At 45.1% G+C, this 71,296-nt stretch overlaps 2 protein-coding genes across 2 annotated transcripts; both read left to right on the top strand.

Annotated features, from left to right (window-relative positions):
- Nucleotides 1-21,598: 21,598 nt before the first annotated feature.
- On the top strand, nucleotides 21,599-27,173 carry LOC113841842 (peptidyl-prolyl cis-trans isomerase). The gene is made up of 2 exons (XM_027448542.3): nucleotides 21,599-21,903; nucleotides 26,600-27,173. Exons 1-2 carry the CDS (start codon nucleotides 21,829-21,831, stop codon nucleotides 26,918-26,920), a joined length of 396 nt encoding a protein of 131 aa, XP_027304343.2. The 5' UTR covers nucleotides 21,599-21,828; the 3' UTR covers nucleotides 26,921-27,173.
- A 917-nt stretch (nucleotides 27,174-28,090) lies between these two features.
- Nucleotides 28,091-47,423, top strand: LOC113841748 (uncharacterized). The gene is made up of 9 exons (XM_072035172.1): nucleotides 28,091-28,264; nucleotides 28,774-28,885; nucleotides 29,863-30,015; nucleotides 30,899-30,956; nucleotides 32,112-32,185; nucleotides 35,098-35,217; nucleotides 36,388-36,543; nucleotides 37,336-38,579; nucleotides 40,585-47,423. The coding sequence occupies exons 3-8, from the start codon at nucleotides 29,884-29,886 to the stop codon at nucleotides 37,498-37,500; spliced, it is 705 nt and encodes a 234-aa protein (XP_071891273.1). The 5' UTR covers nucleotides 28,091-28,264; nucleotides 28,774-28,885; nucleotides 29,863-29,883; the 3' UTR covers nucleotides 37,501-38,579; nucleotides 40,585-47,423.
- The last annotated feature ends 23,873 nt before the right edge of the window (nucleotides 47,424-71,296 follow it).

Raw genomic sequence — 71,296 nt, 5'->3', positions numbered from 1 at the left:
CTATTGCTGAGCCCCTTTTGCTGAGGTCACAATGCTGAGGTCCTATTGCTGAGGTCCTATTGCTGAGGTCCTATTGCTGAGGTCCTATTGCTGAGGTCACAATGATGAGGTCCTATTGCTGAAGTCCTATGGCTGAGGTCCTATTGCTGAGGTCACAATGATGAGGTCCTATTGCTGAATTCCTATGGCTGAGGTCCTATTGCTGAGGTCACAATGCTCAGGTCCTATTGCTGAGGTCCTCTTGCTGAGGTCACAATGCTGAGGTCACAATTCTGAGGTCCTATTGCTTAGGTCCTATTGCTGAGGTCCTATTGCTGAGGTCCTATTGCAGAGGTCACAATGCTGAGGTCCTATTGCTGAGGTCCTATTGCTGAGGTCCTATTGCTGAGGTCACAATGCTGAGGTCCTATTGCTGAGGTCACAATGCAGAGGTCACAATTCTGAGGTCCTATTGCTGAGGTCACAATGCTGAGGTCCTATTGCTGAGGTCCTATTGCTGAGGTCACAATGCTGAGGTCCTATTGCTGAGGTCCTATTGCTGAGTTCACAATGATGAAGTCCTATTGCTGAGGCCCTATTGCTGAGGTCACAATTCTGAGGTCCTATTGTTGAGGTCCTGTTGCTGTGGTCCTATTTCTGAGGTCCTATTGCTGAGGTCGTATTGCTGAGGTCACAATGCTGAGGTCCTATTGCTGAGGTCCTATTGCTAAGGTTACAATGCTGAGGTCCTATTGCTGAGGTCACAATGCTGAGGTCACAATGCTTAGGTCCTATTGCTGAGGTCACAATGCTGAGGTCCTGTTGCTGAGGTCTTTTTGCTGAGGTCACAGTGCTGAGGTCCTATGGCTGATCTCCTATTGCTGAGGTCACAATGTGAGGTCCTATTGCTGAGGTCCTATTGCTGAGGTCTTTTTGCTGAGGTCACAGTGCTGAGGTCCTATGGCTGATCTCCTATTGCTGAGGTCACAATGCTGAGGTCCTATTGCTGAGGTCCTATTGCTGAGGTCTTTTTGCTGAGGTCACAGTGCAGAGGTCACAATGCTGAAGTCCTATTGCTGAGGTCACAATGCTAAGGTCGTATTGCTGAGGTCACAATGCTGAGGTTCTATTTCTGAGGTCCTATTGCTTAGGTCACAATGCTGAGGTCACAATGCTGAGGTCACAATGCTGAGGTCCTATTGCTAAGGTCTTATTGCTGAGGTCACAATTCTGAGGTCACAATGCTGAGGTCCTATTGCTGAGGTCACAATTCTGAGGTCACAATGCTGAGGTCCTATTGCTGAGGTCCTATTGATGAGGTCCTATTTCTGAGGTCACAATGCTGAGGTCCTATTGCTTAGGTCCTATTGTTGAGGTCACAATGCGGAGGTCACAATGCTGAGGTCACAATGCTGAGGTCACAATGCTGAGGTCCTATTGCTGAGGTCCCAATGCTGAGGTCTTATTGCTGAGGACCTATTGCTGAGGTCGTATTGCTGAGTTCACAATGCTGTGGTCCTATTGCCGACGTCTTATTGCTGAGGTCCTATTGCTGAGTTCACAATGCTGAGGTCACCATGCTGAGGTCCTATTGCTGAGGTCCTATTGCTGAGGTCACAATTCTGAGCTCCTATTGCTGAGGTCCTATTGCTGAGGTCCTATTGCTGAGGTCACAATGCTGAGGTCACAATGCTGAGGTCACAATGCTGACGTCCTATTGCTGAGGTCCAATTGCTGAGGTCCTATTGCTGAGTTCACAATGATGAGGTTCTATTGCTGAGGCCCTATTGTTGAGGTCACAATTCTGAGGTCCTATTGTTGAGATCCTATTGCTGAGGTCCTATTGCTGAGGTCCTATTGCTGAGGTCCTATTGCTGAGGTCACAATGCTGAGGTCCTATTGCTTAGGTCCTATTGCTGAGGTCCTATTGCTGAGGTCTTTTTGCTGAGGTCACAGTGCTGAGGTCCTATGGCTGATCTCCTATTGCTGAGGTCACAATGCTGAGGTCCTGTTGCTGAGGTCCTATTGCTGAGGTCTTTTTGCTGAGGTCACAGTGCTGAGGTCCTATGGCTGATCTCCTATTGCTGAGGTCACAGTGCTGAGGTCCTATTGCTGAGGTCCTATTGCTGAGGTCTTTTTGCTGAGGTCACAGTGCAGAGGTCACAATGCTAATGTCCTATTGCTGAGGTCACAATGCTGAGGTTCTATTTCTGAGGTCCTATTGCTTAGGTCACAATGCTGAGGTCACAATGCTGAGGTCACAATGCTGAGGTCCTATTGCTAAGGTCTTATTGCTGTGGTCACAATTCTGAGGTCACAATGCTGAGGTCCTATTGCTGAGGTCACAATTCTGAGGTCACAATGCTGAGGTCCTATTGCTGAGGTCACAATGCTGAGGTCCTATTGCTGAGGTCCTATTGATGAGGTCCTATTGCTGAGGTCACAATGCTGAGGTCCTATTGCTTAGGTCCTATTGTTGAGGTCACAATGCGGAGGTCACAATGCTGAGGTCACAATGATGAGGTCCTATTGCTGAAGTCCTATGGCTGAGGTCCTATTGCTGAGGTCACAATGCTGAGGTCCTGTTGCTGAGGTTCTATTGCTGAGCCCCTTTTGCTGAGGTCACAATGCTGAGGTCCTATTGCTGAGGTCCTATTGCTGAGGTCCTATTGCTGAGGTCCTATTGCTGAGGTCACAATGATGAGGTCCTATTGCTGAAGTCCTATGGCTGAGGTCCTATTGCTGAGGTCACAATGATGAGGTCCTATTGCTGAAGTTTTATGGCTGAGGTCCTATTGCTGAGGTCCTATTGCTGAGGTCCTATTGCTGAGGTCACAATGCTCAGGTCCTATTGCATAGGTCCTATTGCTGAGGTCACAATGCTGAGGTCACAATTCTGAGGTCCTATTGCTTAGGTCCTATTGCTGAGGTCCTATTGCTGAGGTCCTATTTCTGAGGTCACAATGCTGAGGTCCTATTGCTGAGGTCCTATTGCTGAGGTCCTATTGCTGAGGTCACAATGATGAGGTCCTATTGCTGAGGTCACCATGCAGAGGTCACAATACTGAGGTCCTATTGCTGAGGTCACAATGCTGAGGTCCTATTGCTGAGGTCCTATTGCTGAGTTCACAATGATGAGGTCCTATTGCTGAGGCCCTATTGCTGAGGTCACAGTTCTGAGGTCCTATTGTTGAGGTCCTGTTGCTGTGGTCCCATTTCTGAGGTCTTATTGCTGAGGTCGTATTGCTGAGGTCACAATGCTGAGGTCCTATTGCTGAGGTCCTATTGCTAAGGTTACAATGCTGAGGTCCTATTGCTGAGGTCACAATGCTGAGGTCACAATGCTTAGGTCCTATTGCTGAGGTCACAATGCTGAGGTCCTATTGCTGAGGTCTTTTTGCTGAGGTCACAGTGCTGAGGTCCTATGGCTGATCTCCTATTGCTGAGGTCACAATGCTGAGGTCCTATTGCTGAGGTCCTATTGCTGAGGTCCTATTGCTGAGGTCTTTTTGCTGAGGTCACAGTGCTGAGGTCCTATGGCTGATCTCCTATTGCTGAGGTCACAATGCTGAGGTCCTATTGCTGAGGTCCTATTGCTGAGGTCTTTTTGCTGAGGTCACAGTGCAGAGGTCACAATGCTGAAGTCCTATTCCTGAGGTCCTATAGCTAAGGTCTTATTGCTGAGGTCACAATGCTGAGGTTCTATTTCTGAGGTCCTATTGCTTAGGTCACAATGCTGAGGTCACAATGCTGAGGTCACAATGCTGAGGTCCTATTGCTAAGGTCTTATTGCTGAGGTCACAATTCTGAGGTCACAATGCTGAGGTCCTATTGCTGAGGTCACAATTCTGAGGTCACAATGCTTAGGTCCTATTGCTGAGGTCCTATTGCTGAGGTCCTATTGCTGAGGTCACAATGCTGAGGTCCTATTGCTTAGGTCCTATTGTTGAGGTCACAATGCGGAGGTCACAATGCTGAGGTCACAATGCTGAGGTCACAATGCTGAGGTCCTATTGCTGAGGTCCCAATGCTGAGGTCTTATTGCTGAGGACCTATTGCTGAGGTCGTATTGCTGAGTTCACAATGCTGTGGTCCTATTGCCGACGTCTTATTGCTGAGGTCCTATTGCTGAGTTCACAATGCTGAGGTCACCATGCTGAGGTCCTATTGCTGAGGTCCTATTGCTGAGGTCACAATTCTGAGCTCCTATTGCTGAGGTCCTATTGCTGAGGTCCTATTGCTGAGGTCACAATGCTGAGGTCACAATGCTGACGTCCTATTGCTGAGGTCCTATTGCTGAGGTCCTATTGCTGAGTTCACAATGATGAGGTTCTATTGCTGAGGCCCAATTGTTGAGGTCACAATTCTGAGGTCCTATTGTTGAGATCCTATTGCTGAGGTCCTATTGCTGAGGTCCTATTGCTGAGGTCCTATTGCTGAGGTCACAATGCTGAGGTCCTATTGCTGAGGTCACAATGCTGAGGTCCTATTGCTTAGGTCCTATTGCTGAGGTCCTATTGCTGAGGTCTTTTTGCTGAGGTCACAGTGCTGAGGTCCTATGGCTGATCTCCTATTGCTGAGGTCACAATGCTGAGGTCCTGTTGCTGAGGTCCTATTGCTGAGGTCTTTTTGCTAAGGTCACAGTGCAGAGGTCACAATGCTAATGTCCTATTGCTGAGGTCCTATTGCTGAGGTCACAATGCTAAGGTCGTATTGCTGAGGTCACAATGCTGAGGTTCTATTTCTGAGGTCCTATTGCTTAGGTCACAATGCTGAGGTCACAATGCTGAGGTCACAATGCTGAGGTCCTATTGCTAAGGTCTTATTGCTGAGGTCACAATTCTGAGGTCACAATGCTGAGGTCCTATTGCTGAGGTCACAATTCTGAGGTCACAATGCTGAGGTCCTATTGCTGAGGTCACAATGCTGAGGTCCTATTGCTGAGGTCCTATTGATGAGGTCCTATTGCTGAGGTCCTATTGCTTAGGTCCTATTGTTGAGGTCACAATGCGGAGGTCACAATGCGGAGGTCACAATGCTGAGGTCACAATGGTGAGGTCCTATTGCTGAGGTCCCAATGCTGAGGTCTTATTGCTGCGGTCCTATTACTGAGGTCCTATTGCTGAGTTCACAATGCTGTGGTCCTATTGCTGACGTCTTATTGCTGAGGTCCTATTGCTGAGTTCACAATGCTGAGGTCACCATGCTGAGGTCCTATTGCTGAGGTCCTATTGCTGAGGTCACAATTCTGAGCTCCTATTGCTGAGGTCCTATTGCTGAGGTCACAATGCTGAGGTCACAATGCTGACGTCCTATTGCTGAGGTCCTATTGCTGAGGTCCTATTGCTGAGTTCACAATGATGAGGTTCTATTGCTGAGGCCCTATTGTTGAGGTCACAATTCTGAGGTCCTATTGCTGAGGTCCTATTTCTGAGGTCCTATAGCTCAGGTCCTATTGCTGAGGTCACAATGCTGAGGTCACAATGCTGAGGTCACAATGCTGAGGTCCTATGGCTGATCTCCTATTGCTGAGGTCACAATGCTGAGGTCCTATTGGTTAGGTCCTATTGCTGAGGTGCTAATGCTGAGGTCTTTTTGCTGAGGTCACAATGCTGAGGTCCTATTGCTGAGATCACAGTGCTGAGGTCCTATTGCTGAGGTCTTATTGCTGAGGTCCTATTGCTGAGGTCACAATGCTGAGGTCCTATTGCTTAGGTCCTATTGTTGAGGTCACAATGCGGAGGTCACAATGCTGAGGTCACAATGCTGAGGTCACAATGCTGAGGTCCTATTGCTGAGGTCCCAATGCTGAGGTCTTATTGCTGAGGACCTATTGCTGAGGTCGTATTGCTGAGTTCACAATGCTGTGGTCCTATTGCCGACGTCTTATTGCTGAGGTCCTATTGCTGAGTTCACAATGCTGAGGTCACCATGCTGAGGTCCTATTGCTGAGGTCCTATTGCTGAGGTCACAATTCTGAGCTCCTATTGCTGAGGTCCTATTGCTGAGGTCCTATTGCTGAGGTCACAATGCTGAGGTCACAATGCTGACGTCCTATTGCTGAGGTCCTATTGCTGAGGTCCTATTGCTGAGTTCACAATGATGAGGTTCTATTGCTGAGGCCCAATTGTTGAGGTCACAATTCTGAGGTCCTATTGTTGAGATCCTATTGCTGAGGTCCTATTGCTGAGGTCCTATTGCTGAGGTCCTATTGCTGAGGTCACAATGCTGAGGTCCTATTGCTGAGGTCACAATGCTGAGGTCCTATTGCTTAGGTCCTATTGCTGAGGTCCTATTGCTGAGGTCTTTTTGCTGAGGTCACAGTGCTGAGGTCCTATGGCTGATCTCCTATTGCTGAGGTCACAATGCTGAGGTCCTGTTGCTGAGGTCCTATTGCTGAGGTCTTTTTGCTGAGGTCACAGTGCAGAGGTCACAATGCTAATGTCCTATTGCTGAGGTCCTATTGCTGAGGTCACAATGCTAAGGTCGTATTGCTGAGGTCACAATGCTGAGGTTCTATTTCTGAGGTCCTATTGCTTAGGTCACAATGCTGAGGTCACAATGCTGAGGTCACAATGCTGAGGTCCTATTGCTAAGGTCTTATTGCTGAGGTCACAATTCTGAGGTCACAATGCTGAGGTCCTATTGCTGAGGTCACAATTCTGAGGTCACAATGCTGAGGTCCTATTGCTGAGGTCACAATGCTGAGGTCCTATTGCTGAGGTCCTATTGATGAGGTCCTATTGCTGAGGTCCTATTGCTTAGGTCCTATTGTTGAGGTCACAATGCGGAGGTCACAATGCGGAGGTCACAATGCTGAGGTCACAATGGTGAGGTCCTATTGCTGAGGTCCCAATGCTGAGGTCTTATTGCTGCGGTCCTATTACTGAGGTCCTATTGCTGAGTTCACAATGCTGTGGTCCTATTGCTGACGTCTTATTGCTGAGGTCCTATTGCTGAGTTCACAATGCTGAGGTCACCATGCTGAGGTCCTATTGCTGAGGTCCTATTGCTGAGGTCACAATTCTGAGCTCCTATTGCTGAGGTCCTATTGCTGAGGTCACAATGCTGAGGTCACAATGCTGACGTCCTATTGCTGAGGTCCTATTGCTGAGGTCCTATTGCTGAGTTCACAATGATGAGGTTCTATTGCTGAGGCCCTATTGTTGAGGTCACAATTCTGAGGTCCTATTGCTGAGGTCCTATTTCTGAGGTCCTATAGCTCAGGTCCTATTGCTGAGGTCACAATGCTGAGGTCACAATGCTGAGGTCACAATGCTGAGGTCCTATGGCTGATCTCCTATTGCTGAGGTCACAATGCTGAGGTCCTATTGGTTAGGTCCTATTGCTGAGGTGCTAATGCTGAGGTCTTTTTGCTGAGGTCACAATGCTGAGGTCCTATTGCTGAGATCACAGTGCTGAGGTCCTATTGCTGAGGTCTTATTGCTGAGGTCCTATTGCTGAGGTCACAATGCTAAGGTCCTATTGCTGAGGTCACTATGCTGAGGTTCTATTTCTGAGGTCCTATTGCTGAGGTCACAATGCTGAGGTCACAATGCTGAGGTCCTATTGCTGAGGTCCTATTTGGAGGTCACAATTCTGAGGTCACAATGCTGTGGTCCTATTGCTGAGGTCCTGTTGCTGAGGTCCTATTGCTTAGGTCCTATTGCTGAGGTCCTATTGCTGAGGTCACAATGATGAGGTCCTATTGCTGAGGTCACCATGCAGAGGTCACAATACTGAGGTCCTATTGCTGAGGTCACAATGCTGAGGTCCTATTGCTGAGGTCCTATTGCTGAGTTCACAATGATGAGGTCCTATTGCTGAGGCCCTATTGCTGAGGTCACAATTCTGAGGTCCTATTGTTGAGGTCCTGTTGCTGTGGTCCCATTTCTGAGGTCCTATTGCTGAGGTCGTATTGCTGAGGTCACAATGCTGAGGTCCTATTGCTGAGGTCCTATTGCTGAGGTCCTATTGCTGAGGTCCTATTGCTGAGGTCACAATGATGAGGTCCTATTGCTGAGGTCACCATGCAGAGGTCACAATACTGAGGTCCTATTGCTGAGGTCACAATGCTGAGGTCCTATTGCTGAGGTCCTATTGCTGAGTTCACAATGATGAGGTCCTATTGCTGAGGCCCTATTGCTGAGGTCACAATTCTGAGGTCCTATTGTTGAGGTCCTGTTGCTGTGGTCCCATTTCTGAGGTCCTATTGCTGAGGTCGTATTGCTGAGGTCACAATGCTGAGGTCCTATTGCTGAGGTCCTATTGCTAAGGTTACAATGCTGAGGTCCTATTGCTGAGGTCACAATGCTGAGGTCACAATGCTTAGGTCCTATTGCTGAGGTCACAATGCTGAGGTCCTATTGCTGAGGTCTTTTTGCTGAGGTCACAGTGCTGAGGTCCTATGGCTGATCTCCTATTGCTGAGGTCACAATGCTGAGGTCCTATTGCTGAGGTCCTATTGCTGAGGTCTTTTTGCTGAGGTCACAGTGCTGAGGTCCTATGGCTGATCTCCTATTGCTGAGGTCACAATGCTGAGGTCCTATTGCTGAGGTCCTATTGCTGAGGTCTTTTTGCTGAGGTCACAGTGCAGAGGTCACAATGCTGAAGTCCTATTGCTGAGGTCACAATACTGAGGTTCTATTTCTGAGGTCCTATTGCTTAGGTCACAATGCTGAGGTCACAATGCTGAGGTCACAATGCTGAGGTCCTATTGCTAAGGTCTTATTGCTGAGGTCACAATTCTGAGGTCACAATGCTGAGGTCCTATTGCTGAGGTCACAATTCTGAGGTCACAATGCTGAGGTCCTATTGCTGAGGTCCTATTGCTGAGGTCCTATTGCTGAGGTCACAATGCTGAGGTCCTATTGCTTAGGTCCTATTGTTGAGGTCACAATGCGGAGGTCACAATGCTGAGGTCCCAATGCTGAGGTCTTATTGCTGAGGACCTATTGCTGAGGTCGTATTGCTGAGTTCACAATGCTGTGGTCCTATTGCCGACGTCTTATTGCTGAGGTCCTATTGCTGAGTTCACAATGCTGAGGTCACCATGCTGAGGTCCTATTGCTGAGGTCCTATTGCTGAGGTCACAATTCTGAGCTCCTATTGCTGAGGTCCTATTGCTGAGGTCCTATTGCTGAGGTCACAATGCTGAGGTCACAATGCTGACGTCCTATTGCTGAGGTCCAATTGCTGAGGTCCTATTGCTGAGTTCACAATGATGAGGTTCTATTGCTGAGGCCCTATTGTTGAGGTCACAATTCTGAGGTCCTATTGTTGAGATCCTATTGCTGAGGTCCTATTGCTGAGGTCCTATTGCTGAGGTCCTATTGCTGAGGTCACAATGCTGAGGTCCTATTGCTGAGGTCACAATGCTGAGGTCCTATTGCTTAGGTCCTATTGCTGAGGTCCTATTGCTGAGGTCTTTTTGCTGAGGTCACAGTGCTGAGGTCCTATGGCTGATCTCCTATTGCTGAGGTCACAATGCTGAGGTCCTGTTGCTGAGGTCCTATTGCTGAGGTCTTTTTGCTGAGGTCACAGTGCAGAGGTCACAATGCTAATGTCCTATTGCTGAGGTCCTATTGCTGAGGTCACAATGCTAAGGTCGTATTGCTGAGGTCACAATGCTGAGGTTCTATTTCTGAGGTCCTATTGCTTAGGTCACAATGCTGAGGTCACAATGCTGAGGTCACAATGCTGAGGTCCTATTGCTAAGGTCTTATTGCTGAGGTCACAATTCTGAGGTCACAATGCTGAGGTCCTATTGCTGAGGTCACAATTCTGAGGTCACAATGCTGAGGTCCTATTGCTGAGGTCACAATGCTGAGGTCCTATTGCTGAGGTCCTATTGATGAGGTCCTATTGCTGAGGTCACAATGCTGAGGTCCTATTGCTTAGGTCCTATTGTTGAGGTCACAATGCGGAGGTCACAATGCGGAGGTCACAATGCTGAGGTCACAATGCTGAGGTCCTATTGCTGAGGTCCCAATGCTGAGGTCTTATTGCTGCGGTCCTATTACTGAGGTCCTATTGCTGAGTTCACAATGCTGTGGTCCTATTGCTGACGTCTTATTGCTGAGGTCCTATTGCTGAGTTCACAATGCTGAGGTCACCATGCTGAGGTCCTATTGCTGAGGTCCTATTGCTGAGGTCACAATTCTGAGCTCCTATTGCTGAGGTCCTATTGCTGAGGTCACAATGCTGAGGTCACAATGCTGACGTCCTATTGCTGAGGTCCTATTGCTGAGGTCCTATTGCTGAGTTCACAATGATGAGGTTCTATTGCTGAGGCCCTATTGTTGAGGTCACAATTCTGAGGTCCTATTGCTGAGGTCCTATTTCTGAGGTCCTATAGCTCAGGTCCTATTGCTGAGGTCACAATGCTGAGGTCACAATGCTGAGGTCACAATGCTGAGGTCCTATGGCTGATCTCCTATTGCTGAGGTCACAATGCTGAGGTCCTATTGGTTAGGTCCTATTGCTGAGGTGCTAATGCTGAGGTCTTTTTGCTGAGGTCACAATGCTGAGGTCCTATTGCTGAGATCACAGTGCTGAGGTCCTATTGCTGAGGTCTTATTACTGAGGTCCTATTGCTGAGGTCACAATGCTAAGGTCCTATTGCTGAGGTCACTATGCTGAGGTTCTATTTCTGAGGTCCTATTGCTGAGGTCACAATGCTGAGGTCACAATGCTGAGGTCCTATTGCTGAGGTCCTATTTGGAGGTCACAATTCTGAGGTCACAATGCTGTGGTCCTATTGCTGAGGTCCTGTTGCTGAGGTCCTATTGCTTAGGTCCTATTGCTGAGGTCCTATTGCTGAGGTCCTATTGCTGAGGTTACAATGCTGAGGTCACAATGCTGAGGTCACAATGCTGAGGTCCTATTGCTGAGATCACAATGCTGAGGTCCTATTGCTGAGGTCCTATTGCTGAGGTCCTATTGCTGAGGTCACAATGCTGAGGTCCTATTGCTGAGGTCCTATTGCTGAGTTCACAATGCTGAGGTCCTATTGCTGAGGTCCTATTGCTGAGGTCCTATTGCTGAGGTCACAATACTGAGGTCCTATTGCTGAGGTCACAGTGCTGAGGTCCTATTGCTGAGGTCACAATGCTGAGGTCCTATTGCTGAGGTCCTATTGCTGAGTTCACAATGCTTAGGTCCTATTGCTGAGGTCCTATTGCTGAGGTCCTATTGCTGAGGTCCTATTGCTGAGGTCACAATGCTGAGGTCCTGTTGCTGAGGTCCTATTGCTGAGGTGTCCTGGTTTCAGTTAGAACAGAATTAATTTTTTTCATAGTAGCTGGTGGAATGCTGTGTTTTGGCTTAGGATGAGAAGAGTGCTGATAACACCCCGATGCTTTAATTGTTGCAGAGCAGTGCTTATACTAAGCCAAGGACATCTCAGCCTTTTGCTCTGTCCTGCCAATGGGCAGGCTGGGGGTGCAGTAAGAGCTGGGAGGGGACAGACCCAGGACAGGTGACCCAAACTAGCCAAAGGGGTATTCCATACCATCTGACGTCATGCTAAACAATATATAGGGGTGGCTAGCCGGGGGGAGGGGGCCGGACTGCTCGGGGTTAGGCTGGGCATCCGTCAGCGAGTGGTGAGCAATTGCATTGTGCATCACTTGTTTGTACATATTATTATTATTTCCCTATTATCACCATTGTATTATTATTGTTATTATTGTTATTATTATTTTGTTATTATTATTTTCCTGTCTTATTAAACTGTCTTTATCTCACGGGGTTCACTTTCCATTTCTCTCCCCCGTCCCAGAGAGGGAGGGGGGAGGGTGAGCGAACGGCTGCGTGGTGTTTAACTGCCGGCCGGGTTAAACCACGACATTACTGCATGGGATCAATCATGCACGAGGAAGAGAGATTCCTTTTGAAGCTCCTGCTTAGAATAACAGTAGGGAGCGCTTCCGAAAGCCCAATGGATGTAGCTGTAGGGGGAAGGAGCTGAGCCTAAAGCCTTCCTGCCTCCAGCAGCGGCAAATCCTGAGCTCAGTTCCCACCAAGGTATCAAAACATGTAGTGAGCCAAGCTGAGTGTGGTCTGGTTGTAAGGTTAGCAATGAATATGGTCAACTGCTGTCCTGCCGGGCGGGCTACCCTCCTGGTGCTGCAACCAGTGGGGACAACACGGTGCCAGTTCCACAGAGATGCTGACCAGCGTCAAGGCGCTTGACCTGGTCTGCATGAAGGCAATTTCACATCACGAAAAGCAAAGATTTCCTCCAGTGACTCCCGAGCCAGCTCTCAGGTTCTCCTCTGCACCAGCGCTAAGACTTTTAATCCTCAGCCTGGCAGGTGTTGACAAACTTTGTAATCCTCGTCATTTAAAAAGAAGAGGGGAAAAAAATGCTGTTTCTTCTTATGGAATTAAAGCCAATGTGTAAAGAAATCCCCATTAATAGGGCAAATAATAAAACAGAGGGTTAACTCCGGCAGGGTGTCAGGTGGCTGCTGCTTACAGAAACAAGGTGGATACTGATTAAGGAGGTATTGGGGAGGCATTGGGGAGGCAAGGACAATCCCCAGACATGGACTGTATATCTCGAAACAAGACACTGGAACTCATGATAAGGAAGCGGCAGACGGACAGAGAAACAAACGTAAGGACTATAAATCTCAAAATTGGACATTGGAATTCATTATAAAGATACAACAAACGGAAGAATTGGCAACAACCAGCTCTTGCAATTAAGAAATGTGCCAATTCATCAGATTCCTGACCAAAGGTGAAAAGTACACTGTGAGGAAGACTCGGGGTCTTCCTCCCAAAGACCCCTGCCCACAATTCTTGGGAGGCTCTACGCAGGTGCAAGGTGCCAAAAGGCTAATTAGCATGAGAAGCGAGGGAAGGCGGGGATAGGTAATGCATATGTATAGGCGCTTGTAGAATATTGATAGATTGATTGTATAAATTCAAGACTGCTTTCCGCTTTGGGTATGCATGATAGGTGGAGAGATCCCCCGTGCATCCAGCGCTGCAATAAAGAATATACCACTTAAAGGAATTTCAGCTTTGATCTTTGAATCAATCTGGCACCCCAGATGGGACTACCTCTCTGCCGGACCGCAGGCCCGCTGGGGACAGGACTCCCTAGGGTACCCCCGGGATTTCCCGGAGGGACTCCTCGACTCACCGGATCATTGCGGAGGCAGACAAGGACCCCATCATTGTAAGTGAGTATATTCTTTATTCTGGTTTGGTTTTCTGGTAGACCGGTCATCTGGGACTGTCCAGTAAGTCGGAAGGTGACTTCTGCAGGACAGTATTTGGTATATACTTTGTGGTTAGTACCACAAGTATATCTGGGGACCTTGAGGTCCATCTGTATCTGGAACTGTCTGTAAGTCGGAAGGTGATCTTCTGCGAGGCAGTGTTTGGTATATACTTTGTGGTAAGCACCATAAGTATATTTGGGGACCTTAAGGAAAGAGCTCGCTTTAAGGTCCATCTGGAATTGTGTTGTTTATTTCGGTTTTCTGACTCATGGAGTATGGTATTTAACTCTGGTTATTGTTACTGTGATTTTGGCTATTTTTCTGGTGGTAATAGTAGGTTCGTGGCATTGTTATAAGAAAGATATCGTTATGGTGTTACACAGTTCGGTTTTCTGACTTATCGCATGTGGAATTTGACTCTGACTATTGTTATTGTGATTTTAGCAATATTGCTGGTAATAGTAGCTTTGTGACATCGCTACTGAAAGATATTGCGTGCCTGTAATTTTGTGAGTGATACGTTTTTGTGATACGCTTTTGTAAGTAACACGTGTATTCTGAAAGTGTAAACTGGAAAATGGGGGGGCGAGTAAGCAGTGAAATTCCTAAGAAAAGTGCGTTAGGATGTGTTTTGAGTCACTGGAAGGATATTGGAGGATCTGCCGGTGGAAGTGTGAACAGGAAAACATTGATAAAATATTGTAATCAATGGTGGCCGCTTTATAAGCTGGAATGTGGAGAAAAGTGGCCCCTAAATGGAACTTTAAACTCTAATGTTTTGCTACAGTTAATGTTGGTTTTGAGAAGGAGAATAGGATGAAATGTTGTATACTGATGTTGTTTCAGCATCTTGGTGGGAAAAGGTACGGAATTAAGTTGGCCCCTGACTGAGCCTTTGATGTTGGCATTAGAGAAGTAGAGGCTGGAGAAAGATAAAGGAAGTGTTAAAAGGGTTGTTGAAAGTGTTAAAGGTGTTTGAAGTTGAATGAGCAGGGAAAGAGGATGTAGGAATGTTAATAGTTCTGCCTCTGCTCTAGGCAGAGATCTTAAAATCATGGGTGTTAGCCCTTCGGGGCAAATGGATCATGATGGGTCCGAGAGAGAGTTGTTATGGAAACAGAAAAACAGTTAACTCTTAAAACAACCTGAGTTCATGTGCGAGCTCAGATTACCGATGGGACCGCTCAGGGAACTGTGGACAACTGCATTCCCCTGACCGACCCCACTGAGACCCTAATCATCCCTAAAATTATGAACGGCTAAGTAAATACTAAAATCTGGATGAATTGGGAATTGAGAATATGCTTCCAACAAGGTCTAAAAGAAACCCCTATGGAATTTTTGGACCAACTCTGAAATGTAATGAAAATAAATAAATAAATAAATAAAACAAAATGGTTTGGACCTGGCTTCGGAGGACAAATTGACTAGCCTTTTTCTAGGGTAATCATTGGTCCCTGATTTCAACAGGAATAACGGGGACCTGGGGAATCTACCCTAGCGGATCCTCCACTGATTATAATGAAGCTAGGGGAGGAATGGAAGTGAAATTTCTTATTGATATGGGGCAACGTATTCAGTTCTAAATCAAGCATTAATGCCTTCACAGAATTATTATATTAGGGTAAAAGGTGTGTTGTGGTTTAACCCGGCTGGCAGCTAAACACCACGCAGCCGTTCGCTCCCCCTCCCCCTCCCTCTCTGAGACGGGGGAGAGAAATGGAAAGTGAAGCCCGTGAGTTGAGATAAAGACAGTTTAATAAGACAAAATAATAATAATAATAATAATAATAATAATAATAGTAATAGTAATAATACAATGATGATAATAGTACCACTACTAATAATATGTACAAACAAGTGATGCACAATGCAATTGCTCACCACCCGCTGACCAATGCCCAGCCTAACCCCGAGCAGTCCGGCCCCCTCCCCCCGGCTAGCCACCCCTATATATTGTTTAGCATGACGTCAGATGGTATGGAATACCCCTTTGGCTAGTTTGGGTCACCTGTCCTGGGTCTGTCCCTTCCCAGCTCTTACTGCACCCCCAGCCTGCCTGTTGGCAGGACAGAGCAAGAAGCTGAGATGTCCTTGGCTTGGTATAAGCACTGCTCTGCAACAATTAAAACATCGGGGTGTTATCAGCACTCTTCTCATCCTAAGAAAAAAATTAACTCTATTCTAACTGAAACCAGGACAAGGTGTAACCGAAAAGGCTTATTTTTGTGAACCTTTGAAGTACAAGTTAGGGAAACAATGGGGCATACACAGATTTTTATATACGCCTAACTCTTCATGGGCACTCTTAGGTAGAGATTTATTAGAGCAATTAGGAGCAGAAATTGTCGTTGAAAAAGGGAAAATGAAATTAAGAATAGGAGAAGAACAACTAACAAATGTGTTAAGCTTGGCACTCATACAAACTGACCCTAAAAGTGAAATACCTTTAGAGATCACAGATCAATATGTCCAGGAGTTTGGGCTACCGAAGTCCCTGGAAGAGCAAAAAAATGTGACCTTAATAATTATTAAATTAAAGCCAGGAGAGAAACCCGTTAAGGTTAAGTAATATCCTTTGAGGATAGAAGATAGGAAAGGAATTAAAGAGATAATTGATAAATGTTTACAGTATGGATTATTGATTGAATGTGAATCAGAATACAATACACCCATATTGCCAATTAAAAAGGCAGATGAAAAAAGCTATAGGTTAGTTCAGGATTTGAGGGCCATAAGTAAAATCACTGAGGATATACATCCAGTAGTGGCAAACCCTTATACTTTGCCGACTAAATTAAAGAATAGTCAAGTCTGGTTTACCGTACTGGATTTAAAAGACGCCTTCTTCTGCCTAGGCTTAGCCACAGAAAGCCAAAACCTATTTGCCTTTGAATGGGAAAATCCCAATTCAGGCAGAAAGACGCAGCTTACGTGGACATTACTACCTCAAGGATTCAAGAATAGCCCCACTATTTTTGGAAACCAATTAGCAAGGGAACTCGAAACATGGATGCCTCCGGACACTGAAGGTGCTTTGTTCCAATATGTAGATGATCTCTTAATAGCTACCGAGACTAAAGGGAGCTGTATTCAATGGACTATAAGTTTTCTTAATTTTCTGGGTTTAAAATGGATATCAAGTCTCTTGACAGAAAGTCCAGCTGGCTCAACAAAGTGTGACCTATCTGGGATTTGAAATTTCGGGAGGACAACGAGAACTAGGAACTGAACATAAGGAAGTCATTTGCCGGACTCCAGAACCTCAAACGGTAAAGGAGCTACAAACCTTTTTAGGAATGACAGGTTGGTGTCGCCTTTGGATTTATAATTATGGACGATTGGTAAAGCCTCTATATGAATTGATAAAGAGTAATCAGTCAAAGCTAGTCTGGACTGGAGAAGCACGAAACGCCTTTAAAAAAACTTAAACAAGAATTGATGCAAGCTCCAGCTTTGGGATTACCGGATCTCTCGAAACCCTTTTGGTTGTTTTCTCATGAGAGACAAGGGATAGCTTTGGGAGTACTAGCACAAAGACTGGGTCCCTATAAACGAGCAGTAGCTTACTTCTCTAAACAATTAGATGAAGTAAGTGAAGGATGGCCCGGATGCCTTCGAGCTGTTGCAGCTGTTGTTATCAATATACAAGAAGCTCGGAAGTTTACAATGGGACAGAAAATGACAGTGTTAGTCTCCCATACGGTCTCAACAGTTTTGGAACAAAAAGGAAATCATTGGCTTTCACCACAAAGATTTTTAAAATATCAAGCAATATTAGTAGAACAAGATGATGTGGAAATTGTGGTCACTAACGTCGTAAATCCAGCTTCTTTCCTTAGCGGAACTCTGGATGAACCTATAACTCATGATTGTATAGAAACAATAGAGACTGTGTATTCTAGTCGACCCGATCTTAAGGAAGAACCTTTAGAAGATGCTGATGAATCTTGGTATACTGATGGGAGCAGCTTTGTGAAACAAGGACAACGTAAGGCAGGGTACGCCATTACAACCACTCAACAGGTAATCAAGTCCAAACCATTACCCCCTGGGACGTCCACCCAGAAAGCAGAGATAATTGCTCTTACACGAGCACTGGAACTAGCAGCAGGAAGGAAAATAAGTATTTGGACAGACTCTAAATATGCATTCGGCGTGGTACATGCTCATGGAGCGATATGGAAAGAACGTGGATTGCTGACTGCTCAGGGAAAACAAAAAGAAAACATGCTGAAGAAATTTTAAAATTGTTACAGGCTGTAAAACAGTCAGAAAAGGTAGCTATCATGCATTGTCAAGGACACCAAAAGGGAAACTCTGATTTTGAAATTGGAAATCGATTGGCAGATCAGGAGGCTAAACAGGCAGCTGAAATAACTGAGGTGAAGGCATTGTCTTTAATACCAGACGGTAAAATCCAAACTATATATATGAACCAAAAAGCCAAATTATACAAAAGAAGACTTAAAATTAATTGAAGATTTGAAAGGTAAAATGAAACCAGATAGATGAGTATATTTAAAAGATAACTGTGTAATAATACCCTCTAATTTGATATGGCCCATACTTCTTACAGAACACAATAAAACACATCGGGGAGCTGACACATTGCATAAGAGCATGAGTCAGATATTAGTGGGATGAAATTTATACACAACAATAAAACAAGTAACTTAACAATGTAGCATCTGTTTACGTAATATCCCCAATACCAGGAATAGAATAAAATTTGGAATAATTGGTAAAGGAAATTATCTGGGACAACAGTGGTAAATTGATTTTTTCAGAACTCCCTAGAAAAGGGGGGTTTTGTTACTTACTGGTTCTGACTGACATGATTTCAGGAAGGCCTGAAGCCTTTCCCTGTCGAACAAACAAAGCAAGAAGAAGTGGTTAAAGTCTTGTTAAATGAAATAATACCATGCTTTGGGATTCTAGTAGCAATGTCTTCTGATAGAGTTTCACATTTTTGTGTGTGTCGTGGTTTAACCCGGCCGGCAGCTAAATACCACGCAGCCGTTCGCTCACCCTCCCCCCTCCCTCTCTGGGACGGGGGAGAGAAATGGAGAGTGAAGCCCGTGAGTTGAGATAAAGACAGTTTAGTAAGACAGGAAAATAATAATAACAAAAATAATAATAACAATAATAATAATAATGATACAATGGTGATAATACGAAAGTAATAGTATGTACAAACAAGTGATGCACAATGCAATTGCTCACCACTCGCTGACCGATGCCCAGCCTCACCCCGAGCAGTCCGGCCCCCTCCCCCCGGCTAGCCACCCCTATATATTGTTTAGCATGACGTCAGATGGTATGGAATACCCCTTTGGCTAGTTTGGGTCACCTGTCCTGGGTCTGTCCCCTCCCAGCTCTTACTGCACCCCCAGCCTGCCCGTTGGCAGGACAGAGCAAAAGGCTGAGATGTCCTTGGCTTAGTATAAACACTGCTCTGCAACAATTAAAGCATCGGGGTGTTATCAGCACTCTTCTCATCCTAAGCCAAAACACAGCATTCCACCAGCTACTAGGAAGAAAATTAATTCTGTGCTAACTGAAACCAGGACAGTGTGCAAGTGGTACAACAGATAAGTAAGATTCTAAAGATATTCTAAAGACAACTGCATACTCTTTATAGACCGCAGGCAAGTGGACAGGTAGAAAAAATGAAACATTTAATTAAACACTAAAATCGGACAAGAATCTAATTTGTCATGACCTCAATCCCTCCCTTTAGCATTACTTAGAATTTGAGTTAAACCTAGAATAAAAGGGAATTTGAGTCCCTTTGAAATCTTATATGGAAGGCCGTATCCATTTCTATTTAGTGGAGAGGATCGAACACAGTTAGGATTAGAATATTCATATGCATATATAACTGAACTTCAGAAATAATTAAATAAAGTACATAAATTTGTTCTCAGGACCTGGGCTAGACGGTTGGATCAACCAATCCACCCTTTTAAGCTCAGGGATTATATATATAAAGACTTTTTCAGGACAACCCCTAGAGGAAAAACGGAAGGAAAGTGGACAGGACCATACCAGGTATTACTGACAACACACACCGCCATTAAGATTAAGGAGCAAGCAGCTTGGATCCACGATTCAAGGGTGAAGAAGGCCCTGGTGAGGATATGGACCACCACTCCAATTGGACCAACAAAATTATGGTTTTCCAGATCCTAATGATTGCAGGGGTGTGGTTCTCAGATTCGGGGTGGGCAGTTTGGGACGAGAACTTACACCTGACCTTAATACAAACTGTATCTCAAGTGATTAATAAGACGAACTGTTGGGTATGCACCCATCTGCCACAGCATGGGAATAAGGGTGTATCGTTAATCAGGATTCCCTTGCCTGCAAACTTACCTTGGACTAATTTGTGGGAAAACACATCTTGGGGTCAAAAATATGAAGAAGTTTTGGAACTAGAAGTTAGTAGCTTCGTGCCATTGGAATCTTACTATGTATGTGTACAAAGGCGTAACCCGCCTAAGGGTATGGGAAAACAGGATTGTATAAATACGGGTACTACTTATGTGGGAAATCAGACATCTTGTAATCAAACAATTGATATTAGTACAACTAGCAGTTGGGCAAATTCAACCAGCTGGACGGTTCCAGAAGGAAAAGGGTGGTATTGGTTATGCAATGATACAGCCTGTAAGGTCTTGCCCGAGAATTGGAAGGGAACTTGCACTCTTGGAGCAGTAGTCCCCAATTTGACCATACATGATGTAGCGCCTCGAGGTTATTTGAGAAATCATATCCGGAGAATTAGACAAAAAATTAACAATCCATTGATAGAGAGACACACTGCTTTTCATAGTTTTGTTCGATGGTTTATCCCATGGTTAGGAGTGAGTGAATTGGAAAAGGCGATAGTTAATATTTCTGCAATTATAGAGAAGTTAGAAAACAAACCTCTGGATGCTATAAAGGCTCAACAAGAAGAGATATCTAGTTTATCACAGGTAGTATTACAAAATCGGATGGCCCTAGACTTGTTACTGGCCGCTCAAGGGGGAGTCTGTACAGTAATAAATACAAGTTGTTGTATGTATGTAGATCAGAGTGGAAGGATCTCTACCGACCTGGAAGAAATATGGAAGCAGACAAGGGTCCTACATGAGATCAGTAAAGATGATCTTTCATGGAGTTTTAGTGAAATATGGAATAAGTTAACCTCCTGGTTGCCCAATTTCCAATGTTTGAAACAAGTGTTCATTGCTCTATAACATTAGTAGTGTTAGGAATATTTGTGTGCATGTTGTTTAGATGCCTGCTTTGTTTTGTTACTGTAAATAATGAAAGTATCTGATGCAAAAGAATTTGCATGGGAAAAGAAAAGGGGGGATTGATTAAGGAGGTATTGGGGAGGCATTGGGGAGGCAAGGACAATCCCCAGACAAGGACTGTATATCTCGAAACAAGACACTGGAACTCATGATAAGGAAGCGGCAGACGGACAGAGAAACAAATGGAAGGACTATAAATCTCAAAATTGGGCATTGGAATTCATTATAAAGATACAACAAACGGAAGAATTGGCAACAACCAGCTCTCGCAATTAAGAAACGTGCCAATTCATCAGATTCCTGACCAAAGGTGAAAAGTACACTGTGAGGAAGACTCGGGGTCTTCCTCCCAAAGACCCCTGCCCACGTCCCAAAGACCCCTGCCCACAATTCTTGGGAGGCTCTACGCAGGCGCAAGGTGCCAAAAGGCTAATTAGCATGAGAAGCGAGGGAAGGCGGGGATAGGTAATGCATATGTATAGGCGCTTGTAGAATATTGAGAGATTGATTGTATAAATTCAAGACTGCTTTCCGCTTTGGGTATGCACGATAGGTGGAGAGATCCCCCGTGCATCCAGCGCTGCAATAAAGAATATACCACTTAAAGGAATTTCGGCTTCGATCTTTGAATCAATACTTTATTATTATTTTTTTTTTTATAAAGGCGGGAGGAGTTGTGGAGATGTGGGTAGTGCTTAGGTCCAGCAGGAAACTTGTGCATGTCAGTGGGACGCTAGAGACTGAGGAGGGGATGAAATTTTAACGCAGCCTGTCCACAGAGATATCACACCATTTGGGGACAGCCCAGTGGCCTCCATTTGACCAAAGTGCCTGGAACTTGCAGAAAAGCGAGAGGGGCACACCTCCAGCAAGCCGCGGGGCAACCGCCTTACGGCTTACAAAATTAAATCAATCAATCCAAAAGAATAAGTTACAGCTCGTGTCTCAAACTCTGCAGCCTGCGCGTCTTCAGGGCTGCTCCCAGCTACTTTCTGAGGGACCCTTTGCAAACTCAGTTCCTAAAGCCCTGTCAGGGAGCCCCAGCGGCCGCCCCGCGCATGCGTCACAGCCTCGCCCCTCCCCTCCCCGCACTGTGGCAACGGCTCCTGCGCATTCAGCGGGGGCGTGCGCAGTGTGCGCAGTGTGCGCAGTGTGCGTAGCGCGCTGCGTGCGCGGCGTTCCTCGGGCGCGGCCGGTGCCCCGCCTGGAGCTGTTTGTTTGTGCCGCTGCGGCGGCGCGGCGCGGCACGGGAGCGGAGCGGAGCGGAGCGGAGCCCGGCCGGGCTCGGCGCTGCTGCGGTCGCCATGTTGAGGCGCAGCAAGGCCGAGGTGGAGCGCTGTGTCGCCTCCGTGCAGGCCTCTGCGGCTTCTCGGAGAGAGGTGAGCGAGGCCTCGCCGCTTCCCTTGGCCGGCGGGGGGGGAGGCGGAGGGGGTCCCGGTGGGGTCCCGGTGGGGTCCCGGGTGGGGTGGGGGGCTAGGGGGGTGGCCGGCGTCGTGAGGGGAGGGTTGGGGCTGCCCCTGCCCCTGCCCCTGCCCCTGCCCCTGCCCCTGCCCCGCGGCGCCTCACGGACAGGAGGGGTTTTATAGCAGGGCTTTCCTCGGGGCCGGAGCGAGGGAGAGGTACTTTCCTTCACAAACGAAGCACCGCGCCGCCTTCAAGTTTCAGTGTCCTTTCCGTGCGGCGCCGTGGAGGTTTCTGGCCGGCCGCTCGCTGAAGCGACAGCGCCGAGCGAGGGGGGCTGGGGGCGCACAGCTCCGCTCCCTGTCAGCCAGCGGGCCCGGGGGTGACAAACGCCACCCGTGCCCATTTTAGCTGGGAAACGCTCAGCCGCCTGATGCGATTCAGCGGGCCCTAATCCTGAAAGATCCCGGCCTGCCGCTCGGAGTTGCTTTGAAGCGGCGTGAATGTGCCCGAGCTAAGCGTGATCCGGTAGGGACTGCGTGCAGGGGCTGTGCCTTTGGTTGGTGCCTTTCCCAGCAGCAGCAGCAGCAGCAAAGCTGTCCTGTGACTTTGTGGGTTCGACTTGGGCACTGTTTGGGCTAGACAGCGTCAAGTGCATCGCCGCCAGGTGCACAGATACGTTCCCACAGTGTTGATACTCCCCGGTGGCCTCGACACAAAATATTTCCTCTCCTCTTCTTGTGCTCAAGGCCACCGGACGCGTTTAGTTTTGACTTTCGAGCGATGCTTACAGCTGACTGTGTAGCACAGTCCACCGAGGGAATAGTTACTGGTTTCCTTGTTGTGTTGATTTCGGAGGGAAGGGTCTGCCAAGGCTGCAAGCGTTTCTTTTGAGGTTGCTTTTCATCCCTGTCCGCAAGGTGTCAAGCGTGAGTCCGCTCTGGCGTGTCAGTGATACCTGAAAAGATGGACCGAAAACGCGGAGGCCTGTTTTCATTTAAATTCGCTTAAAGTTTTACATAGATCACTTGGGGGTGGGGGAGGGGTGGGGAGTAGCAATTTGAGTGTATTTCGAATGCAGACCGTTGATTCATGTTTTGCGTCGTTGGGCCTAACTACCTCCAGTAGTTTGGAGTTCACAGACAAAACCTGCTTTTTGATCCGATGTTGGGAGCTCGGATTTTAAATACATATTTAAAAATAGCTTCTAGTTTGATATGAGAATTTGATATGAAGCCTGTCTGCAAAACCTGCTATGAGAAGCTTCCTCTAGAGCTGAAGAAAAGACTGAAGAAACTAGCTGAAACTTTGGGAAGGAAGTGAAGACCTTTCTGCTCTCCCTGTTCTTTATGGAAATGTTATACATCGTACTCGTGGGGAGGGACTTTGAGGCTGCAATGAGATAATAGATTATGATGCATGCCTTTCAATCAGACTGAGATATTTTGAAATTTTCCATTCTCTGTACGTGTACATGTATACTTATTTGTTGATAAATAGACCACACTTATAGACTAAATTAAATATCAGCTCACCTGAAAGGTTTCAGACCCTGATAATGCAGTAGAATTGGTACAAGTGTGCCACTGTGCACAGTAATCTCTGTGGAATTTTAGATGGAGAATATGCTTGTGAATACCGGCAAAGACACACTTTGCAAATGTGTCCAATGTTACGGACACAGAGTGTCATTTATATTAATGAAAGTATTGATGTGCAGATTAAGCATGAATATAAAACTTCAAGTGTCTAGGGCAAGAAACCAAACATACCTCACCTCATGGAAAAACAAAACAAAACAAACAAACATGCCCAGATTTCAGGTCAAATAGTCTCATTAAGGAGCCTGGTTTCAGATGGTTTGAAAAGTATCTTATTTCTAGATACAGTCACTGTACAAATGACCTGCTTCTGATCGTTTGTGCTTACATGATGAATCTGTACATCGGACTTAGCATGAAATATCTGTATGAAGTCTATATTCCTACTGCAGGAAATGAGCATGCTCAGAACTACTTGAATTTTGCTATATTCCATTCAGAGTAACTCATTAACTTTTATATATGCTTTTGCATTGTATTCACTTTTTGTGCCTTGTTCTGCTGGACCATACATAACAGTGTTCCATTAAATATATATATATAGTTTTATTTTTATTTCATATTTTTATGCAGAAACTATATACAAGGTATTTTCAAAAGATAACATACTTTGCCTTAATTATTCAGGATGCAAGAGGAATTTTGTTACAAATGTGAACACCTGAGGTTTAAATTTAGCTTCTTTAACGTCTAGAACAGTAATGGAAATGCATATTTCAATTAACTGGCAATATTACTTTTACACTGTGAGTGTAAATATATGTGGTTTGATCCTGCTAGGATCTATTTCTTTAGTCATCCTCAAGAACTGAGTTCACAAGTCATCAGAATTCCTTATAACATACACCTGATTGTTTTATACCGTTGAGTTCTGTTCATGCACACCTGTTTTATTTTTCCCTTTTCTATTGAAAATGCAGTTGCTCAGGAATTCCTGATGGTACTGTGTTACCAACTACACGTGTTTGTTTTTTCCTTTTTATACTAGTGACTTACACAGATTTTATGTAATTACATCATAGCAAGCAAAATTTCCTTTCCTGTTTATGGAAAACTGGTTGCTTCAAAACATCTTTCCAGTGTCATCAATAAAGGCTATGTTATTAAGACTTGTATCAGCTCTCTTCAATGAGTGTTTGAGATGGATGGAAAAGCAGCAAGGCAGCCTTTCTTCCCTATGCTTCTACCTGTGCCTATGTAAATACTTCCGTATCCTGATTTAAAGGAGACACACACCTAACCTATGTATGCACTTTAGTTATTAGGTTTAAGACAGAAACTGCAGTTTGCTTCGTAATGAACAACTTGGTTCTTCTGGCTGTTTTCTGAATCGGCACAGTCAGGAGGTTTTCCTAAAGAAAATACCTTGTCTGAGTTTAAAATGCGTACCTTCCTACCACATCTTTCTCTCTTGTTTTCAATGTAATGCGGCTTTCACCTCAAGCCTATAGTTTAGTGCTAGGTAAGGTCTTTTTGATTGTTATTATTTGTTATTATTGTATGTAGTTATTCAGTGCAGTAACAGTTCAGTAGCTGAATGCAGTCCTTACTGTGTTCATGACGAGAAGCCCTCTTCCCCCCCAAAAAAAAGTTTATATAACTAGCCTGATAACACCGTTGGGATTTCGGACTGTGCCGTGGGTTCGGGAGACCACTCTCAGCAATACTTCCTTTAAATTGTAATTCAGTTCTTCTAGTTTTTTCATGCTCCGCTGACCGTATGCGCAGCCCTACTGTGGGTGGAAACAGCCCCTGACCCCAAGGGGTATGGCCTGCCTTGTGTGGTTATATCCCAGAACGTGGCAGCCTCGTTTGCACCTCCTCCAGGCTCCGCAGTAACCCCGTGGCCCGAACTCCATGGTTTTTGCTGTGTTTCCACGCTCTAAACTGAGAGTAGGTGGGATTTCTTAGGTGGGAAGAAAACATTTTACCTATATTGAAACAGTTGTGAGTGATATGTACTAGACCAGGACTAAGTACCATCTTTTTTGTTTACTCTGTCAGATTTTAGGGGTTCTTTTTGCAACATTGTTACATTGGGGGAAAAAAACAGGCTGTACTTTAAATGTAGCAGACTCTCTTCTTCTACTTCTTCTACACTCTTCAGTAAGAAGTGGTTGTGAAATGTCACAAGTATTAAGGCTTGTTGCTTGCTTCACCAGTAACCTCAATTTCACGTTTGTAGCCTTGGCCAGTTACAGGAAAAGCATTGTTTTCCAAATCCCACATCTTTCAAAAACAAAACTTTGGTTATGAGGAGCGGACTGGAGCTGATAACTAGTTATCAAATTCAGTCTCTCAAAAAGTATCCCCATAATTTCTGAAGGCATAGGAGATCGGTATCTGCTCACGTATACCTTCCCTTCGTTCCTAAAAGTCTTCCAAATATTCAGTAGGAGGTATAATGACTTAAAACAGGTAAAATAAACTGAATTCCTTACATGCTACAAGAATGCTTTTGCATAATGCTACATCCCTCAAGGCAGGGCACAATCGTTTCCAAATTCAGAAATGGATAGCAATATACAAATGGCTTGTCATCAGAGTGAAAAACTCTCCAGTCTTGACTGGGTATTAAGTGAATCTGAAGTATGACTCTCGTTGTTCTTTTCTTTAAACTTTCTGCACAAAAGCAGGAAAGTTCTGATCAGTGGTACCATGACTTTTTCTGGGTGGTCAGTTTTGTGCCTGCAGGGACTAAGTGAGAATAGAGATAATCGTGGTTGCCAGTTGTAAGGGCCGAGTGAAGCAGGAAGCAGAAAGTGGGAATGACCCGCTTAGAGTAGTTGCCATGTGGAACAAAGATAAAATGCTGTGTTCAGGATAAACGAGGAACATTCCGGTAATGCTTTGTTACCACGAGCAAATCTGCTGAAGGTGGAAAGCCTTATATCCAAGTAACTATAGTACTTGTGATAACTAAGAATGAGGTTTTACCTGTGTTTTTTGAACAAAACCTCTTATTTTGGAAAGAATGTAACTGTGCTATTGGTCGATGTTCTTGAACATCACGATGTTCGTGATGATCTTGTTCTTTGGGACTTGAAAGTAAACGCTGTGCTTTTTTTTTAAGGGAGGTGATGTAACTAACCATGATGGAACAGGTGGACGGTCAATTTATGGAGATGCATTTGAAGAAGAGAGCTTTGAAGTGAAGCACACGGGTCCTGGATTGCTGTCGATGGCAAATAGGGGTCGGGATACGAATAACTCTCAGTTCTTCACAACACTCAAAACAGTAGAAGCCTTGGACTTTAAATACGTGGTGTTTGGTTCTGTGACAGATGGAACGGATGTTGTGAAAAAGCTCGAATCCTTTGGTTCTCCCAACGGGTTAGTAAGTGGAAGAGTTGTCATTACAGACTGTGGGCAAATAGAGAATTCTGGCTTTTGAGTATACAGATGTTCTAGCAGTATAAATCAGTATTTAGATGTTATTGATTAATTATTTCCACTTCCTTAAAAAGGACACTTCTGATGTATAAATGTAAAATTGCAGCTTATGGTTGTTTTTTATGTGTTCTAATTGATTTTTTTTGCATGTTAAATAAGTTCAGACACTGGCATATTTTGGGTGTATTTGTGTTATGACATATTTGTATGGAATGTCAAATTTTACAAATTAAATCTTAGTCTTGTCAAAATAACTATTGTCTTCACTTCGGCTTGCTGAAGAGCAATTTGCATCGCGTTGTGTACTTATTTTGAACGTGCTAATTGATGTTGATGGTCAGTAGACGGAAGGCCTTTGAAATGTCATTCTTCCTCTGATGAGCAGTGAGGAAGCTGAGGCAGCTGGGCAGGTGCTGGTCAGGTGGATGCTGTTTTGTGCTGTCTGCAGGCTCTTGGGCACTTGAGTACTTTGAAAGGTAAAGAGCAGTTCTTATGTGCAGTCTGCCACAGGATTTAGTTCATACTTGCTCGGGAGATTACCTTCCAGACCCACGTTGTTTTTGTACATGGTATGTTAAAGTGGCTGGTAACTTTTCGTGACAACCATCTCCTGGAGTGTTATCTGGGAAGCTGTGGTGCAGAGGGGGAACGTGCATGGGTAAGTTCTTTTTAACTTCTCTCTTACAGCTCGGCGCCAGGACTATCAGTATTTTTTTCAGAACAGCCGACTTGCTGTTCATTTATGCAGTTAGAGATGACTATAGACATCACATGTTTCTGTCACGCGCTATATCTTCATATCATGCTTTACTTCTGAGGCTAGCGAGAGCAACCCTTCCCTCAGCCTCTCCAGGGAACGCTGCTTACACAAGCATTACCCTGCACGCCCCTAGCGCACAGATTCGACCCGTGCCTGCGTTACACGGAGCTGTAACCCAACAGCGAGCCTCTCCCCTGCTCGTCCCTGTTTCAGCTCCACTCCACAGCACGGGACGAGGCCCCGCCATTGTTCCCGTTAACCCCCTCCGCCCGCCCCGGTCCCTCAGCGCAGCGGCCGCCTCGATTTCACGTTGGTAGCCTTGGCCAGTTACTGGAAAAGCATTGTTTTCCAAATCCCACATCTTTCAGAAACAAAACTTTGGGTATGAGGAGCGGACTGGAGCTGATAACTAGTTATCAAATTCAGTCTCTCAAAAAGTATCAGAAGGGTCTTCCTATGCAATTACTTTGAAAGTGTTGTACATCTAAAATGTGCTTGTTGTGTGTTTTCCGTTCAGAAATCGTTGAAAGGATTCCAGTTCGCTAAGCTGTATTTTGAAGTAAAGGAGTATGAACTTGCTAAAAGGTAATACGCGTTGCTGTATTCTGCTATTCTGTTCTCTAAAGTACTTTAGAAAAGCTAAGTGAATATGAAGTAGACTGGAGAAATCAAGATCACTATCATGCTGCTTTACAGTAGCAGTAGATGTGGGTATCAAGTGCTGTTTAAATCTTTATAAAACAGCAACTTAGATAATTAGTTGCGTGATATTGAAAAACTTGCTGTTTGAAATGGCTTTTATTCCATTGTATTATGAAGTAATTACAGTTACAGTTTCTTTCTTTTTTTTTTTTTTTTTTTTTTTTTAGTAAATACCAATACTTGGTGGCAAATAAGTAGCGTCTGTACATGTAAAAATAATGTTGTTCTGTACTTTAAGGTCCAGACCAGGTATCTGGAACCAACCATGACTGCATTTCCTGTATCACATGTTAAATTCCTGCCCCGCTTCCGTGGACACTGGGGGGGGGCGGGGGAGGACAGAGGGACTCGTATTATTGAGGAATATTGATCTTTTTTTTCCTGCTCCATAGGTATATATCTACATACCTCAGTGTGCAAAAGAGAGATCGGAGAGCACACAGATTTCTTGGACAAATTTATGAAGCTGAGGACAACATAGAAAAAGCTTTTGGATGTTACAGGGTAAGTACTCCACCGACCTCCGATGTCCTGCTTTAATCCATTGTAAAGGGACTTTTAAAATCATTCTGTTCTGGACTTTTCTTAAATGCATAGAAGAAAACATGTTTGTGGAAAAAGTGTAATATGTATGCTTTCTGTTGCCAAAGGTGTATATGACATACTGCAGAGGGGATTCTTCATTTGATGTGTTTTGCTTCATCAGTATTTTTTTTTAAGATGATTCTTTTGTGACCTAGACTGGGTCTTTGTGCTAGCTGCTACTAAATTCTTTCCATATCTTACATTGCCCTTTGGATTAGGGAATTTGACAGCAGTGACAGATTCTTAGCAAGGGCTCAGGTGACAGCAGTAACCTAGTTGCTACTGGAAGACTAGACCTAGGGTGTTTTCTAGTTGTTCGTATTTATTGCTTTTTTGGGGAGTTTTGTTTGGGGGGGTGTGAGATGGGGCAGGGCGAACATAATTGACATTTATTTGTATGATTGCCCAATGAAAAATTCACCATCAGAATGCCTTTGTTCAGGTTTTGGGGAGGGAGAGGATGTGCTCAAAAGTTTTGCTGCCAATACATCGCAGCTTGTCGTAGGGTGTGACTTAATTATATATTTCTTCAAAAATGTCTATATGGAGTTAGACTAAAGGTACGTAAGAGTCCAGCTGCCTGCGTATAGCTGGTGGTGGGGGCAGAGTAGCTGGCTTCTGCGTTTTTTCCCTTGGAAATTCTTTCTTTTCTGAATTTTTGCTCTTTTGAGTTGCAGCAGATGTATCTGGGTGCTGTAGACTAGTGATGCATTTAGCAACTGAGGTCTTTCTTAACTCATTCAAAAAGTATTTACTAATAGATCTGTCTAATTTGAATACCTGTGTCTTTTCAATGACTGTTATAATTTTCTTTCCCATTCTGTGTGGATTGCAAGATCAGGTTACCTTTTTTTTTCCTGCCTTTTTTTCCAGTGTGCGTGCATGGGGAAAACTAGCGTTCTGTGGAGTTGAACCCAATGCAGAAAGATCTAGTACTGAAGATAGCGGAGTTACTGTGCAATAATGCCGTCACTGATGAAAGAGCAAAATACTGGGTTGAAAAATCCGCTAAGTTGTTTCCTGGAAGCCCTGCTGTTTACAAATTGAAGGTAAATGCCAATTTCCAACCTCTGTTCTGTGACGTTCAGAAGCTTCTAGCGTCTGACTGGAGGAGCACTTTTCCCGTGTCATCTTCTGTAGAACTTCCTGGCTAAATTATTTTAGAATCTTGAGTATTAAATCTAATGGAATTAATATTCTTTAGATGTAATTCTTCTAGAATTTATTCTATTTTTCTAGATTTCCTATTCTTCTATTTAAAGAAATGTTAATTTCTCTGCCATTTGACACTTCGGTCTAGCTTTCAAGAAAACTGCAACTGCAGGCTTTCGTACACTTGTCAAGGTTTCAGGGTTGACAGTCTTCAAAAATGCAGGAAAATCATGTTAGTAGTCACATCCAAGAAGTTAAGACTAGGTAGGCAGTTCTCTATTTATTGTGTGACTGGCAGGAAGGTATCAGGCCTGAGAACTCAGACTTCCTTGCCCTCTATGCTGCTTGTTTGTTTTCTAAATTTGGATTAAATAGAGCAGAAAGTAAGGAATGCTCTAACTCTCGATTGCTGCGTAAAAGCCTTCAGTCGCACAGTCTGACTTTTGCACAGGTATTAGTTTTGTGTAACACAGCAGCAATGACACTTAGTCTTAAGATGTTTGTTTTAGACAGGCTATTCTGTGGCAGGGTATGCTGCCTTTGAACCAAATGGTTTCACAAGCTGAACATGCCATCCATAAGAGACAAATTCTGATTTTTTTTCCCTATTTTAAATGTTTGAGTGTTTCATTAAGCTTCGTAATAACTGGAAGCTTTTCAGCTTTAATAGTTTAAGTAATGTAGTTTGTGTGGTGGAGGCAAGAGTTGTCTGTTAATGTAGTTGTTGAAAAGGCCCACATGCAAGATGAAATATTAATGTGTTGCCTTCATGTTCAATAGGAGCAGTTGCTGGATTGTAAAGCACCATCGCTAGCGGAACTTCATAAATATGATGTTGGTAAGAGGCGTTACTCTCTGAAACTCAGCATAAACATGACTGTCTGTACCAGAGGTTCTTCTAGAAATACTTCGTATTGCAGTAAGAGACAGATAGCAACACTGAACAGCTAGTATGGCCCTAATCACTCCAAAAGAGGAGTGAATATGTAAGGAGTTTCAATTTATGCTGTAACATGTTGCTGAGAAGCAGTATTGTTATGCTTGGTTCTTAAGAATCTGTCACATACTTCCCTACTTCTATCCTTTCTGTGTTCTCTAGTCTGTTCTGATCCATTTTCATTTGCTGCTGCCTGTTTAGCTCTTTGTGTTTGGACATCGGTAAGCGTCAATGGGAAGGCAGGTCTGTCTTCCTATGTGACCTATGAATATAGGCTCCGAATATGTTTCTAACCACCTAAGAATGAATTCAGCTCTGTAATAATGGCAGTGTCGGACTAATACTGGTTTGGAACAATGGGCAGTAATGTTTGTGTTATCGTCATTTGTGCCAAAGATGTACACTTGGGTCTTCAAGACAGAACAAGGGAGGACCAGGAATGACAAAAAGGAATTTGCATTGGGGCTATATGGGTGCTCACGCTCATTGCTAATGTAGTCGGTTAGGTAGGACTAAATATTCGAGCAAGAGGCGTATCTATTAGTATTTTTAGAGTCGAGTGTGAGGCAGCCTTTATCAGAAATGAAAGTGCTCAGGTTCCCTAAATGGTGGACTGGCTTCTCTTTATTCTAAACTAGATTCTTAACAGAGAAACTGTGACTATTGTACATCAATTCTCATTGTATACAACTAAATTCCTCTTAATTTACTCGGTAGCAATTTGTTAAATTGCAGTTCTGAAGTGTTTCACTCAACGGGAAATAGGAGAGGTCCGGGTCTATTCAGCAGTTAATCACTTTCCTGAAGCCATAACAAAAAGGAAACTTTGGCTACCTCATGTTTCAGTCCGTGCATAGATTGATTCAAACAAGTCATGGAACAAAACTTTGAGCATTTCTCCGTAATTCTTTAGGAGATTACTTTTTCATTTCAATATGTCTTGCTTTATGCTGGTCGCTGTAAACGCTTAAAATACACTTTCGCTGGTTTGGATAAGCAGTCTTTATTTATTTAAGACTATATTTTTAATGTAAAGTGTGTTCTTTTTCTCCACAGATAACACCTTACCATCCCATTTGGGTAAAAGTCAGAGTAATAGCGAACTGCAAGTCGCCCGTCAGAATCTCCAGGTAGGAACTGTAATGGCCTCAGACATTTTGTAATGATCAGTAATGTTACAAAGATTCTCACTTTTGACAGAGAATTCAGAAATTACTAACTATATCACTGTCATCATCCACCTCTTCCCCTAAATTAGTTCACTGACTTGGTAATGACATGCGTAGTGGTTAGATCAGATATTTGCTCTGCTGAAGGGAATTTGAACACAGTGCTATTATTCCAAGAGTTGTGTCTTGTGATGCGGTGTTGGCATGGAGAGAAACACCTGCAAGCACTGCTTTTCCTGACAGCACCTGAAACTATGCTCTTCACTCTGGGCATTCAAGAGCACTTGCCCTCTTGACTTGATCTTCTGTGAAGACCATCCCTTCTGGCTTTACTTTTCTGCTGCTGGTGACTCCCAATAGTTTATCCACCAGCAGGGTTGGGCCACTAACTAAAGAGCTCCCAAACCTGCATTGGTTTTATTCTGTAACAGCTTCTGTGCTTCTGCTAGATTTCCTGCTGGGACTGTCTTTTGCACCATCCAAGATGAAAAGAATTGTGCGTATCTTTTTTCTCACCACTTTCCTAGAGGTGCTTTCCACTAACTGAAGAAACAATACAGCAATCTAGTGTTTAGGGCACTGGACTCTTTTGTCTTACAGATAATAGCATTATCCAAAACTTCTGGAAACAAAATCCTACTTTTAATTGTCTATGCTGTTACTTGAACAGCCATGCAGAGTTGAATTCTGCATTTTGGAAGGCCAAGCAGTCCTGCCGCAAATCCAATTGAATGTAGATGGCCATTAGGATACTTCTAATTAGTCAGCTATTGTGTAACACTATAATTAAAAACAAAACCTAAGCATATCTGCAGAGGAAAGAATTCTAGTTCACTATAAATCGGTAATTTCATGTGTTTCGAAGGCGTTTCAACATTTTTTTTCCTTGGTATAGAGGGAGCGTTCAGCACAGGAGAAATATGCACTGGAACTTGAGAGACGAGAACGTGCTCTAGTTGAGCGAGAAGAATTGCTTCACAGATGTGAAGCAGCTTTCGCTGCAATAAAAGATGCTGATGAAGACGTTTAGGCAGTACTTGGAACTATGAAAAAAGTACAATAACTTACTTAGTGATTCTTATTGCTCCCCATACATTTTAACTTGCTTGTAGTTTCCTTAAGCCATCATATGTTTGCTGGATATAATGCTTATTTCTTTAAAGTGTTTGAAACCCCCAAATGAAAGATTTAGCATAAAAAGTGCCAAACTGTTGTTAGTGAGTTTGGTGTGGTTTCCAGTTCAGAATGGTGCAATGAATTGTGGGATGTGTAGGTACAGATTACTGTTGAAATTTGGGAAAACTAGATTAAAATGAAGCAGTTAACCACTGGGTTAGAGAGGTCAGTAAGACTGGTGCTTCCAGTATTTGCAGGTCTTCGGAACAGACTAGACAAACATTTGGCAGGAATGAAGTGATGCACTTTATTATGATACAGATGGTACCCGATTTGATAATGGAATTGGATGGTTTAGACATCCTGGCACCACCTACAACAGCCCTGTGGTCTGTGAAATTATTGCCAAATCCCTGAAGAACTGTGAAATTATTGTCAAAACCCCAAATATGCAAGCCTTATAAAGCATTGTGTAATGTGGTTTGGAGAAATTGAGAATATTAATTCTTTTTTTTTTCCTCTCAAAACCTTTCATTTATAATTCTGCTGTCCCTGACTGTTTTGAAAGTTTATGGTCAATTTCAAGCCACCTTGCTCCTGTTCCATCCCAAGCTGGGCAAGCTTTTCCTAGGCTTGGTTAACTCTAAAGGTTTGGCCTTTTCAATGGAAGTAATTGAGCACTCCGTTTGGAGCTTATCTGTAGCATTTTCTTTGTTGATGAGATCATTTCTATATTTACCGCTTAAGTCCTTTTTGCAGCATGATAACAGTCTGAGAGTGAGGCTTAAGAAAATGTAGTGGATGGTTGAATTCCTAGTGCAGAAGACAACACTTCTGAACAAAAAGCTATTTTCACATAGAAGATTCTCACGGTTTCTGAGAAATGGAATGTTATTTTCTGAAAACATTTGTTTTATACTCGGCTTCAAAGCCTCAGTGTTGGTTTTTTTTTTCCAGAATCTGCTGGAAAATATTTAATTGTATTTCAAATTTCCAGTGAAGGGGAAAAAAGACATATTCCTTGGTTTCTTTTTCAAGGCACGCAGGTTTTTGACTGTTACAAGTAATTGTCACTTCAATTTTCCTTTGTTGCGGTTTCTTTTGTCTGTTTTTGCTTATATTTTAATGGTATGTACTGGTATTAAATTATATTGTGGACTAATAATAATAACAAATATTAAAAGATTACTATCTTGAGTTTCACAATTATTTTTTTCCAATTCGATGAAATGTAGCACGTATTGGATACATTCCTGGACATTGCAGGACAGGTGTTTAAGTACAGGTGAACTAAAGCGTCTTAACTATCAGCAGTGAATAGTTAGAATATTTGAAAGATTCAAAAACGGGAGAATTGGGCGTATTTGTGGTTAAAATGGATGCTAAAAGAAAAAAGAGCTAAGTGTAAACAAAAGCTTTGACATTTGTTTTCATTCACAATTCTTTCCCACACCTGACTTAACTGAGGAATGTACAAGAGGATCAATGAGAAGATCTAGGTATTTTCTGGAAAAAAAAAAACAAGATCCATAGGCTGTACACCATGGCTCCCATTTTCTTTATATTTCTTCTTAATATGTGGTGTGGATGTTGCTTTCTTCACTACTGGTGGTATGTGCAGATTGGACCATGAAGAATTACAAATTTGATCTTTGAAAGTTTGTCCTGTTTTTTAACACTGAAATGGAACTTAGTTGAGAATTATTTCTAAAAAGACTCTCTTGTTAATCACGTTTTAAAATTTGATATTTCTCTAGCAGCATGAGACAAAAATGAGCCAACTGAGAGAAACCTTGAGAAAAATGACTGATGAAAATAACGAACTGAGGTCATCGCTTAACTCTCTGAGGGAAAATAACGAATTGCTAAAAACCCAGGCAAGATTAATTATTTCCTGTTACTAGCTTTACGAGTTACAGTCAAGTAGTCAAGCAGTACAGTCAAGTTTATAAGTAGCTTTGCAAGTTACAGTCAACAATTTTAAATGTTTGAACAAGTTGTTTGCAAAATTGCTGATTTTGTTTCTTTAAGACAAGAATTGTGTGAATGGTTGTAAATACTTTCTGCTTAGTTTTCTAGTACATGAAATTTAGTCTCTCAGAGCTTTTGCAGTATTAAAGACTTTAGAGTTAGTTATTTTTGAAAGTGTTAATTAAAGGAGTATTTTCTCTGTTCTTAAAGGCACGCTGAGACAGTGGTTCACAAGAATACAACGTTAAAGTTTTCTTCTCACTTGACTTAAATCTGACCTAAGTGCTGACAAGCAAATTGCTGCCTAAACTCTTTTGACCGTTGCTCCTTCAGTGAATTGCAGTTCTGATGCTCTTGAGTATGATTAAAATCATCTGCTTCCTAGTCTCAGTAAAATCTTTCTTTCTCTTTCTCTTTTGTGCAAACTGAAGTATTCATAGAGGACTTACATGATGATCAGGATGCTTGTTGTATCCATAGAGTATGCTACTTATATTTAAATGGCGGTTATAGTTTGCCCCATATTCTTTTCTCACAGTCGCAAGTGATATATGAGCAGTATCAGTAGTTAGAATTCTGAGTGAAGAGAAGAACAGTTGTCTGAAGGTAGATACAAGAAAACTTGTGAAGGTTTTAGAGAGATGTTCGTGTAGTTTGTCTTCAGGAACGTCTGGATACCTTTCACAGAGCTTTTCTGTACAGTTGTAGCAGAGGGACAGAATGACAATTTCACGAAATCTTTATTCTTCCAACAATGCTAGTTACACAGTTAAAATTTAGCCTAAGTAGATTGTATGAAATAAAGCAAAGGAGTGTATTAAATGTATTAAAATGAGGATCATGCACAGATCATTAAATATTTTCTTTCTCCTATGATCCATTTAGTTAGAATTATAAAATAGAGTGATTTTGTATGTGAAAATCTCTTCCCAAGGCTTTCATAAACATTTGTTTAAGCACAAAATAAAGCATGTGCGTATTACTAATGTACTCGTATATTTTAGTCTATTGGTATTGTGGTTTAGAAAATCATAGACTTGAAAACTGAAATAACTGATGTTGTGGATGTGTTACAGTTACGACGGATTTCAAAAGTTTACGACCCCTTAACTATTCTTATGGACTGGATCTCAGACCAACACCTTAGCAAAATAGAAATACAAGAAGAGAGAGAGGGCAGTGAGAAACCTCAGTGTGCTAAAGAAAACTACACTCTAGAAAATTGTATGAAGGTAAAGGCATTTGAATTTGTTTAGGTTGAAATGTTAAGATTCTTTGTATTATTTCTGAGTGTAACAGGTCTGCCTGTTTTACACACGCTTTGAATACATGAATTAAAAGAAAACAGCAGTTAATCCATCAGTATTAATTCCAACAGTGAGATGTAATAGATAATTTTTCATACAGATATTTATACAGATCATTTTTAAGGAAATGTGTAGTGTGCAGTCTGACCTTGAGATTCCACGTGTCTTTCTATTTTAAGTCACTTTTCTCAGCTGATAATTTATCTCGTGTTTTATCTGTAATACTGTATGTAATTCCTTTTTCCTAAGGAGATACACACGTCTAATTTAAAGTATTTTAGTGCTGATACTAGGTATTAAAAGTTCAAGTTATGTCTTATAAAAGATGATACCGTGCTATACTTGTAACGCTTTTTTGGGATACCGAGGCTTGGAAATCAGTGAAGCGTTCAGGAAATCTGCTTTTTCTGTTTGTTTGTTTGTTTAATTATTATTCTATCTAAAATTTGTAGCCCTTGGTATTAGACTTCAGAGCTTGAGCTCACACAATGTCTTTCCACTTTTTGTGTAAACCTGTGTAAAATGTAAATTCAGTATATAATTCTGTTACCTGTACCAGATCTGCCCAGTGAGTATTTGTACATGTAGTCTGTTAAACTCCGGGAATACGTTGATTTTAGTTTGGTTTAGTTTTGCTTAGTTTGCTTTTTACTTGTGGTTAGCTTGTACTGTAAGTTCGTATACTGCACGTAACTTTGCCATTCTGTATTTTTACAGCTTTTGCCTATGGTCACTGGACAGCTCCAGTGGATGCCATTTGTGGATCCTAAACTACATATGTCTGTGATTCAATTTATCTACTGGTCTCTAAGGCAGATAGACACTGGTAGTCAGGTAAATTCCCAAGAGATATTTTGTATTATAAATGAGTATGAAAAGTAGATATTTTCAGGGAGTATATATAAAAGAAACTTTGCTGTCTTTGCAAAGCATAAATGCCTACCACAGATACATAGCAAATGAAAAACTAATTCTCACCAAATTAACTTTCTCACATTCGTTGTAATATTTTGCACCGTGTCTGTAAACATATTTTTGCACACATATGTGATCTTTGTTGCAGTAGTGTGTAGCATCTCAGAAATGGTATTTTCCATATGTGCTTACAAAACTTGTGAACTAGGAAAAGAAATATATTTTTGTTCGCTTTATGCATGAGATTTGTTGAAATTGATGGCAACGTGTGGCAAAGTAGCAAAGGTATTTTGATTTCTTTGTTCTCTACTCAGTGTCTAACTGAATAGAACTAAGCTGGTGGTTCCAGTGCTAATGAGAACGTATTTTAAATGAGCATGCTATTAAGTTTGATTCTGAAGTAATATTTCTGCACCGGTTTTTGAAAAGTCCAATACATCTTACCTGTACAGTATTCTTAAGGGTCATGTTTAGACCTTAGTTCTGTAAATGCTTTTGTAGGACCTAGCTTCAGGCATCTTCACAAAAGAGGGTAGTGTAGTAGGCAGCACTGATTAAAGCTGAGTTTGAACTGACTTTATTCTGGAACCAGAGGCAAATTAAATAATGTCAGCATATCAGGGGCCATGACTACCTTGTTTCTTTGTGAAGTGTGTGTTGACTAGGCCCTGTGCTAATGTTGTTCAACTGCTTGTGGAACGCAAAGTAGTATCCCATGTACAGACTATATTGCAATACACGGTCACGACATCTGCTATTTAATATTTAATCCTTAGGGGAACATACGTACTTAGCAGACAGGATTTTCATGTATTTTAATGTTTACGCTAAATGTGCACGTTGTTTGAAACAGGATGCAAGCATGACAGCAACAATGGAGAGACTTGCAGAAGTTATTCTCAAAGGCGCAGTACAAAAGGGAAGCATGCAAAAATGGACTAAAAAGTCTACACGGAGTAAACCAAAAGCTGCACATTTCTTTAAAAGCTCCTCTATGCCTTTGAGGTTTCTGTCAACTTTAGTTGTGCTTAGAACAGCAAAACGAAGTAAGTTCTGGTTTTTATTATGTCTTTTTTAAATTATCTTTTTCTTTTTCTTTTTTTTTTTTTTTTAAATCTTATTTTCAGGTATGTGCCCGGACAAAAAAACAAATGTACAAAATGCAGCAGTTCAATGATACTGTAGCATCTGTAATGCTTTAGTAGTAAAGGATGTTTTATTTGAATTTTACCACCTGATGAAGCATAATATAGGGAAGCAAGTAGGAACCTTGCTATTATTCATGTCATAATTTGTGTGGTCATTTTAATATGCTTTATTTATGTCAGTGAGATCAACGTATTTTGTGACAAAGGGGAAAAGAGATGTTGGTAATTCTCTCAAGCAATCACCGTAGCAGTGATTTGTTTGTCAAGATCTGCACTGCATATAATGGTACAGCTAATTGCTCCTCAGTAAACTGAAATCAGTAGCAAATTCAGAACAGTTCTAGAATTTCATTGCTTTGTCAAAGTTTAATGTAAAGCTCATACTCTATCTAGCTCTTACCTCTCTGCTGTCTCCCCTTTTCTCCTACCAAGTCTGTCACTGCAAGTGGCTACCCATAAACATTATCAGCATTGAAGAATGCTACCATATGCTGATGCAGTATAGTAATGTATTTTGTTAACAGGCAAAAGCAAACGAGGTCGTACTTGTCTGGAGATATCGCAGTTCTTAGTGACTTTTGCTTCAGTTCATGAGAGTTACTCCACTTGTGCAATTTCCAGGATGCCGTAGTATCTCTTCTCAGCAGCAGTTTCTTTAAAAACAAACAGGGCCTGAAAAGACAAAAAACGTTTTCTTTGAAGTGATGACAAAAATACTGACCTGTGCAGTATTTATACTGGTAGTACTTAGAATAAGTAGGATTTAAACATTCTGGAAGACCACCCTGTCACCATTAATAAACAAATACAGTATTTCAGCTGTTGGAGGGAAGAATCAGTGTATTTTCAATTTCAGTATCATATAGTTTCAGTCAGAATATTTTGGTGAAGCATGATTACCCTGAAATTGAAACTCACATTTCTAGAAATGTTTGATGAAAATGATGCAAATGAATTACAATACAAAAAAAGTACTTATTGCAGAGATTAACTATAAGCAGATGAAAGCTGTTGATCAGAATGAATCAGTTTAGCTTCTCATGGTCGGTTTTTACTGCGAGCCTATAGAACATGGAAAAAAATTACCTGTTAAATTTATGTTGAAACTTACCGTGTATGAATTTTCATCACTGACCACATGTCTAATGATCTAGCGATGACAAAGCAGCACATTCAGTTTAAACATATATATCCTGTTCCCTTCAAGATGCTAATATCCAGCAGATGGCACTGTAATTAAACTTTTGCTATGTGATAAATTTTTCCCTTACTCTTAATTTTCTGTGCTCCAGATGATCAATGCTATTCCAAGATACTGAGGAAGATTTGACATCATGAAATTAAGAAAACTGAATTGATTCACTTAATCTAAATTCTCTGAATAATTTAGTGTTCTCCAAAATGGATGCATATATAACGTGGATGCATATATAACGTGGATGCATATATAACTTAAACTACAGCTTTTTATGGAAAGGAATGTGAATAGTTGCTGTCATGACAGTAATTGCAGTTATTCAGATGAATGAGCCTTTTACTCCTTTATTAGAGGCTTCCCAGATGTTGAAACCAATATAGTCCCAAACTATGCAGCTTGTGATTTCTTTTCTCTCTTAAGGAAGAGATTAGAAAGGTGTTATATTTGCAAATATATTTTGCTCAATTTGTGAGTTGTAACTTGTCTTTTTTTCCACTCACAACAATTTTTGTAAGGAATAAAAATAGGCAGAAGATGCATTTAAACAAATAAGTAAATTAATATTTTCAGCCATTTAATTTTTTTTTTTTTTAATTAGTATATATCTGCAACAGTAGCTCTTAGGATAAATATTCATGTATTTGTGATCATCTAATGGAACTGTGATTACATAATTTTTATTCCCTGTTTTCTGTTATCTTTCAGTGAATTACCTGACTCAGGCATTTCGTTCCCTTTGCGTGGACTTGAAGACAGATGAAGGAAAGATCTTATTTTTGCAATACCGATGTGTGCCTATCATACTAAGCCACTTAACTATATCCAAAAAATGTCTCCTTTTTATTGCACTTAATGCATTAGTTGAGATGGCCATGAACAACGATAAAAGTGAGTAATTGAAAAAAATACATACAAAGTTATGATGAAAGTAGGTGAGGTAAGCATAAATACCAAATCAAAAATAACGTGCTGCTTCTCTATAAATAACCTGATCTAGCATTAGCATTCATTTGTGTCATTTAAATTCATTAGAGATATAAAGTATGTTTCTGAATTGTCCGTCTCTTCTCACTGTCAGCATCCAAGCTTTACATCTTGTCCTGGTTGCTTTCTTAGCGGTGTGATGAGATCCTTAGTGACTGAGTCTTAGTGACTGTTATGAGATCCTTGGTATCTGGCCAGGGGGGCCAAGAGATTAAGAGGAAGACAAAAGAAGCTGAAGGACGGTTGGGAGACAAGACCTGTGGAGAGTGTACAGAGAGTGTTCCATAAACTTGGAATAGTGCCGAGTAAGTACAAAGGGTGAGAGGAAGACTACGAGCCTTCAGCATGAAAGACCCCTAGAGACCCCCAGAGGAGACTGATGCGCATGCTCCAGTAGGAGGAACTGGACCCTGGAACATAATTATAATAATCTATTTTTTTTTAGAAGTAGTAATGAATATGTATTAGTCTAGGTGCATAAAAATCAGCTGCTTGATGTAACTGGTGTGCGTCCTGGTGGAGCAGAGACTCCCGGTGCACCCAGCGCTGTTTGCTTACCTCTATTACTTTATATTCTTTTAATAAGTCCTATTTTTTTATTTAATCCTAATTTGAATCCTGAGCCATTTATAACAATTTGGGGGCTCGTCTGGGATGGTTATAGTTCCTGAATTCTGATTTAATCTAGGAGAGGTGCCCCACCATTTGGTGGCTCCTGTTTGAGTCAGATCGGGACTAATGCCATCCTGAACCTGAATAAAGGTAAGCAAAGAATTTGATTTTTTTTGAGCTCCCTTGTTGCCGGCTGTTTTTTGCCCGTAATTCTGCGCGCGAAGATCCGGACGAAGACGACAGAGTCGTTTGGATACCGTTCGGTTGGATTCCGGTGCCCGGAATCGAACCGGATGAAGACGACAGTCGTTTGGATACCGTCTGGTTCGATCCCAGACGAAGACAGCAGAGACGCTGGTGGATACCGTCCGATTGGAGTCTGGACGAAGACGACTGATTCGTAAGATACCGTCCGGTTGGGTAAGGGTACGGTTGCCAGTTTTTGTGTGTGAGAGTGTAACTGAGACTTCTAAAGTCAGCGTGGAGGTCTTTTTGTTTTCTCACTGGTTCTAATCTCCTGTCGGGGGGGCTGGACTGGTGAGAAGAGGGATACGTGGGTGGGTGATAGGTCCTAAACCCCCTGCAAGACACTCTCACTGGGCAACCAAGGGCTGTGGGAATTGCCACTAGTAAAATTCCCGGATGGGTCAGATAAAATCGAAGACCGAGGACCAGAAAGGGAGAAAATTACCAGATATATGACCAAAAGGTCCAATATGAATAATGATTAGAAATTGGAACAATAAGGGCCCCAGAAAATTAAAGAGTAAATTAAAAATGATCCAGTATTTTATGACAGAATGACCAAAAGAACCCTTAAGACCCCCTGTATTTTGATCCACGGAGGACGGGGTCTGTCAGGCTTTGAACACTAATAGTAGAATACCCGTGGATCCAGAAAAGAGCAAGCTGAAACATTGGAATTAGAAATTAGAGAGCAATTGATTAAGAATGAATATGTGCTACTGTGCTGTGCTGCGCTTATACCACCAGATAACAGGAGCCTCTCGGACCCCGAGAACCAGATCAAAAACAACCTCATGGTTCAGACTTTAACCAAGGGGTCTAAGATAAGGAGGAGTGTTCACAAAGGGACAGGTTATGTGTGTGTATAGGAATGTTTATGTATATGTAACTTTTTACTAAAGCAACGTTAGGCCTGCACGACTTTGGGGGGGACTACCCGCCCCGTGCTGCACGGCACTGAGTAAACATACCTACTTTACAATCCTACTGATTGTGGAGTCAGCTTTCTGAGAGTCATTTTGGTGAGCCAGGCAGGAGACACTCTGCTCGGCTGCGGGATCGGCTGCAGCGTGGACGCCCCTAGGTGCACCCTGAGCGTTTTTGCTCGGAGGGGACTCCACTCTCAGCTGCTCACCGCAGGAGCAAAGAAACTCCTGAAACTGCAGACAAACGGTATGTTTTCGGCTGCTGGAGGGATACTAACTGGAGTGTTAATAATTGTATGTGTTTTTATGTATGTATTTTGTGTTGAAAGTATTTGTGTAAATGTAAGGGTTTGAAACAAAGTGTTACAAGTCACTTCACGAAGAACACAGTCAGAGACAATACTTGTTTGGTTGGTTATCATTCTAAATTATATTCCTGTGGTATGAATGAGATGTGCTGGAGGCCTCCGTGTGCGATGGTGCTGTGTGAGTGAGACGCAGCGTTGCTGCAAAGCGAGTGCAGAGTTCCGATCCGTTGTTCCGTACTCTCCGCAAGGGGAGTGGGCAGAGACGAACGAAGTGCTTGACAGACTGAAAAGAAGTGCTGTTTTATCCAAGTTTTGAGTGGTGGTGCCTAATATATGGGCCCGGTGTATCTTGTGTATCTTGTGTATCCTATTTTTGCTCTTAAATGTTTTGACTGTGACAAGAAAAAGGCAGGAGCATGACATGACATGCTTCCTGCAACATATGAGGCCCGCACAGGGCGAGACCTGGACTCGCTGAGACCTGAACAGGCCGAGACCAGAGCAGTGCTGGGAGACCCGAGACACTACGGAGGGACTACCGCTGGACGGAGAGAGCCCTGAGAGACGCTGCAGAGCCACGGACGGCTCTGAGAGACACAGAATAGACCTGACAGAAGCTGCAAAACGCGGGGAAATTGAAGTAATTGCGGAACATCCGAGATCGAGTTGCTACGGGAGACCAGAGGCGTCAGTGGACACCGGTAGCTGACCCTCAGCGTGTAGCGAGTCAGCACAGAGCAGAGGGGCGGACATCAGGACCCTGCAGCCTGTCTGACATAACCATGGAGGCAGCGGCAGCAGCGGCTGTGCTGCTTCACTCTGGCATTCTTTTTATAAAAGGTTTATCTTGCAATGCAAAAAAGACTATTCGTCCCCAGATCGGTGTTATAACTATTGCTAATGACGACTTAGCTCTATTGCAGGGCGGGAGTGCAGAGACGCAGATCACACTGCCAAATGACCACCGGCAGGCTCTTTCACAAACCTAAGGTTGCAGCTGGCACTGCCTGCAGCCGTATAGCAGACGTTCCACTCTCTTTCCTAACTAGTAATCATGTGTCTCATCCATTTGTGGTGAATGGTCAGTGGCAAAAAGAAAAGGAGGATGCCACTGACACTAACAGCATGGGTAATAGGAGTAGTATAAGTGACACAGGTGATGGTGCGGGGTGCTGGGTGCTCTGCCTGCTGCTCGCCTTCGCCTGACTGTGCACTGCTGCCAACGGTGCTAGAGTAAAATGTGAAGACTGTCTGGATGGCACTGATGAGAGTGCTTGTGTGAAGAAGATATGTGAAAAAGATGTGTGCTGAATCTGATTTTTTGTGCAACAGTGGTCAGTGTGTGCTAAACAGATGGCAGTGTGATGGGGATCCGGATTGTGAAGATGGGTCTGACAAAAGTGCTGAGCTGTGTCATATGAGAACAGTGTCATGGAAATGTGATGGTGAAAGAGACTGTGACAGTGGAGAGGATGAAGAGAATTGTGGCAATGTGACTTGTAGTGCAGCAGAGTTCACATGCAGTAGTGGACAATGTATTTCCAAAAGCTTTGTCTGCAATGGTCAAGGTGACTGCTCCGACCACTCGGATGAATCTTTGGAGCAGTGTGGCCGCCAGCCTGCACCTCCGGTGAAGTGTTCTGTGAGTGAGGTGCAGTGCGGCTCAGGTGAATGTATCCACAAGAAGTGGTGATGTGACAGAGATCCTGATTGCAAGGATGGAAGTGATGAAATTAACTGCCCTTCTTGGACCTGTGGACCAGACCAGTTCAGATGTGAAGATGGGAACTGTGTCCATGGGAGTAGGCAGTGCAATGGTGTGAGAGACTGTCTGGATGGCACTGATGAAGCAAACTGTAACAATGTTATTCAATGCTCTGGACCTGGCAAATTCAAGTGCAGAAGTGGAGAATGCATAGATATCAATAAAGTGTGTAACCAGCAGAGAGACTGCAAGGACTGGAGTGATAAGCCCCTGAAGGAATGCAACATAAATGAATGTGACTGTCCAGCTGGGAAACTGTGGAGTTAGTGATGAATGCCAAAACCCTGGTATCTGTAGTCAAATCTGTATCAACCTGAAAGGCTATCAGATGAATCCTGCTACAGGAACCTGGAAAGGGCCATACGGCAAAGCAAATTAGATAACTGTTATTTAACTTGTCAGAAGATAAAAAAGAAAGTGTTTCAACAAGCAGCCACGGGAGGGAAGAATCACTGAACCCTCGGTGTGAGGGACTGTACCTTGTTTTACTGACTACTGAAACAGCTGTGAGAACCGCAGAAAGGGACCCATGCATCCAGAATAAAAGGACCAGTAACTACTGAAACTTGGAGGGTTGAGTCTGCTCCTGGGAAACTGAAACTCAAGCTAAGGAAGAACTAATATTCTGGCAACGAGGCTCTGCATGAATTAAGGATGCCAAATAAAGGGGACAAGCTTGAAGTGAGGAAAGGGAGAAGGCAAGACCAGGGCAGGACCCTCCACTGCAGTGTGTATGGTCTCACGAGGGAGGCAACCCCTATGGGTATTGACTGCCGAGTGAGAGGGCCTCGACTGGACTTCTCCCACACTAAGGTTAGGTTGTCCTGAGAAAATAACATAAGAACCTTTATTTTAACCTATATAAATTTGTGATTCGTTTTCCAGGAGCTGGATCACCCTGACAGGCCGAACGGTAACACAAGCCTGAATCAACCCTGAAGGTGTTTGCCTATTATGATCCAGATACGTGGGCAGAAGACAGATCCTGGGACTATAGGACCCCAGTATATATACTTAATAGAATAATTAGGTTATTAGCTGTAATAGAAATAGTTATAAATGATGAGAACTGCTTTGTATCAAAATTGCCTAGCTTTGGATTATTTACTAGCACAAGAAGGAGAAGTCTGTGGAAAATTTAGCTTTAGTAATTGCTGTTTAAAGATTGATAAAAAGGGTGTTTCTTCCTAGTAGCTGATAGAATGTTATGTTCTGGTTTAGGATGAGAAGAATGTTAATAATATGCTGATGTTTCAATTGTTTTTAATTGTTACAGAGCAGTGCTTACACCAAGCCAAGGACCAAGCCAAATTCAGCTTCTCACTGTCCTGCCAGCAGGCAGGCTGGGAGGAGGGCCGGACTGCTCGGGGTTAGGTTGGGCATCGGACAGCAGGTGGTGAGCAATTGCATTGTGCAACACTTGTTTCGTATACATTATTACTAGTAGTAATATTATCATCATTATTATTGTTATTATTATTATTATTTTCTTGTTATCTCAACTCACAGGCTTCACTTTCCCATTTCTCTCTCCCATCCCAGAGAAGGAGAGGGGGGGAGGTGAGCGAGCAAACACAAACCTGGAAGGATATGGAATGGGATTTATTTTCATGGCTGCCTGGTGGACCATGGGTTAAAAGAGTGTTATTTTTATTGTTATGTGGTGTAATGACGTTATTATTTGTACCTTGTATGATACCTTGTTTTACATTATCAATACACCGGGTGATAAATAGTACATTGGTAATAACTTCATTAAAAAAGGAAGGGAATATGTCAATTATGATGCTTAAGGATTGGACCCTCCAAGAACAAACTGATGAAATCCAATTATTAATAACAGAAGAGACACGAATTGGGGATAGTAAAAAGAAGATAAGGGATTGTGAGGAATGTTTTAACAATTCCAATTCGTGTCCATAAATTCGTGTCCATAAAGAACAATTCTGTTTGAATCCTGTCTGCCTCTGGGCCCTGCACTGGCAATTTAATTCTTGAACCACAGATGCAGTGTATCCCAGTCTCCCCCTCATTCCAGTCAATTTATCACGTCTTCAGAAAACACTCCCTAAATTTATGAACCTGTTTGCTTTTGTTATTCCGGACTTCTATTTCTAACAGTTACAGCCTTTTTTTCCTGTCTTCTTCGAGATTAACTTAACACTGCTATAGATGTGTCTGTGAATGGCTGGGGAAGAAAGTTTTAATTACTTGTGAAGCGTCAAATAAGAAAGCTGTTTGTGTTTGATGTCTGGGAGTTTCAGAACAACTGATAACAACTAGTGACCGTTATGGGATACTATGAGGATCCTTGGTATCTGGCCAGGGGGGCCAAGAGATTAAGAGGAAGAAAAAAGAAGCTGAAGGACGGTTGGGAGACAAGACCTGTGGAGAGTGTACAGAGAGTGTTCCATAAACTTGGAATAGTGCCGAGTAAGTACAAAGGGTGAGAGGAAGACTACAAGCCTTCAGCATGAAAGACCCCTAGAGACTCCCAGAGGAGACTGATGCGCATGCTCCAGTAGGAGGGACTGGACCCTGGAACATAATTATAATAATCTATTTTTTTTTAGAAGTAGTAATGAATATGTATTAGTCTAGGTGCATAAAAATCAGCTGCTTGATGTAACTGGTGTGCATCCTGGTGGAGCAGAGACTCCCGGTGCACCCAGCGCTGTTTGCTTACCTCTATTCCTTTATATTATTTTAATAAATCCTATTTTTTTATTTAATCCTAATTTGAATCCTGAGACATGTATAACACTGAGGTCCTATTGCTGAGGTCCTATTGCTGAGGTCACAATGCTGAGATCACAATGCTGAGGTCCTATGGCTGAGGTCCTATTGCTGAGGTCCTATTGCTGAGGTCACAATGCTGAGGTCCTATTGCTGAGGTCCTATTGCTGAGGTCCTATTGCTGAGGTCCTATTGCTGATGTCACAACGCTGAGGTCCTATTGCTGAGGTCCTATTGCTGAGGTCCTATTGCTGAGATCACAATGCTGAGGTCCTATTGCTGAGGTCACGATGCTGAGGTCACGATGCTGAGGTCACGATGCTGAGGTCCTATTGCTGAGGTCCTATTGCTGAGGTCCTATTGCTGAGGTCCTATTGCTGAGGTCCTATTGCTGAGGTCCTATTGCTGAGGTCCTATTGCTGAGGTCCTATTGCTGAGGTCCTATTGCTGAGGTCCTATTGCTGAGGTCCTATTGCTGAGGTCCTATTGCTGAGGTCCTATTGCTGAGGTCCTATTGCTGAGGTCCTATTGCTGAGGTCCTATTGCTGAGGTCCTATTGCTGAGGTCCTATTGCTGAGGTCCTATTGCTGAGGTCCTATTGCTGAGGTCCTATTGCTGAGGTCCTATTGCTGAGGTCCTATTGCTGAGGTCCTATTGCTGAGGTCCTATTGCTGAGGTCCTATTGCTGAGGTCCTATTGCTGAGGTCCTATTGCTGAGGTCCTATTGCTGAGGTCCTATTGCTGAGGTCCTATTGCTGAGGTCCTATTGCTGAGGTCCTATTGCTGAGGTCCTATTGCTGAGGTCCTATTGCTGAGGTCCTATTGCTGAGGTCCTATTGCTGAGGTCCTATTGCTGAGGTCCTATTGCTGAGGTCCTATTGCTGAGGTCCTATTGCTGAGGTCCTATTGCTGAGGTCCTATTGCTGAGGTCCTATTGCTGAGGTCCTATTGCTGAGGTCCTATTGCTGAGGTCCTATTGCTGAGGTCCTATTGCTGAGGTCCTATTGCTGAGGTCCTATTGCTGAGGTCCTATTGCTGAGGTCCTATTGCTGAGGTCCTATTGCTGAGGTCCTATTGCTGAGGTCCTATTGCTGAGGTCCTATTGCTGAGGTCCTATTGCTGAGGTCCTATTGCTGAGGTCCTATTGCTGAGGTCCTATTGCTGAGGTCCTATTGCTGAGGTCCTATTGCTGAGGTCCTATTGCTGAGGTCCTATTGCTGAGGTCCTATTGCTGAGGTCCTATTGCGGTGGTCACAATGCTGAGGTCCTATTGCGGTGGTCACAATGCTGAGGTCCTATTGCGGTGGTCACAATGCTGAGGTCCTATTTCTGAGGTCCGATTGCTGAGGTCCTATTTCTGAGGTCCGATTGCTGAGGTCACAATGCTGAGGTCCTATTGCTGAGGTCCTATTGCGGTGGTCACAATGCTGAGGTCCTATTTCTGAGGTCTTATTGCTCAGGTCACAATGATGAGGTCCTATTGCTCAGGTCACAATGCTGAGGTCCTATTGCTGAGGTCCTATTGCTTAGGTCCTATTGCTGAGGACCTATTGCGGAGGTCCTATTGCTGAGGTCACAATGCTGAAGTCCTATTGCTGAGGTCCTATTGCTTAGGTCCTATTGCTGAGGTCACAATGATGAGGTCCTGTTGCTGAGGTCCTATTGTTGAGGTCACAATGCTGAGATCACAATGCTGAGGTCCAATTGCTGAGGTCCTATTGCTGAGGTCACAATGCTGAGGTCCTATTGCTGAGGTCACAATGCTGAGGTCCTATTGCTGAGGTCCTATTGCTGAGGTCCTATTGCTGAGGTCCTATTGCTGAGGTCACAATACTGAGGTCCTATTGCTGAGGTCCTATTGCTGAGGTCCTATTGCTGAGGTCACAATACTGAGGTCCTATTGCTGAGGTCCTCTTGCTGAGATCACAATGCTGAGGTCACAATGCTGAGGTCACAATGCTGAGGTCCTATTGCTGAGGTCCTATTGCTGAGGTCACAATGCAGAGGTCACAATGCTGAGGTCCTATTGCTGAGGTCCTATTGCTGAGGTCCTATTGCTGAGGTCACAATGCTGAGGTCACAGTGCTGAAGTCCTATAGCTGAAGTCCTATAGCTGAGGTCCTATTGCTGAGGTCACAATGCAGAGGTCACAATGCAGAGGTCAGAATTCTGAGGTCAGAATTCTGAGGTCGTATTGCTGAGGTCCTATTCCTGAGGTCACAATGCTGAGTTCACAATGCTGAGGTCACAATCCTGAGGTCCTGTTGCTGAGGGCCTATTGCTGAGCTCACAATGCTGAGGTCCTATTGCTGAGGTCCTATTTCCGAGGTCACAAGGCTGAGGTCCTATTGCTGAGGTCACAATGCTGAGGTCACCATGCTGATGTCACAAAGCTGAGGGCCCAATGCAGAGGTCCTATTGCTGAGGTTCTATTGCTGAGGTCCTTTTGCTGAGGTCACAATGCTGAGGTCACTATTCTGACTTCACAATGCTGAGGTAGTATTTCTGAGGTCACAATGCTGAGGTCCTATGGCTGAGGTCCTATACTTGAGGTCCTATTGCTGAGGTCCTATGGCTGAGGTCCTATGGCTGAGGTCCTATGGCTGAGGTCCTATGGCTGAGGTCCTATGGCTGAGGTCCAATGGCTGAGGTCCTATGGCTGAGGTCCTATGGCTGAGGTCCTATGGCTGAGGTCCTATGGCTGAGGTCACAATGCAGAGGTCACAATGCTGAGGTCAGAATTCTGAGGTCGTATTGCTGAGGTCCTATTGCTGAGGTCACAATGCTGAGTTCACAATGCTGAGGTCACAATGCTGAGGTCTTGTTGCTGAGGGCCTATTGCTGAGGTCCTATTGCTGAGTTCACAATGCTGAGGTCCTATTTCTGAGGTCACAAGGTTGAGGTCCTATTACTGAGGTCACAATGCTGAGGTCAAAATGCTGAGGTCCTATAGCTGAGGGCCCAATGCAGAGGTCCTATTGCTGAGGTTCTATTCCTGAGGTCCTTTTGCTGAGGTCACAATGCTGAGGTCACTATTCTGACTTCACAATGATGAGGTAGTATTGCTGAGGTCAAAATGCTGAGGTCACAATGCTGAGGTCCTATTGCTGAGGTCCTATGGCTGAGGTCACATTGCTGAGGTCCCAATGCTGAGGTCCTATTTCTGAGGTCCTAATGATGAGGTCCCAATGTTGAGGTCCTATTGCTGACGTCCTACTGCTGAGGTCACAATGCTGAGGTCCTATTGCTGAGGTCCTATTGCTGAGGTCACAATGCGGAGGTCACAATGCTGAGGTCCTATTCCTGAGGTCCTATTACTGAGGTCCTACTGCTGCGGTCACAATGCTGAGGTCCTATTGCTGAGGTCCTATTGCTGTGGTCACAATGCCGAGGTCCTATTGCGGAGGTCCTATTGCGGAGGTCACAATGCTGAGGTCCTATTTCTGAGGTCCTATTGCTGAGGTCACAATGCTGATGTCCTATTGCTGAGGTCCTATTTCTGAGGTCACAATGCTGAGGTCACAATGATGAGGTCACAATGCAGAGGTCACAATGCAGAGGTCACAATGCAGAGGTCACAATGCTGAGGTCACAATGCTGAGGTCACAATGCTGAGGTCGTATTGCTGAGGTCACAATGCTGAGGTCCTATTGCTGAGGTCACAATGCTGAGGTCGCAATGCTGAGGTCACAATGCTGAGGTCACAATGCTGAGGTCCTATTGCTGAGGTCACAATGCTGAGGTCACAATGCTGATGTCCTATTGCTGAGGGCAAATTGCTGAGGTCCTATTGCTGAGGTCACAATGCTGAGGTCACAATGCTGAGGTCCTATTGCTGAGGTCACAATGCTGAGGTCCTATAGCTGAGGTCCTATTGCTGTGGTCACAATGCTGAGGTCCTTTTGCTGAGGTCTTATGGCTGTGATCCTATTGCGGAGGTCCTATTGCTGAGGTCCTATTGCTGAGGTCACAATGCTGAGGTCCTACTGCTGAGGTCTTATTGCTGAGGTCATAATGCTGAGATCACAATGCTGAGGTCCTATTGCTGAGGTCCTATTGCTGAGGTCCTATTGCTGAGGTCCTATTGCTGAGGTCCTATTGCTGAGGTCCTATTGCTGAGGTCCTATTGCTGAGGTCCTATTGCTGAGGTCCTATTGCTGAGGTCCTATTGCTGAGGTCCTATTGCTGAGGTCCTATTGCTGAGGTCCTATTGCTGAGGTCCTATTGCTGAGGTCCTATTGCTGAGGTCCTATTGCTGAGGTCCTATTGCTGAGGTCCTATTGCTGAGGTCCTATTGCTGAGGTCACAATGCTGAGGTCACAATGCTGAGGTCACAATGCTGAGGTCACAATGCTGAGGTCACAATGCTGAGGTCCTAGTGCTGAGGTCACAATGCTGAGGTCCTATTGCTTAGTTACTATTGCTGAGGTCCTACTGCTGAGGTCCTACTGCTGAGGTCCTATTGCTGAGGTCACAATGCTGAGGTCACAATGCTGAGGTCCTATTGCTGAGGTCCTATTGCTGAGGTCCTATTGCTGAGGTCCTATTGCTGAGGTCCTATTGCTGAGGTCCTATTGCTGAGGTCCTATTGCTGAGGTCCTATTGGTGAGGTCCTATTGCTGATGTCACAATGCTGAGGTCTATCGCTGAGGTCCTATTGCTGAGGTCCTATTGCTGAGGCCCTATTGCTGATGTCACAATGCTGATGTCACAATGCTGAGGTCCTATTGCTGAGGTCCTATTGCTGAGGTCACAATGCTGAGGTCCTACTGCTGAGGTCCTACTGCTGAGGTCCTACTGCTGAGGTCCTACTGCTGAGGTCCTACTGCTGAGGTCCTACTGCTGAGGTCCTACTGCTGAGGTCCTATTGCTGAGGTCCTATTGCTGAGGTCCTATTGCTGAGGTCCTATTGCTGAGGTCCTATTGCTGAGGTCCTATTGCTGAGGTCCTATTGCTGAGGTCCTATTGCTGAGGTCCTATTGCTGAGGTCCTATTGCTGAGGTCACAATGCTGAGGTCACAATGCTGAGGTCACAATGCTGAGGTCCTATTGCTGAGGTCCTATTGCTGAGGTCCTATTGCTGAGGTCCTATTGCTGAGGTCCTATTGCTGAGGTCCTATTGCTGAGGTCACAATGCTGAGGTCACAATGCTGAGGTCACAATGCTGAGGTCACAATGCTGAAGTCCTATAGCTGAAGTCCTATAGCTGAGGTCCTATTGCTGAGGTCCTATTGCTGAGGTCCTATTGCTGAGGTCACAATGCAGAGGTCACAATGCTGAGGTCGTATTGCTGAGTTCACAATGCTGAGGTCACAATGCTGAGGTCACAATGCTGAGGTCACAATGCTGAGGGCCTATTGCTGAGGTCCTATTGCTGAGTTCACAATGCTGAGGTCCTATTTCTGAGGTCACAAGGCTGAGGTCCTATTACTGAGGTCACAATGCTGAGGTCAAAATGCTGAGGTCCTATAGCTGAGGGCCCAATGCAGAGGTCCTATTGCTGAGGTTCTATTCCTGAGGTCCTTTTGCTGAGGTCACAATGCTGAGGTCACTATTCTGACTTCACAATGATGAGGTAGTATTGCTGAGGTCACAATGCTGAGGTCCTATTGCTGAGGTCCTATGGCTGAGGTCACATTGCTGAGGTCCCAATGCTGAGGTCCTATTTCTGAGGTCCTAATGATGAGGTCCCAATGTTGAGGTCCTATTGCTGACGTCCTACTGCTGAGGTCACAATGCTGAGGTCCTATTGCTGAGGTCCTATTGCTGAGGTCACAATGCGGAGGTCACAATGCTGAGGTCCTATTCCTGAGGTCCTATTACTGAGGTCCTACTGCTGCGGTCACAATGCTGAGGTCCTATTGCTGAGGTCCTACTGCCGAGGTCCTTTTGCTGAGGTTACAATGCTGAGTTCACAATGTTGAGGTCCTGTTCCTGAGGTCCTATTTCTGAGGTCCTATTTCTGAGGTCTCAATGCTGAGGTCCTATTGCTGAGGTCCTATTGCTGAGGTCACAATGCTGAGGTCACAATGCTGAGGTCCTATGGCTGAGGTCCTGTGGCTGAGGTCCTATTGCTGAGGTCCTATTGCTGAGGTCCTATTGCTGAGGTCACAATGCTGAGGTCACAATGCTGAGGTCACAATGCTGAGGTCCTATTGCTGAGGTCCTATTGCTGAGGTCCTATTGCTGAGGTCCTATTGCTGAGGTCCTATTGCTGAGGTCCTATTGCTGAGGTCCTATTGCTGAGGTCACAATGCTGAGGTCCTATTGCTGAGGTCACAATGCTGAGGTCCTATTGCTGAGGTCCTATTGCGGAGGTCACAATGCTGAGGTCCTATTTCTGAGGTCCTATTGCTGAGGTCACAATGCTGATGTCCTATTGCTGAGGTCCTATTTCTGAGGTCACAATGCTGAGGTCACAATGATGAGGCCCTATTGCTGAGGTCCTATTGCTGAGGTCACAATGCAGAAGTCACAATGCTGAGGTCACAATGCTGAGGTCGTATTGCTGAGGTCACAATGCTGAGGTCCTATTGCTGAGGTCACAATGCTGAGGTCGCAATGCTGACATCACAATGCTGAGGTCACAATGCTGAGGTCCTATTGCTGAGGTCACAATGCTGAGGTCACAATGCTGATGTCCTATTGCTGAGGGCAAATTGCTGAGGTCCTATTGCTGAGGTCACAATGCTGAGGTCACAATGCTGAGGTCCTATTGCTGAGGTCACAATGCTGAGGTCCTATAGCTGAGGTCCTATTGCTGTGGTCACAATGCTGAGGTCCTTTTGCTGAGGTCTTATGGCTGTGATCCTATTGCGGAGGTCACAATGCTGAGGTCCTACTGCTGAGGTCTTATTGCTGAGGTCATAATGCTGAGATCACAATGCTTAGGTCCTATTGCTGAGGTCCTTTTGCTGAGGTCACAATGATGAGATCACAATGCTGAGGTCCTATTGCTGAGGTCCTATTGCTGAGGTCCTATTGCTGAGGTCCTATTGCTGAGGTCACAATGCTGAGGTCCTAGTGCTGAGGTCACAATGCTGAGGTCCTATTGCTTAGTTACTATTGCTGAGGTCCTACTGCTGAGGTCCTACTGCTGAGGTCCTACTGCTGAGGTCCTACTGCTGAGGTCCTACTGCTGAGGTCCTACTGCTGAGGTCCTACTGCTGAGGTCCTACTGCTGAGGTCCTATTGCTGAGGTCACAATGCTGAGGTCCTATTGCTGAGGTCCTATTGCTGAGGTCCTATTGCTGAGGTCCTATTGCTGATGTCACAATGCTGAGGTCTATTGCTGAGGTCCTATTGCTGAGGTCCTATTGCTGAGGCCCTATTGCTGATGTCACAATGCTGAGGTCCTATTGCTGAGGTCCTATTGCTGAGGTCCTATTGCTGAGGTCCTATTGCTGAGGTCCTATTGCTGAGGTCACAATGCTGAGGTCCTACTGCTGAGGTCCTACTGCTGAGGTCCTACTGCTGAGGTCCTACTGCTGAGGTCCTACTGCTGAGGTCCTACTGCTGAGGTCCTATTCCTGAGGTCCTATTGCTGAGGTCCTATTGCTGAGGTCACAATACTGAGGTCCTATTGCTGAGGTCCTATTGCTGAGGTCCTATTGCTGAGGTCCTATTGCTGAGGTCACAATGCTGAGGTCACAATGCTGATGTCCTATTGCTGAGGTCCTATTGCTGAGGTCACAATGCTGAGGTCACAATGCTGAGGTCCTATTGCTGAGATCCTATTGCTGAGGTCCTATTGCTGAGGTCACAATGCTGAGGTCACAATGCTGAAGTCCTATAGCTGAAGTCCTATAGCTGAGGTCCTATTGCTGAGGTCCTATTGCTGAGGTCACAATGCAGAGGTCACAATGCTGAGGTCGTATTGCTGAGGTCCTATTGCTGAGTTCACAATGCTGAGGTCACAATGCTGAGGTCACAATGCTGAGGTCTTGTTGCTGAGGGCCTATTGCTGAGGTCCTATTGCTGAGTTCACAATGCTGAGGTCCTATTTCTGAGGTCACAAGGCTGAGGTCCTATTACTGAGGTCACAATGCTGAGGTCAAAATGCTGAGGTCCTATAGCTGAGGGCCCAATGCAGAGGTCCTATTGCTGAGGTTCTATTCCTGAGGTCCTTTTGCTGAGGTCACAATGTTGAGGTCACTATTCTGACTTCACAATGATGAGGTAGTATTGCTGAGGTCACAATGCTGAGGTCACAATGCTGAGGTCCTATTGCTGAGGTCCTATGGCTGAGGTCACATTCCTGAGGTCCCAATGCTGAGGTCCTATTTCTGAGGTCCTAATGATGAGGTCCCAATGTTGAGGTCCTATTGCTGACGTCCTACTGCTGAGGTCACAATGCTGAGGTCCTATTGCTGAGGTCCTATTGCTGAGGTCACAATGCGGAGGTCACAATGCTGAGGTCCTATTCCTGAGGTCCTATTACTGAGGTCCTACTGCTGCGGTCACAATGCTGAGGTCCTATTGCTGAGGTCCTACTGCCGAGGTCCTTTTGCTGAGGTTACAATGCTGAGTTCACAATGTTGAGGTCCTGTTGCTGAGGTCCTATTTCTGAGGTCCTATTTCTGAGGTCTCAATGCTGAGGTCCTATTGCTGAGGTCTTATTGCTGAGGTCACAATGCTGAGGTCACAATGCTGAGGTCCTATTGCTGAGGTCCTATTGCTGAGGTCCTATTGCTGAGGTCCTATTGCTGAGGTCCTATTGCTGAGGTCACAATGCTGAGGTCCTATTGCTGAGGTCACAATGCTGAGGTCCTATTGCTGAGGTCCTATTGCTGAGGTCACAATGCTGAGGTCCTATTGCTGAGGTCCTATTGCGGAGGTCCTATTGCGGAGGTCACAATGCTGAGGTCCTATTTCTGAGGTCCTATTGCTGAGGTCACAATGCTGATGTCCTATTGCTGAGGTCCTATTTCTGAGGTCACAATGCTGAGGTCACAATGATGAGGCCCTATTGCTGAGGTCCTATTGCTGAGGTCACAATGCAGAGGTCACAATGCTGAGGTCACAATGCTGAGGTCGTATTGCTGAGGTCACAATGCTGAGGTCCTATTGCTGAGGTCACAATGCTGAGGTCGCAATGCTGACATCACAATGCTGAGGTCACAATGCTGAGGTCCTATTGCTGAGGTCACAATGCTGAGGTCACAATGCTGATGTCCTATTGCTGAGGGCAAATTGCTGAGGTCCTATTGCTGAGGTCACAATGCTGAGGTCACAATGCTGAGGTCCTATTGCTGAGGTCACAATGCTGAGGTCCTATTGCTGAGGTCACAATGCTGAGGTCCTATAGCTGAGGTCCTATTGCTGTGGTCACAATGCTGAGGTCCTTTTGCTGAGGTCTTATGGCTGTGATCCTATTGCGGAGGTCACAATGCTGAGGTCCTACTGCTGAGGTCTTATTGCTGAGGTCATAATGCTGAGATCACAATGCTTAGGTCCTATTGCTGAGGTCCTTTTGCTGAGGTCACAATGATGAGATCACAATGCTGAGGTCCTATTGCTGAGGTCACAATGCTGAGGTCACAATGCTGAGGTCACAATGCTGAGGTCCTATTGCTGAGGTCCTATTGCTGAGGTCCTATTGCTGAGGTCACAATGCTGAGGTCCTAGTGCTGAGGTCACAATGCTGAGGTCCTATTGCTTAGTTACTATTGCTGAGGTCACAATGCTGAGGTCCTACTGCTGAGGTCCTATTGCTGAGGTCACAATGCTGAGGTCACAATGCTGAGGTCCTATTGCTGAGGTCCTATTGCTGAGGTCCTATTGCTGAGGTCCTATTGCTGATGTCACAATGCTGAGGTCTATCGCTGAGGTCCTATTGCTGTGGTCCTATTGCTGAGGTCCTATTGCTGAGGCCCTATTGCTGATGTCACAATGCTGATGTCACAATGCTGAGGTCCTATTGCTGAGGTCCTATTGCTGAGGTCACAATGCTGAGGTCACAATGCTGAGGTCACAATGCTGAGGTCACGATGCTGAGGTCACGATGCTGAGGTCACAATGCTGATGTCACAATGCTGAGGTGCTATTGCTGAGGTGCTATTGCTGAGGTCCTATTGTTGAGGTCCCTTTGCTGAGGTCACAATGCAGAGGTCACAATGCAGAGGTCACAATGCAGAGGTCACAATGCAGAGGTAACAATTCTGAGGTCCTATTTCCGAGGTCCTATTGCTGAGGTCACAATGCTGAGGTCACAATGATGAGGTCGCAATGCTGAGGTCCTATTGCTGAGGTCCAATTGCTGATGTCCTATTGCTGAGGTCCTATTGCTGAGGTCACAATGCTGAGGTCCTATTGATGAGGTCCTATTGATGAGGTCACAATGCTGAGGTCCTTTTGCTGAGGTCTTATGGCTGAGGTCCTATTGCTGAGGTCACAATGCTATGGTCCTATTGCTGAGGTCACAGTGCTGAGGTCCTACTGCTGAGGTCTTATTGCTGAGATCACAATGCTGAGGTCCTATTGCTGAGGTTCTTTTGCTGAGGTCACAATGCTGAGGTCCTATTGCTGAGGTCCTATTGCTGAGGTCCTATTGCTGAGGTCCTATTGCTGAGGTCCTATTGCTGAGGTCCTATTGCTGAGGTCCTATTGCTGAGGTCCTATTGCTGAGGTCCTATTGCTGAGGTCCTATTGCTGAGGTCCTATTGCTGAGGTCACAATGCTGAGGTCACAATGCTGAGGTCACAATGCTGAGGTCACAATGCTGAGGTCACAATGCTGAGGTCCTATTGCTGAGGTCCTATTGCTGAGGTCCTATTGCTGATGTCACAATGCTGAGGTCTATCGCTGAGGTCCTATTGCTGTGGTCCTATTGCTGAGGTCCTATTGCTGAGGCCCTATTGCTGATGTCACAATGCTGAGGTCCTATTGCTAAGGTCCTATTGCTGAGGTCACAATGCTGAGGTCACAATGCTGAGGTCACAATGCTGATGTCACAATGCTGAGGTGCTATTGCTGAGGTCCTATTGCTGAGGTCCTATTGTTGAGGTCACAATGCAGAGGTCACAATGCAGAGGTCACAATGCAGAGGTAACAATTCTGAGGTCCTATTGCTGAGGTCCTATTGCTGAGGTCACAATGCTGAGGTCGCAATGCTGAGGTCCTATTGCTGAGGTCCAATTGCTGAGGTCCTATTGCTGAGGTCACAATGCTGAGGTCCTATTGATGAGGTCACAATGCTGAGGTCCTTTTGCTGAGGTCTTATGGCTGAGGTCCTATTGCTGAGGTCACAATGCTATGGTCCTATTGCTGAGGTCACAGTGCTGAGGTCCTACTGCTGAGGTCTTATTGCTGAGATCACAATGCTGTGGTCCTATTGCTGAGGTTCTTTTGCTGAGGTCACAATGCTGAGGTCCTACTGCTGAGGTCCTGTTGCTGAGGTCCTATTGCTGAGGTCACAATGCTGAGGTCCTATTCCTGAGGTCACAATGCTGAGGTCCTACTGCTGAGGTCACAATGCTGAGGTCCTATTGCTGAGGTCACAATGCTGAGGTCAAAATGCAGAGGTCCTATTTCTGAGGTCCTATATCTGACGTCCTACTTCTGAGGTCCTATTGCTGAGGTCACAGTGCTGAGGTCCTATTGCTGTTGTCCTATTTCTGAGGTCACAATGCTGAGGTCCTATTGCTGAGGTACTATTGCTGATGTCCTATTGCTGAGGTCACAATGCTGAGGTCCTATTGCTGAGGTCATAATGCTGACGTCCTATTGCTGAGGTCCTATTGCTGAGGTCCTATTGCTGAGGTCCTATTGCTGAGGTCCTATTGCTGAGGTCCTATTGCTGAGGTCCTATTGCTGAGGTCCTATTGCTGAGGTCCTATTGCTGAGGTCCTATTGCTGAGGTCCTATTGCTGAGGTCCTATTGCTGAGGTCCTATTGCTGAGGTCCTATTGCTGAGGTCCTATTGCTGAGGTCCTATTGCTGAGGTCCTATTGCTGAGGTCCTATTGCTGAGGTCCTATTGCTGAGGTCCTATTGCTGAGGTCCTATTGCTGAGGTCCTATTGCTGAGGTCCTATTGCTGAGGTCACAATGCTGAGGTCCTATTGCTGAGGTCCTATTGCTGAGGTCACAATGCTGAGCTCCTATTGCTGAGGTCACAATGCTGAGGTCACAATGCTGAGGTCCTAATGCTGATGTCCTATTGCTGAGGTCCTATTGCTGAGGTCACAATGCTGAGGTCCTATTTCTGATGTCCTATTGCTAAGGTCCTATTGCTGAGGTCACAATGCTGAGGTCCTATAGCTGAGGTCCTGTTGCTGAGGTCACAATGCAGAGGTCCTATTCCTGAGGGCCTATTGCGGAGGTCCTATTGCGGAGGTCCTATTGCGGTGGTCACAATGCTGAGGTCCTATTTCTGAGGTCCTATTGCTGAGGTCACAATGCTGATGTCCTATTGCTGAGGTCCTATTTCTGAGGTCGTATTGCTGAGGTCACAATGATGAGGTCCTATTGCTGAGGTCCTATTGCTGAGGTCACAATGCTGAGGTCCTATTTCTGAGGTCACAAGGCTGAGGTCCTATTACTGAGGTCACAATGCTGAGGTCAAAATGCTGAGGTCCTATAGCTGAGGGCCCAATGCAGAGGTCCTATTGCTGAGGTTCTATTCCTGAGGTCCTTTTGCTGAGGTCACAATGCTGAGGTCACTATTCTGACTTCACAATGATGAGGTAGTATTGCTGAGGTCACAATGCTGAGGTCACAATGCTGAGGTCCTATTGCTGAGGTCCTATGGCTGAGGTCACATTGCTGAGGTCCCAATGCTGAGGTCCTATTTCTGAGGTCCTAATGATGAGGTCCCAATGTTGAGGTCCTATTGCTGACGTCCTACTGCTGAGGTCACAATGCTGAGGTCCTATTGCTGAGGTCCTATTGCTGAGGTCACAATGCGGAGGTCACAATGCTGAGGTCCTATTCCTGAGGTCCTATTACTGAGGTCCTACTGCTGCGGTCACAATGCTGAGGTCCTATTGCTGAGGTCCTACTGCCGAGGTCCTTTTGCTGAGGTTACAATGCTGAGTTCACAATGTTGAGGTCCTGTTCCTGAGGTCCTATTTCTGAGGTCCTATTTCTGAGGTCTCAATGCTGAGGTCCTATTGCTGAGGTCCTATTGCTGAGGTCACAATGCTGAGGTCACAATGCTGAGGTCCTATGGCTGAGGTCCTGTGGCTGAGGTCCTATTGCTGAGGTCCTATTGCTGAGGTCACAATGCTGAGGTCACAATGCTGAGGTCACAATGCTGAGGTCCTATTGCTGAGGTCCTATTGCTGAGGTCCTATTGCTGAGGTCCTATTGCTGAGGTCCTATTGCTGAGGTCCTATTGCTGAGGTCCTATTGCTGAGGTCACAATGCTGAGGTCCTATTGCTGAGGTCACAATGCTGAGGTCCTATTGCTGAGGTCCTATTGCGGAGGTCACAATGCTGAGGTCCTATTTCTGAGGTCCTATTGCTGAGGTCACAATGCTGATGTCCTATTGCTGAGGTCCTATTTCTGAGGTCACAATGCTGAGGTCACAATGATGAGGCCCTATTGCTGAGGTCCTATTGCTGAGGTCACAATGCAGAAGTCACAATGCTGAGGTCACAATGCTGAGGTCGTATTGCTGAGGTCACAATGCTGAGGTCCTATTGCTGAGGTCACAATGCTGAGGTCGCAATGCTGACATCACAATGCTGAGGTCACAATGCTGAGGTCCTATTGCTGAGGTCACAATGCTGAGGTCACAATGCTGATGTCCTATTGCTGAGGGCAAATTGCTGAGGTCCTATTGCTGAGGTCACAATGCTGAGGTCACAATGCTGAGGTCCTATTGCTGAGGTCACAATGCTGAGGTCCTATAGCTGAGGTCCTATTGCTGTGGTCACAATGCTGAGGTCCTTTTGCTGAGGTCTTATGGCTGTGATCCTATTGCGGAGGTCACAATGCTGAGGTCCTACTGCTGAGGTCTTATTGCTGAGGTCATAATGCTGAGATCACAATGCTTAGGTCCTATTGCTGAGGTCCTTTTGCTGAGGTCACAATGATGAGATCACAATGCTGAGGTCCTATTGCTGAGGTCACAATGCTGAGGTCCTATTGCTGAGGTCCTATTGCTGAGGTCCTATTGCTGAGGTCCTATTGCTGAGGTCCTATTGCTGAGGTCACAATGCTGAGGTCCTAGTGCTGAGGTCACAATGCTGAGGTCCTATTGCTTAGTTACTATTGCTGAGGTCCTACTGCTGAGGTCCTACTGCTGAGGTCCTACTGCTGAGGTCCTACTGCTGAGGTCCTATTGCTGAGGTCACAATGCTGAGGTCCTATTGCTGAGGTCCTATTGCTGAGGTCCTATTGCTGAGGTCCTATTGCTGATGTCACAATGCTGAGGTCTATCGCTGAGGTCCTATTGCTGAGGTCCTATTGCTGAGGCCCTATTGCTGATGTCACAATGCTGATGTCACAATGCTGAGGTCCTATTGCTGAGGTCCTATTGCTGAGGTCCTATTGCTGAGGTCCTATTGCTGAGGTCACAATGCTGAGGTCACAATGCTGAGGTCACAATGCTGAGGTCCTACTGCTGAGGTCCTACTGCTGAGGTCCTACTGCTGAGGTCCTACTGCTGAGGTCCTACTGCTGAGGTCCTACTGCTGAGGTCCTACTGCTGAGGTCCTATTCCTGAGGTCCTATTGCTGAGGTCCTATTGCTGAGGTCCTATTGCTGAGGTCCTATTGCTGAGGTCCTATTGCTGAGGTCCTATTGCTGAGGTCCTATTGCTGAGGTCACAATGCTGAGGTCACAATGCTGATGTCCTATTGCTGAGGTCCTATTGCTGAGGTCACAATGCTGAGGTCACAATGCTGAGGTCCTATTGCTGAGATCCTATTGCTGAGGTCCTATTGCTGAGGTCACAATGCTGAGGTCACAATGCTGAAGTCCTATAGCTGAAGTCCTATAGCTGAGGTCCTATTGCTGAGGTCCTATTGCTGAGGTCACAATGCAGAGGTCACAATGCTGAGGTCGTATTGCTGAGGTCCTATTGCTGAGTTCACAATGCTGAGGTCACAATGCTGAGGTCACAATGCTGAGGTCTTGTTGCTGAGGGCCTATTGCTGAGGTCCTATTGCTGAGTTCACAATGCTGAGGTCCTATTTCTGAGGTCACAAGGCTGAGGTCCTATTACTGAGGTCACAATGCTGAGGTCAAAATGCTGAGGTCCTATAGCTGAGGGCCCAATGCAGAGGTCCTATTGCTGAGGTTCTATTCCTGAGGTCCTTTTGCTGAGGTCACAATGTTGAGGTCACTATTCTGACTTCACAATGATGAGGTAGTATTGCTGAGGTCACAATGCTGAGGTCACAATGCTGAGGTCCTATTGCTGAGGTCCTATGGCTGAGGTCACATTCCTGAGGTCCCAATGCTGAGGTCCTATTTCTGAGGTCCTAATGATGAGGTCCCAATGTTGAGGTCCTATTGCTGACGTCCTACTGCTGAGGTCACAATGCTGAGGTCCTATTGCTGAGGTCCTATTGCTGAGGTCACAATGCGGAGGTCACAATGCTGAGGTCCTATTCCTGAGGTCCTATTACTGAGGTCCTACTGCTGCGGTCACAATGCTGAGGTCCTATTGCTGAGGTCCTACTGCCGAGGTCCTTTTGCTGAGGTTACAATGCTGAGTTCACAATGTTGAGGTCCTGTTGCTGAGGTCCTATTTCTGAGGTCCTATTTCTGAGGTCTCAATGCTGAGGTCCTATTGCTGAGGTCTTATTGCTGAGGTCACAATGCTGAGGTCACAATGCTGAGGTCCTATTGCTGAGGTCCTATTGCTGAGGTCCTATTGCTGAGGTCCTATTGCTGAGGTCCTATTGCTGAGGTCACAATGCTGAGGTCCTATTGCTGAGGTCACAATGCTGAGGTCCTATTGCTGAGGTCCTATTGCTGAGGTCACAATGCTGAGGTCCTATTGCTGAGGTCCTATTGCGGAGGTCCTATTGCGGAGGTCACAATGCTGAGGTCCTATTTCTGAGGTCCTATTGCTGAGGTCACAATGCTGATGTCCTATTGCTGAGGTCCTATTTCTGAGGTCACAATGCTGAGGTCACAATGATGAGGCCCTATTGCTGAGGTCCTATTGCTGAGGTCACAATGCAGAGGTCACAATGCTGAGGTCACAATGCTGAGGTCGTATTGCTGAGGTCACAATGCTGAGGTCCTATTGCTGAGGTCACAATGCTGAGGTCGCAATGCTGACATCACAATGCTGAGGTCACAATGCTGAGGTCCTATTGCTGAGGTCACAATGCTGAGGTCACAATGCTGATGTCCTATTGCTGAGGGCAAATTGCTGAGGTCCTATTGCTGAGGTCACAATGCTGAGGTCACAATGCTGAGGTCCTATTGCTGAGGTCACAATGCTGAGGTCCTATTGCTGAGGTCACAATGCTGAGGTCCTATAGCTGAGGTCCTATTGCTGTGGTCACAATGCTGAGGTCCTTTTGCTGAGGTCTTATGGCTGTGATCCTATTGCGGAGGTCACAATGCTGAGGTCCTACTGCTGAGGTCTTATTGCTGAGGTCATAATGCTGAGATCACAATGCTTAGGTCCTATTGCTGAGGTCCTTTTGCTGAGGTCACAATGATGAGATCACAATGCTGAGGTCCTATTGCTGAGGTCACAATGCTGAGGTCCTATTGCTGAGGTCACAATGCTGAGGTCCTATTGCTGAGGTCCTATTGCTGAGGTCCTATTGCTGAGGTCACAATGCTGAGGTCCTAGTGCTGAGGTCACAATGCTGAGGTCCTATTGCTTAGTTACTATTGCTGAGGTCACAATGCTGAGGTCCTACTGCTGAGGTCCTATTGCTGAGGTCACAATGCTGAGGTCACAATGCTGAGGTCCTATTGCTGAGGTCCTATTGCTGAGGTCCTATTGCTGAGGTCCTATTGCTGATGTCACAATGCTGAGGTCTATCGCTGAGGTCCTATTGCTGTGGTCCTATTGCTGAGGTCCTATTGCTGAGGCCCTATTGCTGATGTCACAATGCTGATGTCACAATGCTGAGGTCCTATTGCTGAGGTCCTATTGCTGAGGTCACAATGCTGAGGTCACAATGCTGAGGTCACAATGCTGAGGTCACGATGCTGAGGTCACGATGCTGAGGTCACAATGCTGATGTCACAATGCTGAGGTGCTATTGCTGAGGTGCTATTGCTGAGGTCCTATTGTTGAGGTCCCTTTGCTGAGGTCACAATGCAGAGGTCACAATGCAGAGGTCACAATGCAGAGGTCACAATGCAGAGGTAACAATTCTGAGGTCCTATTTCAGAGGTCCTATTGCTGAGGTCACAATGCTGAGGTCACAATGATGAGGTCGCAATGCTGAGGTCCTATTGCTGAGGTCCAATTGCTGATGTCCTATTGCTGAGGTCCTATTGCTGAGGTCACAATGCTGAGGTCCTATTGATGAGGTCCTATTGATGAGGTCACAATGCTGAGGTCCTTTTGCTGAGGTCTTATGGCTGAGGTCCTATTGCTGAGGTCACAATGCTATGGTCCTATTGCTGAGGTCACAGTGCTGAGGTCCTACTGCTGAGGTCTTATTGCTGAGATCACAATGCTGAGGTCCTATTGCTGAGGTTCTTTTGCTGAGGTCACAATGCTGAGGTCCTACTGCTCAGGTCCTATTGCTGAGGTCCTATTGCTGAGGTCCTATTGCTGAGGTCCTATTGCTGAGGTCCTATTGCTGAGGTCCTATTGCTGAGGTCCTATTGCTGAGGTCCTATTGCTGAGGTCCTATTGCTGAGGTCACAATGCTGAGGTCACAATGCTGAGGTCACAATGCTGAGGTCACAATGCTGAGGTCACAATGCTGAGGTCCTATTGCTGAGGTCCTATTGCTGAGGTCCTATTGCTGATGTCACAATGCTGAGGTCTATCGCTGAGGTCCTATTGCTGTGGTCCTATTGCTGAGGTCCTATTGCTGAGGCCCTATTGCTGATGTCACAATGCTGAGGTCCTATTGCTAAGGTCCTATTGCTGAGGTCACAATGCTGAGGTCACAATGCTGAGGTCACAATGCTGATGTCACAATGCTGAGGTGCTATTGCTGAGGTCCTATTGCTGAGGTCCTATTGTTGAGGTCACAATGCAGAGGTCACAATGCAGAGGTAACAATTCTGAGGTCCTATTGCTGAGGTCACAATGCTGAGGTCGCAATGCTGAGGTCCTATTGCTGAGGTCCAATTGCTGAGGTCCTATTGCTGAGGTCACAATGCTGAGGTCCTATTGCTGAGGTCCTATTGATGAGGTCACAATGCTGAGGTCCTTTTGCTGAGGTCTTATGGCTGAGGTCCTATTGCTGAGGTCACAATGCTATGGTCCTATTGCTGAGGTCACAGTGCTGAGGTCCTACTGCTGAGGTCTTATTGCTGAGATCACAATGCTGTGGTCCTATTGCTGAGGTTCTTTTGCTGAGGTCACAATGCTGAGGTCCTACTGCTGAGGTCCTGTTGCTGAGGTCCTATTGCTGAGGTCACAATGCTGAGGTCCTATTCCTGAGGTCACAATGCTGAGGTCCTACTGCTGAGGTCACAATGCTGAGGTCCTATTGCTGAGGTCACAATGCTGAGGTCAAAATGCAGAGGTCCTATTTCTGAGGTCCTATATCTGACGTCCTACTTCTGAGGTCCTATTGCTGAGGTCACAGTGCTGAGGTCCTATTGCTGTTGTCCTATTTCTGAGGTCACAATGCTGAGGTCCTATTGCTGAGGTACTATTGCTGATGTCCTATTGCTGAGGTCACAATGCTGAGGTCCTATTGCTGAGGTCATAATGCTGACGTCCTATTGCTGAGGTCCTATTGCTGAGGTCCTATTGCTGAGGTCCTATTGCTGAGGTCCTATTGCTGAGGTCCTATTGCTGAGGTCCTATTGCTGAGGTCCTATTGCTGAGGTCCTATTGCTGAGGTCCTATTGCTGAGGTCCTATTGCTGAGGTCCTATTGCTGAGGTCCTATTGCTGAGGTCCTATTGCTGAGGTCACAATGCTGAGGTCCTATTGCTGAGGTCCTATTGCTGAGGTCACAATGCTGAGCTCCTATTGCTGAGGTCACAATGCTGAGGTCACAATGCTGAGGTCCTAATGCTGATGTCCTATTGCTGAGGTCCTATTGCTGAGGTCACAATGCTGAGGTCCTATTTCTGATGTCCTATTGCTAAGGTCCTATTGCTGAGGTCACAATGCTGAGGTCCTATAGCTGAGGTCCTGTTGCTGAGGTCACAATGCAGAGGTCCTATTCCTGAGGGCCTATTGCGGAGGTCCTATTGCGGAGGTCCTATTGCGGTGGTCACAATGCTGAGGTCCTATTTCTGAGGTCCTATTGCTGAGGTCACAATGCTGATGTCCTATTGCTGAGGTCCTATTTCTGAGGTCGTATTGCTGAGGTCACAATGATGAGGTCCTATTGCTGAGGTCCTATTGCTGAGGTCACAATGCTGAGGTCCTATAGCTGAGGTCCTATTGCTGAGGTCACAATGCAGAGGTCCTATTCCTGAGGGCCTATTGCGGAGGTCCTATTGCGGAGGTCCTATTGCGGTGGTCACAATGCTGAGGTCCTATTTCTGAGGTCCTATTATTGAGGTTACAATGCTGATGTCCTATTGCTGAGGTCGTATTGCTGAGGTCACAATGCTGAGGTCCTATTGCTGAGGTCCTATTGCTGAGGTCCTATTGCTGAGGTCCTATTGCTGAGGTCCTATTGCTGAGGTCCTATTGCTGAGGTCACAATGCTGAAGTCCTACTGCTGAGGTCCTATTGCTTAGGTCCTATTGCTGAGGTCACAATGCTGAGGTCCTATTGCTGAGGTCACAACGCTGAGATCACAATGCTGAGGTCCTATTGCTGAGGTCCAATATCTGAGGTCCTATTGCTGAGGTCACAATGCTGAGGTCACAATGCTGAGGTCCTATTGCTGAGGTCACAATGCTGAGGTCGTATTGCTGAGGTCCTATTGCTGAGGTGCTATTGCTGAGGTCACAATGCTGAGGTGCTATTGCTGAGGTCACAATGCTGAGGTCCTATTGCTGAGGTCCTATTGCTGAGGTCACAATGCAGAGGTCCTATTGCTGAGGTCCTATTGCTGAGGTCACAATACTGAGGTCCTATTGCTGAGGTCCTATTGCTGAGGTCACAATGCTGAAGTCTTATTGCGGTGGTCCTATTGCTGAGGTCCTATTGCTTAGGTCCTATTGCTGAGGTCACAATGCTGAGGTCCTATTGCTGAGGTCCTATTGCTGAGGTCCTATTGCTGAGGTCCTATTGCTGAGGTCCTATTGCTGAGGTCCTATTGCTGAGGTCCTATTGCTGAGGTCCTATTGCTGAGGTCACAATGCTGAGGTCCTATTGCTGAGGTCCTATTGCTGAGGTCCTATTGCTGAGGTCCTATTGCTGAGGTCCTATTGCTGAGGTCCTATTGTTGAGGTCACAATGCTGAGGTCCTATTGCTGAGGTCACAATGCTGAGGTCACAATGCTGAGGTCCTAATGCTGATGTCCTATTGCTGAGGTCCTATTGCTGAGGTCACAATGCTGAGGTCCTATTTCTGATGTCCTATTGATGAGGTCCTATTGCTGAGGTCACAATGCTGAGGTCCTATAGCTGAGGTCCAGTTGCTGAGGTCACAATGCAGAGGTCCTATTCCTGAGGGCCTATTGCGGAGGTCCTATTGCGGAGGTCCTATTGCGGTGGTCACAATGCTGAGGTCACAATGCTGATGTCCTATTGCTGAGGTCCTATTTCTGAGGTCGTATTGCTGAGGTCCTATTGCTGAGGCCCTATTGCTGAGGTCACAATGCTGAGGTCACTAGGCTGAGGTCCTATTGCTGAGGTCCTATTGCTGAGGTCCTACTGCTGAGGTCCTACTGCTGAGGTCCTATTGCTGAGGTCACAATGCTGAGGTCCTATTGCTGAGGTCACAATGCTGAGATCACAATGCTGAGGTCCTATTGCTGAGGTCCTACTGCTGAGGTCACAATGCTGAGGTCACAATGCTGAGGTCACAATGCTGAGGTCCTATTGCTGAGGTCACAATGCTGAGGTCGTATTGCTGAGGTCCTATTGCTGAGGTCCTATTGCTGAGGTCACAATGCTGAGGTCCTATTGCTGAGGTCCTATTGCTGAGGTCACTAGGCTGAGGTCCTATTGCTGAGGTCCTATTGCTGAGGTCCTATTGCTGAGGTCCTATTGGTGAGGTCACAATGCTGGGGTCCTATTGCTGAGGTCACAATGCTGAGATCACAATGCTGAGGTCCTATTGCTGAGGTCCAATATCTGAGGTCCTATTGCTGAGGTAACAATGCTGAGGTCACAATGCTGAGGTCGTATTGCTGAGGTCACAATGCTGAGGTCGTATTGCTGAGGTCCTATTGCTGAGGTCCTATTGCTGAGGTCACAATGCTGAGGTCACAATGCTGAGGTCACAATGCTGAGGTCCTATTGCTGAGGTTACAATGCAGAGGTCCTATTGCTGAGGTCCTATTGCTGAGGTCCTATTGCTGAGGTCCTATTGCTGAGGTCACAATTCTGAGATCAAAATGCTGAGGTCACAATGCTGAGGTGCTATTGCTGAGGTGCTATTGCTGAGGTCCTATTGCTGATGTCCTATTGCTGATGTCCTGTTGCTGAGGTCCTATTGCTGAGGTCCTATTGCTGAGGTCCTATTGCTGAGGTCACAATGCTGAGGTCCTATTGCTGAGGTCCTATTGCTGAGGTCCTATTGCTTAGGTCCTTTTGCTGAGGTCCTTTTGCTGAGGTCCTACTGTTGAGGTCGCAATGCTGAGGTCCTATTCCTGAGGTCACAATGCTGAGGTCACAATGCTGAGGTCCTAATGCTGATGTCCTATTGCTGAGGTCCTATTGCTGAGGTCACAATGCAGAGGTCCTCTTCCTGAGGGCCTATTGCGGTGGTCCTATTGCGGAGGTCCTATTGCGGTGGTCACAATGCTGAGGTCCTATTTCTGAGGTCGTATTGCTGAGGTCACAATGCTGATGTCCTATTGCTGAGGTCCTATTGCTGAGGTCACAATGCTCAGGTCACTATGCTGAGGTCCTATAGCTGAGGTCCTATTGCTGAGGTCACAATGCAGAGGTCCTCTTCCTGAGGGCCTATTGCGGTGGTCCTATTGCTGAGGTCCTATTGCGGTGGTCACAATGCTGAGGTCCTATTTCTGAGGTCGTATTGCTGAGGTCACAATGATGAGGTCATATTGCTGATGCCCTATTGCTGAGGTCACAATGCTCAGGTCACTATGCTGAGGTCCTATTGCTGAGGTCCTATTGCTTAGGTCCTATTGCTGAGGTCCTATTGCTGAGGTCACAATGCTGAAGTCCTACTGCTGAGGTCCTATTGCTTAGGTCCTATTGCTGAGGTCACAATGCTGAGGTCACAATGCTGAGGTCCTATTGCTGAGGTCACAATGCTGAGATCACAATGCTGAGGTCCTGTTGCTGAGGTCCAATATCTGAGGTCCTATTGCTGAGGTCACAATGCTGAGGTCACAATGCTGAGGTCCTATTGCTGAGGTCACAATGCTGATGTCGTATTGCTGAGGTCCTATTGCTGAGGTCACAATGCTGAGGTCCTATTGCTGAGGTCACAATGCTGAGGTCACAATGCTGAGGTCACAATGCTGAGGTCACAATGCTGAGGTCCTATTGCTGAGGTCCTATTGCTGAGGTCACAATGCTGAATTCCTATTGCGGAGGTCCTATTGCTGAGGTCACAATGCTGAGGTCCTATTGCTGAGGTCACAATGCTGAAGACCTATTGCTGAGGTCCTATTGCTTAGGTCCTATTGCTGAGGTCACAATGCTGAGGTCCTATTGCTGAGGTCCTATTTCTGAGGTCACAATGCTGAGGTCACAATGCTGAGGTCCTATTGCTTAGGTCCTATTGCTGAGGTCCTATTGCTGAGGTCCTATTGCTGAGGTCCTATTGCTGAGGTCCTATTGCTGAGGTCCTATTGCTGAGGTCACAATGCAGAGGTCGTATTGCTGAGGTCCTATTTCTGAGGTCACAATGCTGAGGTCACAATGCTGAGGTCCTGTTGCTGAGTTCACAATGCTGAGTTCACAATGCTGAGGTCACAATGCTGAGGTCCTATTGCTGAGGGCCTATTGCTGAGGTCCTGTTGCTGAGATCACAATGCTGAGGTCCTATTGCTGAGGTCCTATTTCTGAGGTCACAATGCTGACGTCCTATTACTGAGGTCACAATGCTGATGTCCTATTGCTGAGGTCCTATTGCTGAGGTCCTATTGCTGAGGTCCTATTGCTGAGGTCCTATTGCTGAGGTCCTTTTGCTGAGGTTACAATGCTGAGTTCACAATGCTGAGGTCCTATTTCTGAGGTCCTATTTCTGAGGTCTCAGTGCTGAGGTCCTATTTCTGAGGTCCTATTGCTGAGGTCACAATGCTGAGGTCGTATTGCTGAGGTCGTATTGCTGAGGTCGTATTGCTGAGGTCTTATTGCTGAGGTCCTATGGCTGAGGTCCTATGGCTGAGGTCACAATGCTGAGGTCCTACTGCTGAGGTCCTACTGCTGAGGTCCTACTGCTGAGGTCCTACTACTGAGGTCCTACTGCTGAGGTCCTATTGCTGAGGTCCTATTGCTGAGGTCCTATTGCTGAGGTCCTATTGCTGAGGTCCTATTGCTGAGGTCCTACTGCTGAGGTCCTATTGCTGAGGTCACAATGCTGGGGTCCTATTGCAGAGGTCCTATTGCTGAGGTCAAAATGCTGACGTCACAATTCTGAGGTCACAATGCTGAGGTCCTATTGCTGAGGTCACAATGCTGAGG

Source organism: Anas platyrhynchos, chromosome 3 (genome assembly GCF_047663525.1).
Source record: "Anas platyrhynchos isolate ZD024472 breed Pekin duck chromosome 3, IASCAAS_PekinDuck_T2T, whole genome shotgun sequence".
Classification (NCBI taxonomy): Eukaryota; Metazoa; Chordata; class Aves; order Anseriformes; family Anatidae; genus Anas; species Anas platyrhynchos.
The sequence above is the reverse complement of the archived record's forward strand: the minus strand, read 5'-3'. Positions and strand labels throughout refer to the sequence as shown.

Bases quoted from the DNA above. Each gene is read 5' to 3' on its own strand.
- LOC113841842 (XM_027448542.3), top strand. From the start codon at position 21,829: ATGTTGAGGCGCAGCAAGGCCGAGGTGGAGCGCTGTGTCGCCTCCGTG. The intron at 21,904-26,599 runs GTGAGCGAGGCC...TTTTTTTTTAAG, and splicing joins CTGCGGCTTCTCGGAGAGAG to GGAGGTGATGTAACTAACCA.
- LOC113841748 (XM_072035172.1), top strand. From the start codon at position 29,884: ATGCAGAAAGATCTAGTACTGAAGATAGCGGAGTTACTGTGCAATAAT. The intron at 30,016-30,898 runs GTAAATGCCAAT...CATGTTCAATAG, and splicing joins CTGCTGTTTACAAATTGAAG to GAGCAGTTGCTGGATTGTAA. The intron at 36,544-37,335 runs GTAAAGGCATTT...GTATTTTTACAG, and splicing joins CTCTAGAAAATTGTATGAAG to CTTTTGCCTATGGTCACTGG.